The sequence below is a fragment of the Pantherophis guttatus genome, chromosome 6 (genome assembly GCF_059756535.1).
Source record: "Pantherophis guttatus breed Tessera chromosome 6, ASM5975653v1, whole genome shotgun sequence".
Classification (NCBI taxonomy): Eukaryota; Metazoa; Chordata; class Lepidosauria; order Squamata; family Colubridae; genus Pantherophis; species Pantherophis guttatus.
This window is the reverse complement of record NC_142068.1, coordinates 7,276,770-7,347,358: the sequence shown is the minus strand read 5'-3', so window position 1 is coordinate 7,347,358 and position 70,589 is coordinate 7,276,770. Positions and strand designations below refer to the sequence as shown.

General features: G+C 45.3%; 3 protein-coding genes across 8 annotated transcripts in view; 1 reads left to right on the top strand and 2 right to left on the bottom strand.

The window, feature by feature from the left end:
* Positions 1-6,816, top strand: part of LOC117679770 (uncharacterized) — a 20,882-nt gene extending 14,066 nt beyond the window's left edge. For all 5 annotated transcript variants that reach the window (XM_087872436.1, XM_060682881.2, XM_087872435.1 and 2 more), the window contains exon 3: positions 4,265-6,816. In XM_087872436.1, coding sequence (XP_087728562.1) covers positions 4,281-5,396 — 1,116 coding nt within the window. In that variant the 5' untranslated portion in view covers positions 4,265-4,280 and the 3' untranslated portion in view covers positions 5,397-6,816. The remainder of the gene's footprint in view (positions 1-4,264) is intronic.
* A 1,808-nt stretch (positions 6,817-8,624) lies between these two features.
* Positions 8,625-19,406, bottom strand: LOC117679782 (PHD finger protein 13-like). Of its 2 annotated transcripts, XM_060682883.2 has the most exons (6): positions 18,919-19,406; positions 18,742-18,785; positions 13,332-13,424; positions 12,475-13,000; positions 11,393-11,437; positions 8,625-10,315 (listed from the first exon to the last, which is right to left on the bottom strand). In XM_060682883.2, exons 1-6 carry the CDS (start codon positions 18,941-18,943, stop codon positions 10,089-10,091), a joined length of 960 nt encoding a protein of 319 aa, XP_060538866.2. In that variant the 5' UTR covers positions 18,944-19,406; the 3' UTR covers positions 8,625-10,088. The 2 variants fall into 2 exon arrangements, with proteins under 2 accessions (XP_060538866.2, XP_087728557.1); XM_087872431.1 differs by lacking the exons at positions 18,742-18,785; positions 18,919-19,406 and adding an exon at positions 13,926-14,183.
* An 11,702-nt stretch (positions 19,407-31,108) lies between these two features.
* ABCF3 (ATP binding cassette subfamily F member 3) lies at positions 31,109-69,305 on the bottom strand. Its single transcript, XM_034441981.2, has 21 exons — positions 68,430-69,305; positions 64,484-64,631; positions 63,118-63,197; positions 62,312-62,364; positions 60,504-60,601; positions 59,074-59,196; positions 55,491-55,757; positions 54,654-54,734; positions 52,601-52,660; positions 52,238-52,294; positions 50,545-50,567; positions 48,153-48,208; positions 47,813-48,013; positions 46,055-46,131; positions 44,134-44,178; positions 41,843-41,975; positions 39,944-40,032; positions 37,297-37,388; positions 35,151-35,283; positions 34,031-34,118; positions 31,109-32,342 (listed from the first exon to the last, which is right to left on the bottom strand). The coding sequence occupies exons 1-21, from the start codon at positions 68,770-68,772 to the stop codon at positions 32,184-32,186; spliced, it is 2,406 nt and encodes an 801-aa protein (XP_034297872.2). The 5' UTR covers positions 68,773-69,305; the 3' UTR covers positions 31,109-32,183.
* Between the last annotated feature and the right edge of the window lie 1,284 nt (positions 69,306-70,589).

Below are 70,589 nucleotides of genomic sequence, written 5' to 3'. Positions count from 1 at the left end.
ACCTGTTTTGATGAGATCTACAACGCAGAGTTCCCTGCAGGCTCTTAGAAAAACTGCTTTGTTCCCATTATCTGGAGTTAATCCTCAGCCCCTTTGGGATTTTAAACCCCAAGAGAGTAAAAAGAATGAGGCCAAAAAGGTTTTGTTAAGGCAGTTCTCCTCAAACCAGTATTTTCAAGGCAGATTGGGAGCCTTTGCTACAGAACCAGTGTGATTACAACAACCTTGTCGGCGAAGGCAAATAGGAGCTCAAAGGTACTTTTTCAACTGGACTTTTCTGAAGTTATTCTCCTTGAAAACGTTTCACTTCTCATCCAGGAAGCTTCTTTGGTTCTGATTGAATGGCGGGGGATGGAAGGATTCAAATCATTTGCGGTCATCCGGCCCTTAGGACTCTGAAGGGGAGCAGTAATCCAGCTATTCAGAGAATCAAAAGCCGGTTATAAAGCAGGCAATACCCTCTGGAAGCAGGCTAGAGATATACAACGTTCAGGAAAGTGTTCGTTTTTGTGAACATAGCCCATTCTTTTATTTGCAGTCAGGTAGAATTGGTGTGTGTGTGTGTCGCAGATTGTTGAAGGTTCCACTGCTTTCAGAGGAAAATGACTCTTTGTGCATGCACAGGAGGGGTGTGTCCACCTCTTTCCAATTTGCTTACATGTGCGATGTATGCAATCTCATTTACAATGCTGTAGGCTTGCCCTGAAGCCGGTTGAAAAAGGCTTCTAGAGTGGTTTAAATAAGCCTTCAATTATTGAGAGTGTATGCACCAAGACAAATTCCTTGTGTGTCCAATCACACTTGGCCAATAAAAGGAAGGAAGAAACACCTACTATTGAAGAATGGACATTAAAAGTAGCTAATTTGGCGGAGATGGCTAAAATCTCTGCATATTTGAAGGACCATTTGAATGAAAGATATGTACTGGAATGGAGAAGATGGATTGACTATATACAAAACAAATATGGGACTAAAAAGTTGCATATAGCTTATGAATGAAATATTTAGATGATTTTTCTTTTTACTTTGATATTTTAGTACCTATGGGGGAGTTAAAGAGTAAGGGGAAGTTAAGAGTTTATAGTTAGTTTGTTTATGTTAGATTATGTTTGTTAAATGCAATACCCTGTATTTTGCTCTGGGAAGTCCGGTGGGGGGGGGAGGGAAGGGGGGGAATTTGTTTGTAAAACATTTTAAAACTTCAATAAAAAAAAATTCTATTCTATTCGTCTTACTTGCAGACTTATAAAAGACACAAATCAAAAATAAAGGAAAGAGGGAGGGGAGAAAAAGCAAATTTAGGCACCGATTTTTATAGTTAAGTTGCAGCTGGTGTTAGATTGGCTAAAATGGATTCAGTCATTGGAGAGAAGTAGTATGGGTAGTCCTTGGGTTACAACTACAGTTGAGCCCAGACTTTTATGTTGCTAAGTGAAACATTTGTTAAGTGAGTTTTGCTTCCGTTTTACAACTTTTCTAGCCACCGTGGTTCAGTGAATCGTTGCTGTTGAAGAAGCTTCTTGAATGAGAGAAGCGAAAGGCCTTCAAAGGAGAAAAAAAACAGAAAGTCCAGTGGCCTCTTGAAAAAGCTCCTTTGGGTCAAGGGAAGTACAGTAAAGCAAAGCCAGATTGAATTCTTTATTCTTTATTGGCCGAGTGTGATTGGACACGCAAGGAATTTGTCTTTGGTGCATATGCTCTCAGTGTACATAAGGAGAATAAAATACATTCATCAAGAATAAAAAGATGCAACACTTAGTGATAGTCAAGGTTACTAATAAGCCAGTGATGGCTAACCTTTTTGCTGTCACATGCCAAAAGCGTGGGGATCGTGGGGGGGTTGCACGTGTGCGTGCCCACACCTGTAATTCAGTGCGCCCCGCTCTTCATGCATGCATGCGTGACCCCCCCGCGTTCCCCCCACTTTTGGCACGTGATGGCACAGTGGGCCCATTTTTTGCCTCCCCAGGCTCCAGAGGCTTTCTTGGAGCCTGGGGAGGGCAAAAACAGCCTTCCCCACCCAGAGGCCCTCCGGAGGCCAGAAACGGCCCATTTCCTGACTTCCAGTGGGCCCGTAAGGCCCAAAAATCAGCTGGCTGGTGCGCGCATGCACACTGGAGCTGAGCTAGGACAACGCTCACGTGCCCACAGATATGGCTCCACGTGCCACCTGTGACACGCGTGCCATAGGTTTGCCATCACGGTAATAAGCTATCAAATCGTACTAGGAAACAAAAACAATATAAATTGAAAGATAGAAGCAACATGGTTATAGTAATAAGTAATAAGATCTGAAGTTTGGGGTGTCAAATTCCCAAGTGTAATTCCCCCCTCCCCTTTTCAAGAGAATCTTACCCCTCCCTGCCCCCCCCCCCTTGGTTCACGTTTGTCGAATCACGGTCAAACCAGATGTTTTTGGAATGATCGTCCTTGGTACGCAGCTGCATTCTCTCATAGCTGGCTGTCCTTGAAGTTTCGTCTCTGGCAGGCATGGTGAACAGCGAAGTTTCCTTCCCCCTCCCAATCAGTTTTCCTCCTCTCCCTCCCCCCCCCCCCAAGCAAAGGAAAGAGTGTGTGTGAGGGGGAAGTTCTGACATTCCACCTCTTGTGCAGGTAGTCCTCAACTTACGACCAAAATGGAGCCCGTTTTCTGTTGAGAAGTGAGACATTTGTTACGTGAATTCTGCCCCATTTTACGACCTTCCTTGCCTCAGTTGTTTAAGTGAATCCCTGAAGGTCATAAGTGGGTAACCCCGGGTGTTGTTAAGCGAATCTAGCTTCCCCATTGACTTTGCTTGTCAGGAGGGTCTCAAAGAGAGCAGTCACATGACCTCGGGACACAGCAACCGTCATAAGTATCATCTCAGTTGCCAGGCCTTTGAATTTTGATCCTGCGATCACGGGGGATGCTGGAAACGTAACTGAAAAATGCTCACGAGTCACTTTTTTCTTTTTTTCTTTTTTTTCTTAAAAAGTTTTATCAAAGATACAAACATTTTCTCCCCACACCCCTCCCCGGACTTCCCAGAGCAAATACCAGGGTATAGCATTTAACAATCATAAACTAAAATGTGCTAACATTTTATAGACTCCAAATTCTCCCTTGGTCCTTAACTCCACATAGTTCAAAAACAAACTATAGACATAAACTAAAAACGAAGTTGAATGTTTCATTCATAGGCTATTTGAAGCTTTTTAGTCTGATACTTGTTTTGAATATATTCAATCCATCTTTCTCCACTCCAGTATATATCTTTCATTTGAATGGTCTTTCAAATACGCTGAAATTTTTGCCATCTCTGCCAGGTTCACTACTTTTAATGTCCATTCCTCAATCGTAGGTAAATCTTCCTTCTTCCAGGACTGCGCCACCAAAAGTCTAGCTGCTGTTATTAAATTTAAAATCAGCTTAGTCTCTATAACCGTACAGTCTGTAACTATGCCCAACCAAAAAAAACCTGTGGGGTAAATTTTTATCTTTTTCTTTAAAATATTTTGAATAATCCACCATATTTTTATCCAAAAAGCCTTAATTTTTTTTACATGTTCACCATATATGATAATACGTAGCATCTTCACATTCACATCTCCAACACTTAGGTTGTAAACTTGAATACGAGGCACTTTTTTCAATGCTGTTGTAACATTGAACCAGGGGTGGGCTTCAAAAATTTTAGCAAGGAGTTCTCTGCCAGGTTGCTGGGTGGGCATTGCCATGGTGGGTGTGGCCTAGTTGGCCTCCTGCACTATGTGGGGGGAGTGTTTTTGGCATCCCTGGGCTCTGGAGGCTTTTTTTCAAGCCTCCGGGAGGGTGAAAATGGCCTCCCCAGGCTCCGGAGGCCCTCTTTCCAGCCTTCCCAAACTTCTGGTAGGCCCATTTTTCGCCCTCCCCGAGTCTCGCGCGCACTCTGCACTCACCTGCATCCAAAACGGGCCGCGTGGAAACTCCGGGGTGGGGCCAGCCCAGGAGTGGGATTTGGGGGTTCTCCAAACTGCACAGAGTCTTAGCTAGAGGTTTTCCCGAACCCCCAGCAGCCCACCCCTGTATTGAATGGTCATTAAGCAAACAGTTGTAAGTCAAGGACTTTCCATGATTATCTGTGGATGATTTTTTTTTGTCTTTTCAACCATTGATAAATAAAAGGCAGCAGATGCAAACAACTTGCAAAGCAGAAATATTAGAAAAACGATTTCCTAGCTGCCCCTCCATCTGACTTAACTCTTTTCTTCCTCCCTCCCTCTCCCTTCTTCTGATAATTTGCAGAACGAGAATTTGAAAAATGGGAAGACCCAGGAAAACCTCTGACTCTGCTGCATCTCCCCGCCCAGCTGCTACAGCCCCCAAGGCAGGTCCGGGAACTCCTCGATCCTCAGCCACCTCCAGGACCGTCCCTGCGACCGGTGCAAACCCAACGGCTACGGCTCCTAAGAGTGGGAGCGGCAGAGGATCAGCCCCAGAGAAGGCAGCCTATTCCACAAAGCCTAGGGGAGCAAGGGAGAGCGGCCAGCCCAGGTCTGCAACGGCTTCTGATGGCCAACGCGGAGGTCCAAGGAAGAGCGATGGGGGAGGAGCAGTCAAGAGCTCCACGGCGTCGGGTGGAGTAAAGCCTTCTGCTACTTCCGGTGCCGCGAGCAAAACCCAAGGCAGAGCGAGGGGCCTGCCTGCGCCCCTCTCCCCTGAAAAAGTGGCTGAGGTCGAGAGGGAAACCCGGGGTCAGTGGAGAAACCCCGAATGGCACAAGTGGCGCGAGAACCGCATCACGGCCTCCATCGCTCCCAAGATCTCCAACAGCAAGTTTGCAAACGGCCGGACGGCGGAAGTGCCTCAGTCGTACCTGAATGAAGTGGTGGGATCGAGATCGGGGGTACAGACCCCGGCTATGAATTGGGGAGTCCGCAATGAGAAGAAGGCAGTGCAAGCTTACGAAGCCCTCAAGTCCACGGCAAAGAAACCGGTGAAGGTGAAAGACTGCGGCATCTTTGTCGACAAAGACAAGCCCTGGCTGGCCGCCAGCCCCGATGGCATTGTCCAAGACGCCAATACCGGCAAGGATCTTCGTCTCTTGGAAGTGAAGTGCCCCTATAAACACAGAAACAAGACGGTGGACGAAGCTTGCCGAGACCAGACCTTCTGCCTGGAAAACGAGGGCAGTTCTTACTCGTTGAAGAAAACTCATCCCTATTATACCCAAGTTCAGTGTCAGATGAAAGCCTCCGGCCTGAAGAAAACTGATTTTGTCGTTCACACCAACAAACAAACCGCAATTGCCCCCGTGGATTTTGATCCGGTTTTCTGGAAGCAAACAGCCCCCAAGCTGGAGAAGTTCTACACGGATGCCGTGGTGCCTTACCTGGAGGAGAAGAGCTCTTCTGCTGTCTGGGCCAGCGAAGAGTGAAGCTGTGGGAAGTTTCTGATGTTTTCTTCTTCTTTTTTTTTTCTTTCTTTCTTCAGAAGATGCGCCTTCAACCTGTTTAACCCGTTCTCCTTTTATCCTTTCTTCTCCCAAGAGGACCAGAATCAGTTGCGGCTTTTTTGTGTCCGAAGGCAGCTTTGTAAATTCTGCAGAGTGGCCTAGAGCAGTGTTTCTCAACCTGGGTGGTTTTCAGAGGTGGACTTCCAACTCCCAGAATTCCCTAAGCGGCTAGAGAATTCTGGGAGTTGAAGTCTACACTATCTTAACTGGAGAAACATTGGCCCTAGAGCAGAGGTCTTAAAGCGGTCTTGGCCGCTTTTAAGACTTGTGGACTTCAACTCCCAGAATTCTCCAGCCAGTTAGGTTATGCTGGCTGGAGAATTCTGGGAATTGAAGTCCACAAGTATTAAAGCAGCCAAGTTTGAAGACCTCTGGCCTAGAGTATAGTCTGCCTCTCTCTCTCTCTCTCTGTGCCTTTCAGTTAGCATTTTAGAAAGCTGCATTCTTCCTGGGAACGTGCAAAGTGCCCTCAGCCTACTATAGAACAGACAAATGATATCTAGAGCGGCCCCAGTTTTTCTCCTGCATCACAAAACATCATTGGTTATTCTCTTTACCTGACCAGGCAGGTAAAGGTAGTTTAAAAAAAAAAAAAGACATTCTGGACTTAGCTGCTTTCAGATTTCTAGATTTCTATTTCCAGATATTTTCCACGGAGACGATCTCAGAAATGAAAATGGTTTTTGCTTGAGACGCAGTAACTTTACCAGAAACGCTAAAAGGACCTGGAAAACGGGATGCGCTTACAACGGAATACTTTCACGTTTCAATCCGCAGGCAGAGCTAAATTGTCCTCATCCAACCTGTTGTCAGTATTTCCTGGAACCTGCGTTATCCAAGAAATATCCAGTGTGATAATGAAGGCCACAAGTTGAATGCAAGAAAGTAACCCCGGTTCATTAAGGAGCTGCTAAGGTTTTGAACATGGATCCAAATAAATCAAACTCTTCCGTTTCCTGCATGCTCTCGGTTACGTATCCAGAATGATCTGTTACATCCAGTGGTAGAGAAAGTTAGATTTATCATTTAGGCAAGAGGATAGATAATGCTGACCCGGTCTTATTTCAGCACAGGTAGAAGTGCATCTTTGCTTAGGAAGTTTATATATATATATTAAAAAAAAAACTGTAATTAAAAAAGATACATTTTGAGGGAATTGCAACTTTTTGAAAAGTGTTTAAAAAATTATAATTAAAAATGTAATTTTTTGGGGGGGGGGGCGGATTGTAACTGACTTTTTTTGTAAAGAAATCTTGTGATATTTTTCTTTGAGACAACATTAACAATTACTTCTGTTTGCCCTCTGGGGCTTTTGTTACGAAAATAAAAATAATCTATGCTAGATGTTGTCCCGTTGGTCTTTTATAGCGCAACCAGAAACAGAATTTGAAAAAATAGGGTTCGTTACTATTTTTACTATCTATTATGGCTAACTGTATTCTAATTTCTTTTTGTCGAAGGCAGGGGTTGAGAGTTCGTTTTGTGCCTTTTCTGCTCTCGAGAGAGATTATGGGATGACTGGAAAATAAGCTTTTAAATGCAGGAAACCATATGGAAGAAAAAATCAAACAGTGGAGTTGCCATCTCTTCTTTTCAACCGTAAGGGTGAACTGTTGAGCCCGAGATTCCAAATCTATCTTTAAAAATTAACTATTAATGGGATTATGAATGTAAAGGAGTACACAAGCCAAGGATTGCAGTTTATCTAGAAAGGTCAGCTCTTTTAAGACAGGGGTCTCCAACCTTGGCGACTTTGAAGACTTGTGGACTTCAACTCCCAGAGTTCCTCAGCCAGCAAAGCTGGCTGAGGAACTCTAGGAGTTGAAGTCTACAAGTCTTCAAAGTCGCCAAGGTTGGAGACCCCTGCTTTAAGCGACTATTTTAGCATCTTAATTTCCAACTTTACTTTCAATTACACATGGGTGGGCTTCAAAAATTTCAGCAAGGGGTTCTTTCCCCAGTTGTTGGGTGGGTGTGGCCATGGTGGGTGTGGCCTAGTCAGTTTCCTACAGCCTGGGGGGAGGGGCATTTTTGCCCTCCCCAGGCTCTGGAGGCCCAAACTTCTGATAGGCCCATTTTTCATCCTCCCTGAGCCTCCGTGCACACCCTGCACTTACCTGCATCCAAAACGGGCTGTGTGGGGACTCCTGGGAGGGGCGGGATATGAGGGGCCAACCAGGAGTGGGATTTTTTTTGGGGGGGGGGGTTCTCCACACTGCACAGAATCTTAGCTTACCCCCAGCGGCCCACCCGATTACACGAGAGATAGACCTTATGACCATCGAGCCCAGCAGTTAACAATCCTGAAGGTTGCAAAGCATTGCTGCTCAAGTGACTGACCTGATTTTATGGACTTTTCCCTTGCAGCAGTCATTAAGCAAAGCCCATTGTTCACCGTAGGCCAGCTTTTCTTGGGAACCGGAAGTAAATGCTGGTTTTTCTGGCAAAAAAAAAAAAATTGTGCACGCATCTGGCCATGGGACAATGCTAATGCACACAAATGCAGGGCAGTTGCCCAGTGCCCGAAATGTGTTCATGTGACTGCATGGGGTGGGGATGGGGCATCAGAGCCAGGTCATAGTAGTTTTGGGGCAGGTGGCTATTGTAACTGAATGGTCGCTAATTGAACAGGCATAAATTGAGGACTACTTGTGGGGCAGCAAGCAAGAGGAAACAATTGTGAAACGAGTGGATTTAAACTAAACTAGGAGAGTGGCTCAGTGGCTAAGATGCTGAGCTTGTTGATCGAAAGGTCAGCATTTCGAATCCCTAGTGTCGTGTAATGGGGTGAGCTCCCGTGACTTGTCCCAGCTTCTGCCAACCTGGCAGTTCGAAAGCAGGTAAAAAATGCAAGTAGAAAAATAGGGACCACCTTTGGTGGGAAAGGAACAGGGTTCCGTGCGCCTTTGGCATTTAGTCAAGCCAGCCACATGACCACGGAGACGTCTTCGGACAGTGCTGGCTCTTTGGCTTTGAAACGGAGATGAGCACCACCCCCTAGAGTCAGGAACGACTAGCACATATGTACGAGGGGAACCTTTTACCTTTGGGAGAGTATTGGGCAAACTGAAAAATTAGGACAAGGGCCTTGTGCGCAAATGTGGCGATAAAAAAGCGGTTTGATCTGCATTGAAATGAAGCACGGAGAGCTGCTTTAAAAGTATTTTAATCTATACGTATCACTCAGTATATACCCAGTATACAGCATTGTTACTGTGCTACCTTACATTTTTATAGAGGCTAATTGTAAAAATGTAAACACTCAAGGGGAGCAGAGGTACTGATGGGATCATAAGTTAGGGCTGGATTTTTGCTTTTTTAAGCAGTGACCAGGTGTAGCCTGTTTCAAACCGGAAAAAAAAAACCCCAAATGAAAACAACTGCAATATTATTCCGTGTGCCATCAGGACAGAACTTTCAGCGTGGCTGAAGGATGAGATGAAAGAAAAAGGCACATGGGAGCAGGGGAAGAGTGGCAAATCATCTCCAAACAAGCAAAATTTGCTTGCTGGCGCAATTTCCCCAGGAACCACCAGTAGTTTGCATAGTACACAGATCTTCACTCTTTTTTTTCTTCTTTAAAGAAATCCCCAGATTGCTCTCCCAAGAGCAGCCTGGAGACAAGCAGGACCCAATCTGCTTCTGCCAGGTGCCTCACCATCCATCTACTTTGGAGGGGGGGAAGAGGTCTCCCCTCTTTAGCTCCTAAAAAGGTTCTACAGCTATTCGTGTTCTCAGTTCCCTCTCCTCCCCCCCCACCCCAAGTCCCACGTTCCCTTCAAATAAGACAGTAGTGCAACCGGAAGTCTAGGCTAGGCCAGTGAGTCGAGTAGATAGAGCTAAATATTTTCTAAGCCTCTGCATACCAAGTATGTACAGTTGGAGAATATTATCACCCCTTTCCTGATCCAACGGTGACTAGCCTGGCTTATATAGCATGGCGTCTCGCTCGAATGCTGAAAGGATGGGGAAGCTCCGAAGCGGGGTGCCAGTTGTCCTGGGGGCAGAGAATGGATCTCTCTAAATGGGCTGCAAAATAGCCCTCCCTCTATGTGTGTGTACAAGGGGGAAGGGGACTGGACCCCTTTGAAGTGTGCTTTTGGGAAAGAGGTCGAGGAGCTTCCCAACCCACCGTTCTAAGGGGCAAAGAACAAACCACAAAACGGGGCGCATGATCCGACACATTTAAAGTCCGAGCAGCTAGCGTACCACAGAAAAATCTTGCTTGGGCTCAACTCCCTTTAGGCTGCTGAGAAAAGGCACCTCTGCGCAAGGGCAGAGAGGCTACTGGCTGACTTAGTGCATTGCCTGCAGGTAAATTCCCATTCCCTCCCCAACAGTCTCTCATGTGTCTGCCAGGCATTTGTGCATTTGCTGCTCTAGCATAACCCTGAGATCTCAACAGCACCTCAAGTGTCTTCCTCTTCCCCAATTTTCAACATTTGGAATAAGACACGCGTGTCAAAAAGTCTTGGAAATTTCCAGGGCTGCCTCCGGTCTCTTCCCTAGGGCAGTTCCTGCATTTTGATTGTCTTGGCAGCAAAAATAATAATAATAATATCCAAGTGAAGCTTTGGAGGGAAGGGCGGCCCTTCCTCCATCTCCCGGCTATAGTCAGTCACAGAAGCGCTTGCGGGGGACGGTCCGGGCTCTGTTGGACCGGCGGATCTCTTGCTTGGCATCGCGGCAGCGTTGGCAGATGAAGACGTCGGGCACGTTGGACTTGCGGATCTTGGCGCAGGAGAGGTGTATCCAAGTCGTGCACTCATTGCATTCGATCATGGGTCGCCCGGCAAAGGGCTTTAAGCAGAAGCAAGTGATGAGGTCCCAAGCGTCGTCTTCTGTGTAAAAAGAGGAAAGAAGAGGATTTATGAATGGCACAATTGCTTGTTTTTCTCAGCTAGCCATACCCCAATCTAACACTGTGATTAATGAAGTGTTTTTTCTTAGACTGTTTAGAACAGCAGTCCTCAACCTTCTGGCTTTGCAGACCGAGTGGTGGGGGGAGGAGAGGGGATGGTTCCGCGTGAACAGCGGGCAATCCTGTGCACGCTCCATTGGTGCACGCTGCTCGTGCAAATGGAGCTTCACATGCACACATGCTACTTCCGCAGCTCGGTATTGGGCTGTAGCTTGGGGGGTTCGGGACCCCTGCCTTAGAGAAGGCTGTAAAATTAGCTGCTTTAACTTCCTTTCATTTTCAACCCGCTTCCTTCATGCAAAATGCTTTAAATGCAGTGCCTGTAGTGATTGAATAGAATTTAGAATAACTTTGTCACTTTAAACGTACACTAATTGGCATACATTCAAATGAAATTACGTCGCATACACCTCTCAATGGGTCACCACTTTCGTCGCATACACTACATGAGCATGAATAAATACCGTATTTTTCGGACTGAAGAGGTAAGCAAGAAAAAAAAAAACTTTTTGCCCTCCCCAGCCCCCAAGGAGCACTCTGCAGGCCTCCCAAACCCTCTGCGCGCCCTATTTTTGCAAAAACGGGATGCACGGGGCAGGGCTTCGGGAGGCCAAAAATGGCTGTATTCGGTGTATAAGACGCACCAACATTTTCACCCTCTTGGGGGGGGGGGAGTGCGTCTTATACTCCGAAAAGTACAGTAATACAAAAGTATGCATATACCCACATAAATGACAGGGACAAACAAAACAGCCTTAGTTCGGATGCATGCATGTAAATGAGCCTCTATGGCAGCATTTCTCAACCCTGGCAATTATAAAGACGTGTGTGCCTCAATTCCTAGAATTCCCCAGCAGCACAGCATTCTGGGAATTGAACCCCACAGGTCATAAAAATTGCCAGATTGAGAATTGTGGCTCTGTGGCTTATTAAAGAATCAAACTAAAATGCATTTGCTCCCCCTACTGGCAGCTGGCAATACTGCCCCTTAATTTACCATCTGTTTTGGTGTCTGAGGCTGCAGTAAACTCTTCAGGCAGATCTGCGAGAGGGGAGAGAGAGAAAAATATCAGGTAAAGAAGAGTGCCCACTTTATGCTGCTCATTGCCACAGTTTGCACAGCATCCTTCGACCTAAAAAGAGTAGGCCATGTAAAATTGATAAAGCAGCTACTAGGCCTTTAATTGGTTAAGGAGCCAACCATTCTAAATCAAACTTCTTGCAGCTTATTGGCTCCTGATGTTACACTGTAAAATGTTGCCTAATCTCTCCATGCACAAACTCCACTAACTTTGGGGAAAATAGCATCATTTGGCCCTCCTCAAAAGTAATAGGATCATCCCCAGGGAGGACACAAGCCAGGTCACTTCCACCAGTTCTCTAAGACAGTGATTCCCAACCCAGCAACTTTCGAATGGGTGGACGTCAACTCCCAGAATTCTCCAGCCATTTGCATACTATCATGCAAACGGGGCATCGCGAGTTCAGAGCAAACTCGAACCGTTGGAGGAGCTGCGAGTATCCAAAAGAAAATGAACATCTGGATGGGTTGCCTAGATCTATTTAAGGGTTGATCACAGCAGATCTACAGGAGGAGCTGATCCCTTTAAAGCAGGGCTCTCCAACCTTGGCAACTTTTAAGACTTGTGGACTTCCAGAATTCCTCCGCCAGCCATGCTGGTTGGGGAATTTTGGGAGTTGAAGTCCGTAAGTCTTAAAAACGGCTGGGGGAAAGTCTGCTTGATGCTGGCTGGGGAACTCTGGGAGTTGAAGTCCACGTCTCTAAAAGTTGCCGAGGTTGGAAAACACCGCTCTGTGTTAAAGGTTCGTGGGTTAGGTGGATCAAGATTAGCTGCCGTGTCTGGTTAAGGGGTGGGTTGGGTGTCAACCTTGTTGAATTTCTTCTAAAGACAGGGGTGTCAAACTTGCCTCGTCACAGCATTGTCATGTGACGTATTTTGACTTTTCCCTTCCCTTCGCTAAACCGAGCGTAGGCGTGACCAGCGCGTGACGCATCTGGACCACGGACCGCGAGTTTGACAACCCTTGTTCTAAGAGCACCAGTACTTGCAGACTTACTGCTAAGTTGAGGGGCGTCTTCTGCAGGTTTTTCTGTGCTTTGCTCCACCGTGTCCCAAGAGGCAGAGGCGTCTCTCTCCTCTTTGCATGTCCCTTGTTCCTCAGTCTTCTCTTCGGCGTAAAGTCCAGGGATAGAGTCTTTCTCTGTTTGCTCCAGCAGAGGTCTGGATGGGAGCTCTGGGAGACAGGATTCCAGCTCCTTCACTTCCGTGCAAGTCTCGGGCGTTCTCTGTGAATGGTCCATCAGGGGCATCAAGCCCTTGTCCGCCGCCTGGTTCATGTTGAGTTTTTTGGACGACGGCTTTCTCTTCTTGGTTTGCGGGTGCTGACCAGTGCAAAAGCTACCGGTTATGTTGGGGCAGGTCAGCAGCTCTCCTGCCCCCTTGTAGGCCATGTTCCTGCTCCCTCCGTCGTCTGAAAGCACTTGGGAGTCGCAGGACTGGGACGATCCCCAACTGTCGCTGTCTTGGGTGCTTCCGGTGCTGTTCTGGGGGCTCCTGTTGCCTCGGTATGTCCATGGCTCATTCTGGGGATGGAAAAAAAGAAGAAAAAGCTGTGTGATTTGCCTTATTGAAGATGGGAGAGAATGGGGATTCCTGTAGAACAGGGGTCTCCAACCTTGGCAACTTTAAGACTTGTGGACTTCAATTCCCAGAGTTCCTCAGCCAGCAAAGCAAAGCTGGCTGAGGAACTCTGAGAATTGAAGTCCACAAGTCTTAAAAGTTGCCAAGGTTGGAGACCCCTGCTGTAGAATAATATAGGGTCTCTCCCACATAGAGATACTGGTATTTCAGCACCCAGGCTAGGGAGGAAGGAAGGCAGAGAAAGGGCCAAGGGCTCGATTCCACATTTCTTACCTCTTTTGGGTAGGGAATGTAGCCTGCGTAGGCTAGCACAAAAGTGCAGAATTGATTGAAGTCTTCTACAGTTCTCTGTCTTTTCTGGGGTGGCTGCAAAGATACATGGGTTTACATGTCTGGATCTCAATATCCTCTTACAATAGTTTTAACTTCAAACCAAAACAATCAAGTAAACAGGACCCCAATCAGGAAACCGCTGAAGAGCCATCAGTAAACAGCCCAACCAAGAATCTCAAACACACACACACACACACACACACACACACACACACATACACACTCCACCTACACGGACAGGCAAGACAGCAGAATATAAACTTGACAGCAAACAGCACTCCTTACTAGCACTGATGATGATACCTGATTAGGGTAATAAAACGTCTGCAAGAACACAAGCAAGCTCAGAGAGCACCAAGGATCCCTCATTTCAACCCTGAGCTATAAATATTCTCCTTTATTGGATCCTTTTACAATGTTAACAAACTAGCTGAGCATAAATATGTCATGAAAACACAAGTTGATTGACAAAACTTAGGCTACCCTATTCAGTTCCATAGATCATTGCCCATCGTACCCATACCAAAAACCTACCATCGTGCCAATATATCCTTGGTCAGCACTGTGAGCAAAATACCCTTTAAGGAGGATTGCTTGCTATCTAAATGTAAGCACCTCTCTCACTCAGAAGCAGGCCATTGCATTGTCCTGCTCAATGTTTCTGACAATCAACACCAGGTCAGGAAAAAAAACGTGAATGCATCTCAAGCAGCAGCTAAGCTTGGTTTGTGTGGCGGATTCTGGTGTGGCACCAACACAAGAAGAGCTCCGATCTGGCCCAAAGGATGTGGGCTGGCCTTCTGGATCATCCAGTGGACATCTGAATGCTTTTAGAAAGCTCACCAGCTCCCTCCACTGTGGCTTCCCAGCTGCAAATATTTGAAGTCTTCAAATATTCTCTCTCTCTCTCTCTCTCTCTCTCTCTCTCTCTCTCTCTCTCTCTCTCTCTCTCCCTCTCCAATATTTAATTACACACCAGATGGAAAATGCTTCCTTCTCAGTCCTGAATCTCAGTCAATGACCTTGAGTTCCAACCATATGAACTCAATTTGCCCAATGGTTAACCTTTGTGTGATTTTATACACTTCCACACCTGTATCATGTCTTCCTTTATTATCTTTCACTCCAAGCTACAGTGCCCCAGAAAGCTGGCTGGGGAAATCTTGGGAGTTGGGAGTCCACCCATCTTTAGTTTGAAGTTGCCAAAGTTGAGAAACACTGGTCTAGTTTTACAAACAGGGAAAATCAGCTATTCTAAAGACCAAGTTAAGGGATGATGTGGGGGATAAAGCCACAAGGCATTTTTATAGCCAAAACATGCTTTCTGCCTCAATGAGTATTGTCACTTCCCTGAGGATCCCAGCTTCTGTTACGTAACACAAGGACGAAAATTTTGTTTTTTAACCGTTGGGACATTTAGCTTTCCCAAGATATTCTAAACAAGGGGAAAATAGAGAGGCCACCCAATATCTTATCACAACCGAAAGGACAGCTTGGCCCTGTGGTTTTTTCTCGTTTCCAAAACCAAAGAGAAAGGGAGTGAATTCCAGCAGTAAATCTCAGAGCCTGATCTCCAGGGAAAGGAACTCTCCTGCTATTTAGTGGGGAAGATGATAATAACAATGATAATGGTGTGGAAGTGTGGAGACATTTCCCTGCAGGCACCGCAGTCAAAGCAAACAAGTTGGTTTGCCTGCAGACAAAGGAAAGCTGGAGATCAGATTCCAGCCAAAACAAGGGAGATTGCTGAATTCTTAACATCCTACCTCCTCAATTTGAAGCATGCCACAACAATCTCTCTCTCTCTCTCTCTCTTTGGCAAAAGCCTGGGCTCAAATTGACCCAATATGTGATAGTGAGATGGGCTGGGTAGCCTATAAATTTAATAAATAATACTGATGAAATGCTCTGTCAAGCTGGCCCATGGCTCCAGCCCCCAAAGTTGAGAAGGAGGCAGGACAGGTACCCTCTAAAGTAAAGGGGGTCCTTCGTTCCTTGTCTCATGTCCTAAGGTAAAGGTTTCTCTGTCAGTCATGGTGGTCATTGCCCATGTTGTCCAAAGATATTTTCCGGGGTCATGTGGCCAGCATGGCTATGCACCAAAGGCACATTCTGTTATCTTTCCAGTAAAGTGGTTGGTAGGTACCTATCTATCTACTTGCATTTGCCTGCTTTCGAACTGATAGGTGGGCAGGGGCTGTATATATATCCCCTTTTTTGTGAGTTTGCCACAAAGAATAGGGGAATAACCTATTCTTCAAAGCAGCTGAAGCCAGGATAAGAAGCAATGGATGGAAACTAAGCAAGGAGAGAAGCAACCTCCTTGAGGAGAAATTGAGGAGAAATTTCCTGACAGTTAGAACAATTAACCAGTGGAACAACTTGCCTCCAGAAGCTGTGAATTCTCCAACATTGGAAGTTTTTAAGAAGAGATTGGACAACCATTTGTCTGAAATGTTATAGGGTTTCCTGCCTGAGCAGATGGTTGGACTAGAAGACCTCCAAGGTCCCTTCCAACTCTGTTATCCATACTAAGAAATGCTGTTCCTCACGGAGGTTTCTTCCATCTATTAAATTTCAATTTATGGGCCACCCATCTGGTTACCCAGAGTGCCTCCAGTTACATTTAGAGAAGAGAAAGTCGTCTGAATGGCTCCAAGGCCAGGAACGGGGGAATTCCCTAAAAAAAACCACTAGGCTTTCCTGCCAAATCTCAAAACAGGAAGGGGGGGGGCAGATATGAAAGGAGAAAAAGATCGTCACAACAAAACAGACACTGCCCCTAACTGCAACCCATCTTTTGAGGGATGGAGGGAAGGAGATAAAAGCCACAAGAAGGTGACCCTGAGACTAAAAAAGGGGCAGATCCACCAAGAGCTTTCCCTTCTTTTTTTGGGAATCTTGACGCTATAGGGCACTGCACACCAAAACAACAAGACACAAGTTTCCCCCCCAAAGCCATCACTCTTGCTTAACAACTAATTCTCACAACAGTCAAAATAATTTACTAAGGCTGTATTACTATTCTTCTTCTCTTCCTTCCTAGTATCTCTCTTCCCACTTACTACTCTGACCATGTTGCTTGTATCTTTCAATTATATTGTTTTTATTTGTTCCTAGTACAATTTGAGACCTTATTAGTAACCTTGACTATCACTAAGCATTGTATCTTTTTATTCTCCACGAATGTTATTTTATTCTCCTTATGCACACTGGAGCATATGCACCTAAGGCAAATTCCTTGTGTGTCCAATCCCACTTGGCCAATCAAGAATTTTCTATTTTATTCTATTATCCACACTAAGACCTGAGCAGAGGCAGGTTGGGGGTGGGTGGTGGTGGGGGAGGAAAACCTTATCCCATTCCCCCCTCAAAAAAAAGGGGGGGGGATTGGGAGGTTTTCCTTACACCCCGAAAAAAAAGAGGGTGGGGGGGAATCCTCTAAGCCAGGATCTTTCAATTTACATTGTTTTTACTTGTTTCCTAGTACGATTTGAGAGCTTATTAGTAAACTTGACTATCACTAAGCATTGTATCTTTTTATTCTCAAGGAATGTTATTTTATTCTCCTTATGCACACTGGAGAGCATATGCACCTAAGGCAAATTCCTTGTGTGTCCAATCCCACTTGGCCAATCAAGAATTTTCTATTTTATTCTATTATCCACACTAAGACCTGAGCAGAGGCAGGTTAGGGGGGGTGGGAAGAAAACCTTATCCCATTCCCCCCTCAAAAAAAAAAGAGGGGGGATTGGGAGGTTTTCCTTACACCCCGAAAAAAAAGAGGGTGGGGGGAATCCTCTAAGCCAGGATCTTTCAATTTACATTGTTTTTATTTGTTTCCTAGTACAGATTTTTTTTTTTAAATTTGATTTATATGCCGCCCTTCTCCGGAGACTCAGGGCGGCTTACAGTGCGTTAAGCAATAGCCTTCATCCTTTTGTATATTTTTATACAAAGTCAGCTTATTGCCCCCACAAACTGGGTCCTCAATTTACCTACCTTAGAAAGGATGGAAGGCTGAGTCAACCTTCAGCCTGGCGAGATTCGATCTTACTTTAATTGCAGATTTGAGAGCTTATTAGTAACCTTGACTATCACTAAGCGTTGTATCTTTTTATTCTTGATGAATGTATTTTATTCTCCTTATGAGAGCATATACACCAAAGACAAATTCCTTGTGTGTCCAATCCCACTTGGCCAATCAAGAATTTTCTATTTTATTCTATTATCCACACTAAGACCTGAGGAGAGGCAGGTGGGGGGGGTAAGGAAAACCTTGTTCCATTCCCCTCAAAAAAAAAAAAAAAAAAAAAAGGGGTGGGGGGAGAAATTGGGACAAGGTTTTCCTTACACCCCCCCCCCAAAAAAGAGGGAGGGGGGAATCCTCTAAGACAGTGTTTCTCAACCTCGGTAGCTTGAAGATGGGTGGACTTCAACTCCCAGAATCCCCCAGCCAGCGGAGCTGGCTGGGGGATTCTGGGAGTTGAAGTCCACCCATCTTCAAGCTACCGAGGTTGAGAAACACTGCTCTAAGGAGGAGGGCAAAAACCCCACCATCCCCCCCCAAAGGCCATCCAGTCGTGCCGCCTATAAAACACGAAGAAGCTGAGGAGCGCGTGGAGAGCCGGCGGCAAAAAAAACAAACCCTCGCCGTCCCGTTTACCGTCCCCTCCCCTCAAAAGAAAAAAAAACGGGCCAAAAGCGAACTTTCCCTCACACACCCACACCCAAAAAAAATCCCCTCAGGACGCCGGTCAGGCTCGAGCCAAGGACACCTCTGAGGGGCGTCCCCTCCCCTCACCCTCCCCACGCTCCCACCCGCTTAAGATGGCGCCGGGGAAGCCGCCGCCGCCACCGACACCGCCGTCCTGGCCAAAAAAAAAAAAAGAGCCGGGAGGTTTTAACTTCGCCGGCGGACACCCCCCGGGAGAAGAAGAAGAAGCCGTTCAGCCTCGTTCAGTTTCCCACATTAAAAAAAAAGAAGCTGCCGGGGTCGGGAAAACGCGGGACGGCCAATGCCAAAACTCCGAAGCCGGGGCGGAGCCGCCGTCGCGCCAAAGACACCCGGGAGCGCCGCCCCCGCCGGGAGAAAGCAGCCGCTCCGCCCGCCCCGCTCTCAAGGCAGCGGTTCTTTCCATGCCCCCCACCCCACCCCCCGGCCACGCACACCCACACGATTCGGAGAGCGGCCGGTTCGGGAAAGCGGGGCGCAAAGGGAACGGATGGATCCCCTCTTCTCTCTCTCTTTCTCGCCCGGTTTGTCTCCTCCGCCCGGCCGCTGCCTTTTTTTCCCCTCCCCTCCGTCCGTCGCCCGCCCTTCCCCTCCCGGCCGCGTTGGGGGACTCACCTCGTCGAAGGTGGGGAAGCCCGGACTGGGCACTGGGCTGGCACCTGAAAAGAGAAGGAGGAAGGAAGGAAGGGGAGGTTAGATCGGGCCGGGAAAGCAGCACCCCGGACACCCGGCGCTTTCTACCCGGCAGGCCGAGCGTGGCCCTCCGTCCCTGCCCTCGCCGCCCCTGCCCACCTGCGTCCTCCTCGGAGCTGTTCATCCCCGCCGCCACTCGGGCTCGGCTGCCCGTCTGGCTGCTGCTGCTCCTCCTCGTTCGGCCGCTGCTCCCGCAAAAGGCGGGCGGGGAAGGTGGGAGGAAGGAAGGAAGGATGGATCGGGGGGGGGGGATCGGCAGCGTCTTTCCTTCTTTCCTTTCCTCGCTTCTTCCTTTCTTTCCTTTCCTTCTCTCCTTCTTTCGTTTCCTTCTCCCGCGACGAAGGTTGGCGGGACCGGCCGCTCGCTTTCCCAGCCCCCTTCGCTTGTAACCGGCGCCGGCTGTTGAGCGCCAACTCCGCCCCTTTTCCTCCGCCCCCCTCCTTCCCCCCCACGGGAAGGCTCCGCCCAGCAAGGACTCTGGCGCGGGAGGCAGTACCACCTGGGGAGGAAGGGGAAGGGGCGGCGGAAGCCGGCGCGCGGGGGGAGCTGCGGCGGGGATCTCCTACCGCTTCCTCTTTCCCCCCCCCTCCGCCTTGGATTCGCCCACCAGCTAAAGTGCTGCTGGCGGGGTGGGGGGGTGTGTGTGGAAGGGGAGGGGGAGGTGGGGGGGGAGGGGGAGTTGGTTTGGCCGCCCTCCCCGCCGGGATATCGCGACCATCGGCAGGCGGGATGACGGTGCCGCTTTAGGAGGGGAAGGTGGGCGGCTTTGGGCCAGGATCTCCCGGCAAAGATCTTCCTTTGGTTTCCTCTCTTTCTTTCCAGCCTCTCTCGCTTCTTTCTTTTTCGGTTTTTCGCTCCTTTTTGCCTTTTCTGGTTTTGTTTCTTTCCTTTTTTCAGACCCTCCCTCTTTTTCTGTCTTTCTTGCTCCTTTTTTCTTTCCTTCATTCCCCCTCCTCAAGGTCTCTCTCGCTCTTTCTTTCCTTATTTCCTCCTTTCTTTTTCTTTCCTCTCTTCTTTCCTTCCCTCCCTCCCCTCTCCTTTCCCCTTCCTTCGTTCGTTTGTACCTTCCTTTCCTCCCTCTCCTCCTTCTTTCAGTGTCTCGCTCTTCCCTTCCTTCCTTCTTTTTCTTTCCTTTCCTCCCCCCTTCCCTCTCCTTTCCCCTTCCTTTCTTCGTTCGTTCGTTCCTCCCTGTACTCTCCTCCTCTCCTTCTTTCAGTCTCTCTCTCTCGCTCCTTCCTCCCTTCTTTTTCTTTCCTCCCTTCTTTCCTTCCCTCCCTCCCCTCTCCTTTCCCCTTCGTTCGTTCGTTCGTACCTTCCTTCCTTTCCTCCCTCTCCTCTCCTTCTTTCAGTGTCTCGCTCTTCCCTTCCTTCCTTCTTTTTCTTTCCTCCCCTCCCTCCCCTTCCTTTCCCTCTCCTTTCCCCTTCCTTTCTTAGTTCCTTCCTTCCTTTCTCCCTCTCCCCCTCTCCTTCTTTCAGTCTCTCTCGCTCCTTCCTTCCTCCCTCCTTTCTTTCCTTCCCTCCCCTCTCCTTTCCCCTTCCTTTCTTAGTTCCTTCCTTCCTTTTCTTTCCTCCTCCCTTCTTTCCTTCCTCCCCTCCCCTCTCCTTTCCCCTTCCTTTCTTCGTTTGTTCGTTCCTTCCATCCTTCCTTTCCTCCCTCTTCTCTTCTTTCCTCTCCTCCCCCTCTCCTTTCAGTCTCTCTCGCTCCTTCCTTCCTTCCTTCCTTCTTTTTCTTTCCTCCTCCCTTCTTTCTTCCCCTCCCTTTGGGATAGTCCAGCTGGGAAGCCAGAGGCTTGGGGTAATGGTGCTCCCCCCCTTTCCTTCGGTGGAGGGGGCCGAGGCTCATCTGAAACGGCTCGCCAAGCCTTCCCCCCCCCTCCCCCGCGTCATCCCTGGGGCCTTCCGCAGATGTTGTCCGACCGACTCCAGGGCGCATCCTTCCCAGCCTGAGCTGGCGAAGCGGTGAAGGAAGGGAAAGGGGAGCCAGAGCCATTGGCGGGGCTGCGGGGCACGGGAAGCCTGCCGGTTCTTGCTCCGTCCGGATGGCCCGTGTGGGGCGCGTGGGGGTCGGTCGGGGAAGGGAACTGCAGCCTCGGCTCACTTGCGCGTCTCCGTGCATTAAAAAAAGCCACTTGGTCACCTGCTTTGAAGGGGTTTTATGCGGCTCTTCCAATGCACCGGGACTTCTGGCCGGGTCAAAACGGAGGGAAGCAGCTGCTGCTTTGGTGGCCCTTCCAACTTTTTCTGCCTGGGATCTGACCGAGGGCCACGTGGGATGGATTGCTCCGGCTGTGGGTCTCAATGCTCAAGGGAAATGCAAAATTCTTCCCCCCCTCCCCCATTATTATATGTTATAATAATAATTTTAATTAGCAATTTTATGATGTTTGTGTATCTATATTTTTCTTGACTGTACATTGCCTTGAGTCCTATGGGAGAAAGGTGGTATACAAATAATATAATATAATATAATATAATTAATATAATATAATATAATATAATATAATATAATATAATATAATATAATATAATATAATATATAATATAATATAATATAATATAATATAATATAATATAATATAATATTATAATATAATATAATATAATATAATATAATATAATATAATATATAATATATAATACAATACAATACAGTATAACATTACATTACAATACTATACTATACTATAATATAATAATAATATAATATATATAATATAATATAATATAACATTACAATACAATACTATACTATACTATACTATAATATAATAATAATATAATATATATAATATAATATTATAATATAATATAATATATATAATATAATATAATATATAAATAAATAAATGTTTCAAGGATCTAAGAATAGAATAGAATAAAATAATAAAAGAGTTGGAAGGGACCTTGGAGGTCTTCTAGTCCAACCCCCTGTGCTTGAAAGAGCATTTTGCAAACAGGATCTTACCAACCGGGAGATTCTGGGGAGTCTCAAAAGAGAGGGAGAGAGACCATACTCCTGTGCCTGGGTGTGCAAATGGCATTCTGAGTGGAGCATCTGGACAGAGGTTGCCCTGCAGTATTGCGCTTTAGCCACTCTGCCCCCAGGGCACATTTCAGGCATTTAACAGGATAACAAGAGTTTGGAAGGGACCTTTGGGAAGTCCTCTAGTCCAGGGGTCTCCAACCTTGGCAGCTTTAAGACTTGCAGACTTCCAACTCTGAACTCTGGGAGTTGAAGTCCACAAGTCTTTTATTTATTTATTTATTTAAAAAGTTTTTTTATTTTATAAACAAACAAACAGTACATAATCAATCATTCAATATATCTTCTGAATACATCTTTTACGTCTTCTTTTTACTCCTCCAATATTTATCATATCTTAATATTATCATTCCTTTATTATGACATTTCCCCCACTTTTCTTACTTCTCTATTAATACATTTATCTATCTTTTAATTTTATTAAAAATTAGACAACAATTTTAGTCCGCAAGTCTTAAAAGTTGCCCAGGTTGGAGACCCCTGCTGTAGTCCGACCCCCTGCACAAACAGGAAACTACTAGACTACTAGAGGTATCAAACTCAAGGGCCCGGGGCTCGGATCTGGCCTGCGGGGTGCTTGGATCTGGCCCGCAGGGCCACCCTGGAAACAGCAAAGGACTGGCCTGCAATGCCTCTGCCAGCGAAAACAGAGCTTGGGAGGTCTGCATGCGGCCGTCACGAACTCCGTTTTCGCTGGCAGTGGGTTGCAGGAGGCCATTGCAGCTGAAAATGGGGCTCGAGAGCCCGTTTTTGCTGGCAGAGCGCTCAGGCCACCATAGGCACCCCTGACACGAGTGATGTTGAGTTGGCTACGTCTACCCTGGCCATGCCCCCCCTCAGCCCCCCCAGATCAAACACAACCCTGATGCGGCCCTCAATGAAATCGAGTTTGACACCCCTGCCCTATACCAGGGATCTGCAACAGGGGTGGGTTCTAAATTTGTTTACTACCGGTTCTGTGGGCGTGGCTTATTTTGTGGGTGTGGCTTGGAGGTCATGTGACTAGGTGGGCGTGGCTAGCTGGTCAGACCTTCATTTCTGGAAGGTCCTTGCACTTACCACCAGTCCTCGCACTTACGACCTGACTCATTTGTTTGCTTTTAACACTGATCAGCTGTAGGGCGGCCCTTTGAAGCCCCGCGGCAAGAGTTTAAACAATTTTTTTCCCTCTAGTCATCAGCTGGGACTCAGGAGGCAGCAATAGATTGGGGGCGGGACCAAATAAAAGGTAAGAATAACGTGGGGGGGTGGGAGGGCGGGGGGGGAACCGGTTCGGTGACGTCATATCGTCCCCACTACTGGCTCGGCCGAACCGGACCAAACCGGGAGGAACCCACCACTGGTCTGCAACCTTAAACACTCAAAGAGCCATTTGGACCTGTTTCCCACAGAAAAGAAAACACCGGGAGCCACAAAACCCTTCCCGTGCTTGACTATTTCTTGAGTAGTCACAAAACTAGCATATTTAGTTGAATTAAACGTTCTGTTTTCTTCTGAAATTTTCTTTTCTTGGATTTATCCATGGTTGGCCTACGGGGGTTGAAAAGCTCAATAAATCATGTGCCGGGGGTGGGGGTGGGGGTCGCACCTTGGCAGTTGTGATGCATATTTTGAATAACAGGGAGCAGGGGTGAAAGAGCCACATGCGGCTCCAGAGCCACAGGCTGCTGACCCCGCCCTATACCATGTCAGACAAATAGCTATCCAGAATGGTTATAGGCCAGGGTTATACCAAAATTTATGGTATAGATATACCATAGATGTACCAAAATGTAATTTTGCTGGAATAATAAATCTGAACTGTCCAGCTTCAGACTTAGGTAAGCAACCTTATAAATAAAACAGTATTTTGAAAAACATTTTATGTTTATGCCTGTTGGATAAGATTATAATCTGTTATAAGATTATAACATTTTATAATCTTAACTATAACATCTATCCCGTTGTGACTCTGTGGTGCCACATTATGGTGATTTTGTTATGGTTTTATTTAATTTAATATTTTATCTCATCTATTGTTCACCTAACTATATATATGCTATTTTTTAAAACCTGTATTTGTATATCAGTGATTGCATGACCTCTGTAGTTGCCCTATGCTAAATAAAATAAATGCAATCGCCTTGGGTTTGATACATTAATTAATTTCTCATTATAAAGTGTATTTAACCTCCATTACAAATTACTCAGGTTCTCGTCTCATTGTTTGCATAAAAAATGGACACATATTTGTTTTCCCCTCAAAACTTCCCTTGCCTTTTGTTATAAATGTCCTTTAAGCACTTATCCACGAATCCATTAAGCAGTCAAAGAATAAAACATCTTCGTTTTTTCCTTGTTCAAAGTTGGCCTATCCGGTAACCATTCAGTTTATTGTCACACAGACTTTACTTCCATAAATTACTACCAACCTTCAAATATGCAATGCAGATCATAATTCAAGTCTATTCACTTTTGCTAAAGCACCAAATTGTACAATAAACTTTCCTGCTTTATTTATTTATTTATTGGTTCAATTTATATGCTGCTCTTCTCCGGAGACTCACGACGGTTTACAATGCGTTAAGCAATAGCCTTCATACTTTTGTATATACCTGCTTAGTAGGGCTTTCGCCTCCCCCCAAGCAGTGTTCTTTTTTATACAAAGTCAGCTTATTGCCCCCACAATCCGGGTCCTCATTTTACCTACCTCGGAAGGATGGAAGGCTGAGTCAACCTTGAGCCTGGTGAGATTCGAACTTGCAGTAATTGCAGGCAGCTGGTGTTACTTAACAGCACTTTAATCTGCTGCGCCACCAAGGCTCTTGGTGGCTTTTGTAACATTTCCCAGTGATGTGCTGAAAAGCCAAACCATGGTTTTCACATCTATTCAGCATAGAGCTACACAAGAACAGAACAGAACAGAACAGAACAACAGAGTTGGAAGGGACTTTGGAGGTCTTCTAGTCCAACCCCCATTCCACTTTCCAAAATTTGTGTATGGTCATCTTGTACCTTTGTGATCAAACTTTTTCCAAATAGCATTCCCTGGCACGTTTAAAATAGTCCCTTTGCAGTTTATGATTCACTCTGATGACTTTTTTCCTTTGCATAAGATAACAATCGCAGCAAATATTTTGGCACAGAGGTAGTATTCACAGAGCAAAATATATAGATGTGGCACAGAACTCTAAATGCAAAATATGTGCAAAATACACATCTGTATTTTATCATTTCTTCAGCTACATTCCATCTCTGAAGCATGTTGCAACATGTAACGCGTTACTAATAATGGTATAATATGTTAACAACACTTAGGTCTGTCTTTTCATCCATTTTTTTCTTGAACCTTATTTATATCCTGCCTTTATTATTTCAAAAAGATAACTATTCTTTCCTCCTATTCTTCCCATAACAACAATCCTGCTGAGAGAGACTGGTCCAGTCATCCAGCTGGCTTTCATGGCCAAGGAAGGACTAGAACTCATAGTCTCCTGGTGATTGGCCCAAAGTCACCCAGCCATGTTAAAGTATATTATGAACTTTATATATGAAGGACTGGAAATTGTGGGGACTTGGAGGTACACTCCCAGGATTGATTAAACATTGTTAATATTTGGCGCTACTAATAATCCTACACATTTGGAATCTGGAAGTTATGGTGGTATAATGAGTAATTTTTAAAATTTTAAATAATAGCATTTAGCAGGGGAACAAATACATGGCGTAAAGAAATGTTAGCTGTGTTTAAACAAATTAATGGGAAAATGACAACGGATTATGAAAAAGAGAATAGCAGCAGAGGTGGGTTTCAGCAGGTTCTGACCAGTTCTGGAGAACCGGTAGCAGAAATTTTGAGTGGTTCAGAGAACCGGTAGTAAAAATTCTGACTGGCTCCGCCCCCATCTATTCTCTGCCTCCCAAGTCCCAGCTGATCGGGAGGAAATGGGGATTTTGCAGTAACCTTCCCCTGGAGTGGGGTGGGAATGGAGATTTTAGAGCGTCCTTCCCTTGCCATGCCCAAGCCATGCCCATCAAGCCATGCCACGCCCACCAAGCCACACCCACAGAACCGGTAGTAAAAAAATTTGAAACCCACCACTGAATAGCATCGTTGAAGTTGGAAGATTAGGACTATATATACTGATTTGTACTATTAGTGTTAATATTGTTTTTTTTTTTTAAAAAAAAGACTTGACCCAGTCAATGTACTGTGCACAAAATATGTATATGGAAAAAATAAAAAAACCTTGTTTTTTTAAAAAAAGTTACAACGGCACTGAAAAATGCGATTTACGACCGTTTTCCACAGTTACAACCTCCATAGCCTCCCCACAGTCAGGCGATCAAAATTCAGATGCTTGGCAAACTGGTTCATATTTACGACCGTCGCTATGTCCCAAAGTCACATGATTCCCCCCTTTTGCGACCCTTCTGACAAGGACAGTCAAAAACGGGGAAGCCGGATTCCACTTCACGACGTGGATTTACTAACTTTTATCAACTGCGGGGATTCACTTAACAACGGTGGCAGGAAAGGCCGTAAAATGGGGGTGCAAAACTGACTTCACCAATGTCTCGCTTAATGACAGAAATTTTGGGCTCCGCTGCGGTCGTACGTCGAGGATTACCTGCCTATGTCAACCTCACTAGTTAGAAACAGGCCAGGAAATCAACTCACCCCCCCCACCCCCCAAGAGGGCTGAAATTATTATTTTTTTATTGAGAATAGCTATAATTACAGAACCTTGAAAGTCTGCTTGGAAGGCCTCCTCCCTTCTTCTACTCTGGTGAGTTAGGGAGGTGTTTTGGGCTGCTTACAAAGGCTAGTTGTCCTTGGTGGATTTAAGATAAATTTCCTCCCTTGTTCCTTTGATAACGGTTTGCAAATCTCCTTCAAGGTCAACTTTTTTTTTACTCTAGTGTTGCATGCCTTTTACAGAGGTTTTAACAACAACGAGAAGTCGTGGTCCTTGGATGTGTTTTCATTAGTATTATGAGTAACGGTATTATTATATGTTTCCCAGGGTCCCCTATAGAATTGAGTAAACTTTTTTATTTTATTTTATTTTATTTTATTTTATTTTATTTTATTTTATTTTATTTTATTTTATTTTATTTTATTCAATTTGTATACCGCCCTTCTCCTAGTGGACTCAGGGTGGTGCACAGCCAGAACTAAAACACATACCAATACAAAATTTAAAATTTTTAAAAGAATTACATGACTTTGGCCCAGAATTTAAAACATTCAAACTAAAACCCATTGACAATTTAAAAAGCTAAAAAAAAAAGGGGGGGGTGTTTCATGCCAGCCCTGCTTGATGGAAAAGAAAAGTTTTTAGGGCACGGCGAAAGACCCGGAGATCCGATATCCTTCTTATCTCCGGGGGCAAATCATTCCAGAGGGCGGGAGCTGCCACAGAGAAGGCCCTCCCCCTGGGGGTCGCCAGCCGACATTGCCTGGCTGACGGCACCCTGAGGAGTCCCTCTCTGTGGGAGCGTACTGGTCGGTGGGAGGCTATCGGCGGTAGAAGGCGGTCCCGCAAATACCCAGGTCCCATGCCATGGAGCGCTTTAAAGATGGTGACCAACACCTTGAAGTGCACCCGGAAGATCACTGGAAGCCAATGCAGCTCACGCAGGAGAGGTGTTACATGGGAGCGCCCCGTCGCTCCCATAATCCCCCGCGCGGCCACATTCTGCACCAGTTGGAGCCTCTGGGTGCTCCTCAAGGGGAGCCCCATGTAGAGAGCATTTAATATATTTAATAAATATTCTAAATGGATGATTATCAGGCAGCCCTTCTCATTTACTCCTGGGTCTCCAAATAGCCTCTTTTTCTGTACTCTCCCCATCTTCATGACCCCCCCAAATTCTTCTCTTGAATTGCACTCATTCAGCAAGGAGGCATCATTTCCCCTCAAGCTTTTGTCTCAAGGATAACCTGCCACTTAGGGATCCCATCCCTTCATCCACGGATACCCATAATAAGCTAGACAAATAAAGAGGAAGACAATAAAAATGTCACGGGCATTCCTGAAACTGTTGTGGAAGCTTCTCACGACTGGCGCTCGACCTTTCTTGTATGGCTATAATTTATCGAAAATGAATAGGTGCAAGAGAAGAAGGGATGTTGCATTCGGGGGGGTGGTGGTGTTCAAAAATTTTAGCAAGGGGTTCTCTGCCTGGTTACTGGATGGGCGTGGCCTAGTCGGCCTCCTGCACCATGGCGGGGGGAGGGCATTTTTGCCCTCCCCGAGCTCCAGAGGCTTTCCTTGAGCCTCCGAGAGGGTGAAAACGGCCTCCCCAGGCTCCGGAGGCCCTCCGGAGGCCGGAAATGGGCTGTTTCTGGCTTTCCCGAACTTCCAGTAGGCCTGTTTTTCACCCTCTCCGAGTCTCCACACGCGCTCTGCACTTACCTGCATCCAAAATGGGCCACGTGGGGACTCCTGGGAAGGGTGGGGTGGAGTGGGTGGGTGGGGGCCATCCAGGAGTGGGATTTAGGGATTCTCCGACTGCACAGAATCTTAGCTAGAGGTTCTCCCGAACCCCCAGCAGCCCACCCCTGGTTGCATTGCATTTAAATAAATAAATAAATAAACGAATTTCCAAACTGCCGATCTTTAAGGAAATTTTCTCTTTATTCGAGCACAGCAATCTGATCCTGACTCTTTCGTGGTCAGTACTGACCTTTGCCCCCCAATCCCTCCCTTTCCGATCCCCAATTCTCTGCTTCTCATTGGCTATCTTCCAAGTCACTCTCCTGATTCCTTCTTCGTCAGATCACAGGAATGTCTCCCGCCTCCCCATCTCCGAGGAGACAGAATCTTCAAAGGGATTTAGCAGGCAAAAGTTCAGGCTTCTCCTCCCTTTATTATATGTCAGTGCTGGGACGCTGACAGAAACATATATAGAAAACCAGGAATCGAAGAATGGAAATCCTACTTGAGTAAAGAGTAAAGAAAGCAAATTATCATTGTGGGAATATTATAGGCCTCCTTTCTTCCCCAAGGTTGGCCACATGAAATATCCCTGATGTGGCCCTGATGACAAGTAAGACATTCATGGTCACGGATGCAAAAGGAGCTTGTTTTTATTTTTTGGGGTTTCCTTTGTTTATCAATGTTTTATCCAACATGTTTAACCAGATCAGTTCAAGACCGAGGTCAACGTAATTGTCTTGTCTGAAATGGCATAGGGTTTCCTGCCCGAGCAGGTGGGCTGGACTAGAAGACCTTCAAGGTCCCTTCCAACTGTTATTCAGATTAACAAGAGTTGGAAGGGGCCTTGCAGGTCATCTAGTCCAACCCCCTGCCAAAGCAGAAGACCCTAACATCTGCCTCTACCTAGGATCGAACTCACAACCTCCTGATTGTGAGGCAAGAGCTCCACCTCTGTTCTGTTCTGTTTAGTAAAGCATGAGGGTGAATTTTTGTGGGAGAAGCCGGATTATTGTGCATGTAGAAGATGGCTTACTTTGATAAACAAGCTCAGTATGTTGTGTGTAGACGTTCAAGCCAGTATTCAGACCCGTTTCTTGACATTGTTAATACTCTTTTAACGCCCAGCCTACACTCCATGAATATAGGGAGCCCTCGACTTACATCTGGTCACTTAACGACGGTTCAAAGTTACAACGGACCCAAAGAAAGTACTGATGACCTGGATTCAAAGTTCCAATGGCTGGACCCTTCCCTTAGTCATGTGACTGCATTCTGGGTGCTTGGTTGGTTGCCTTTTGCAGCATCTGTGGTCAGGTGACTGCAATTTGCGGGATTTTTTTTGCTGGAAAAACGGGATGGAGCCCATTAAACGGCTCGTGTGATCTGCTGTCACTGGGGTGGGGGGGTGATTTTGTTATATTGTGCTATATTATCTGATTCTTTTTGTTAGTTTTTATTGTTTTAAATGTGGTTTTATATTCTGTAAGCCGCTTTGAGTCGCCACGGGAGAATTGGCGGCAATATAAATTCAATGAATAAATCAAAATAAAACACTAATGGCGGACAATGGGTTCATTTAACACCGGTGGATTTGTTTAATGACCATGGTGCTCTATGCCGCAAAAAAGTCCAAAAAACATGACCCACTTAACGACCGGCATGACTTACAACCATAATTCTGGGCTCAATTAGAGACCTAAATTGAGGACTATCTGTATTCTATGGACTGCAGTATTCTTCAACTTTCAGGACTCTTTCCAAGAAGTTTAGCAAACACCCATCAGATACGTTCCAGCATACAAACGCCCTTCGTGACTTGGTGTACAGGTAGCCCTCGACTTACAAACAGTTCATTTAGTGACCGTTCGAAATTACAACAGCTCTGCAGTGACTTATGACCATTTTTCACATTTACGGCCATTGCAGCATCCTCATGGTTGCGTGAACAAAATCCAGACACTTGGCAACTCATAGATATGGCGTGATCCCTTTTTATGACCTCCTGGCAAGCAAAGTCAATGGGGAAGCCAGATTCACTTCCCCTCTTTGGCAAGAAAGGGCATAAAATGGATAAAAAGCTCACTCGTTAACTGTCTCGCTTAGCAACAGAAAGGTTGGGCTCAATTGTGGTTGATAAGTCGAGGACAACTGTTGTGGCCTGCCAGTGGCCAGCGGAGCTGGTGGCAGACTCAAGACAGTGAGGAGATTGGGGAGGAACATGGGCCAGTCCTGGAGTCTGGGGAAGACTCTGACAAGTGCTCTGCATCAGAGGCAGAGATGGGGCCAGGGCCGTCTGACAGTTATCAGCTGCCTTCGGAGTCAGATATCAGTGGGGCAGAAGAATAGCTGGAGCCTGTTCCTAGTGTGTGCATGCACAGAGCTGCCAAGAGAAGGGAACAGCTAAGGAACAAGGGCCGACTCAGGAGTAAAGCCACAGATGGACGGTGAATGGCCCCTCCCATAGGGATTAAAGAGGAGCGAAAGGGGAGGGGAGTTTGCAGGAGACAATTAGTTCGCTTAATTGGTTCGTGACTCTCAGAGACTTCTTGCCAAGTTTTGAAGATATCGGCTTGGCAGCCCTCCAAGCCAGATAAGGTCTGTGGCTGTAAATTCTCCCTTGAAAGACTTTGCTGGATGTGAATGAGAGGAATTCACAGTAACTTAATAAAAAGGGTTTTTTTTGTTGGGACAAGGAATCTGCTTCATGCTCTTCGGTCAGAACAACTACTTGTATACAATCAACTCTGGTGGACACTGGCCCCCCCACCCCCCAGTGTAAAAATTACCTGTGCTGTTTAAAAAAAAAAAAATGAAACCCAAGACCAGAGAGATCCATTTTATTTACACGGCAATCTCAGTGCTGATGAACAGGGGATTGAAAGTGTAACGTTGCAATGTGAAACCACTTAATTTTATTATCGAGACATGGTGCGTTAGCTGGGACACATCTTAACCCTACATGGAGTTGAGACCTTTGAGAGACTCGGGAGACCAATTTTTAGATATAAGGCCCCCCTCCCCCCAAATAAAACCCAGAACAGCCAAGGCCACCACCTTCTGGAAGAAGAGGAAAAGCTGCTGCGTTACCCTGCATACAGTAGTGTCACTTTTTGTTATTGTGTTGTGTCTCCCTCGTGATACGATCACATCTGAGAATGGAAACGAAGACGGGCTCCTATCCCCATACAAAAAGCATCACCATCTGACGGGGGAGAGGGAAAAGGGGAGGAAATTTAAGGCTACGCCATGAAAAAAAAAAACAGAAGCCATTTCAAGGGAACTTGGCTTGCTTGCTCGAGTGGTGCTTGGAGTGGTGCTGCAACTCTTCCCAAAGGTGGTGGGTGGTGGGTGGGGGGGTGGGGGAGGGAGAGAAGGCAAGAAACGATCCAGTTTCCAAAGGACGGTTTGCAGCTCCAGCCCAATTCCTGGGAGAAGCTACTCAACGTGCAACATTTAGCAGCATCTGACACCCCCCCCCCCGAAAGCCTTCTTTACATTCCTCGGCGGTGGGTTCAGTTCTACCGACAGGCAGGGGGAGAAGAGACAGGACAGCTCGGAGCAGCGATGTCTCTTCCCCATCCCAACTCCTTCCACTACATCAGCCCTGGGCGCCCCCTTCTCCTCTACCTCTCCCTTCAGCTGTCCTTCCATCCCCGCCCAGCAGAGACTTGGCACAGATCCAGCAGCGGAGTTGGCAACTTGGGTTACTTTCGTCCACTTCTCTTTCCCGGCGGATGCTGGTTTCCCGGGGGAAGGAGGGGGTCAGCTTGGCGGTTGGCACAGCCGACGTTCGCCCAACGGCAGTGGAATCCCCCGGCGACTCCATGGGGCAAGCGGGAGGGCTGCTGCAGGGCGTGTTCCGCTCCCCATCAGCTCACGCACACAGTCTGGCGGTTTTATAGGAAACCTTCTTTCCGGAACTGCTCTTGCAAGGTGTCTCTGTACTCGTCGAAGCCGCCCTCGATACGCTGAACGGTGCCGTTGCCACACACCCACAGCTCTTTGCACACCAGCCGGATGAACCGTTCGTCGTGCGAAACTAGGATCAAGCCACCCTAGAACAAAAAGGGAGGGAGGCTCACATCACAAGAGCCTTGGTGGCGCAGCAGACTAAAGCACTGTTAAGTAACACCAGCTGCCTGCAATTACTGCAAGTTCGAATCTCACCAGGCTCAAGGTTGACTCAGCCTTCCATCCTTTTGAGGTAGGTAAAATGAGGACTCGGATTGTGGGGGCAATAAGCTTTGTATAAAAAAGAACACCGCTTGGGGGGGCCCGAAAGCCCTACTAAGCAGATATATACAAAACTATGAAGGTTATTGCTTAACGCATTGTAAGCCGCCCTGAGTCTCCGGAGAAGGACGGCACATAAATCGAACAAACAAACAAACAAACAAACTGGGCAGAGCATATGCCGCAAGGTCAGCTGTTCCCTCACTACAACTTCCTTGCTGTATGGTTTTTAATACGATGAAAAGCCCTTGGTGCTCCCTGAGCTTGGTTGATTTCTTGCAGAGGTTTTGATCCCTGTCCACGTAACACTGATGATGTGATCTAGTCTGGGTAATGAAATGTCTGCAAGAAAACAGCCAAGCTCAGAGAGCACTTCGTTTCAACCTTGAGCTACAAATATTCTCCTCTAGCAATAGTCATTGCCCCCCACGGAGAGGGTTCGCAACTTAGGCGTCCTCTTGGACTCACGGCTGTCTTTAGAAGAACACTTGACGGCTGTGGCCGGGAGGTCTTTTTATCAGGTTCGCCTGATTCGCCAGTTGCGTCCCTTTCTGGATCGGGACTCGTTAAAAACGGTTACTCATGCCCTCGTCACTTCACGCCTGGACTACTGTAATGCTCTCTACATGGGGCTCCCCTTGAAGAGCACCCGGAGGCTCCAGCTGGTCCAGAATGCGGCCGCGCGGGTAGTTATGGGAGCAGCATGGCGCTCCCATGTGGCTCCCCTCCTGCGCGAGCTCCCTGTGGTCTTCCGGGTGCGCTTCAAGGTCTTAGTTACCACCTTTAGAGCGCTCCATGGCTTAGGACCGGGGTACTTACGAGACCACCTTCTGCCACCAATAGCCTCTCACCGCCCAGTACGCTCCCATAGACAGGGGCTTCTCAGGGTGCCGTCAGCCAAACAATGTCGACTGGCGGCCCCCAGGGGGAGAGCCTTCTCTGTGAGGGCACCCACCATCTGGAACGAGCTCCCCCCAGAGATACAGAAGATTCCGGATCTGCACACTTTCCGCCGTGCCCTCAAAACATTCCTGTTTCAGCAGGCCGGCCTGGCCTAACTTTCCCTTTATATTGCTTTTTGATTTTATTTTAAACTAGGATGTCTTGAATTATCTAGGACCAGAATGTTTAGTATATTTTAATTGGTTTTTTATTATTAACGTTTGTATTACATGTATTTTTATTGTTCGCTGTTCACCGCCCTGAGTCCCTTAGGAATAGGGCGGTATATAAATTTGATAAATAAATAAAAATAAATAAATAAATAGCAATAGCCCTTAAGATTATATACCGCTTCATAGTGCTATACAGCATTATGGTTTACAGAGGAAGGTTACTGCAAAATACCCATTTCCTCCCGATCAGCTGGGACTTGGGAGGCAGAGAATAGATGGGGGCGGGGCCAGCCAGAATTTTTAACTACCGGTTCTCCGAACTACTCAAAATTTCTGCTACCAGTTCTCCAGAACTGGTCAGAACCTGCTGAAACCCACCTCTGCTGCAGACTTACCCGGAATTTGTTGAGTGCTTTTGCTAGAGCTTCTATGGTTTCCATGTCCAGGTGGTTTGTTGGTTCATCCAGTATATAGAAGTTGGGGCTACAAGGGGGGAAAAAAATGCAATTATAGTACAGGCAATTCTTGATTTTACAACTTTGAGGCTGGAATTATCACCATAATTCCATGATGGTGGTCATTAAGTGGGTCATCACAGGACCATGCCTGATTTTACTACCTTTTTTTGAGGCGCTTGTTAAGGGACTGTGACGGTCGTAAAGCAAACGCAGCTGTCACCAAGCAAAGCCATTGTCTACAATGGGTGGGTTTGTTTGTTTGTTTTTTGCTGGAAAATGGAAATAAATGCCGGCTTCCGGCAAAAAAAAAAAAGTCATAACTTGTGCTCGTGTGACTATGGGATGCTGCAAATGGCCATAAATGTGGGCTAGTTGATAAGTGCCAAAAATATGATCTTGTTCCCTCTCCATGTTAAGGACACCCTCTCTGCCAGTGGTGAAATATAAAATTTGTTACTACTGGTTCTGTGGGTGTGGCTTGGTGGTGGGGGTAATATGACTGAGTGGGCGTGGCCAACTTTTTTTTTTTAAAAAACTTTTAAACCCATTTTTTCTGCAACGTCTTCAGCTGAAGAGGTTGTAAAAAAAGCTTTTAAAAGCCTCTGACGATCAAGCAACTCAGCTGGGATCGTCAGAGGCTTTTAAAAGCATTTTTTTCTACAACCTCTTCGGCTGAAGAGGTTGTAGAAAATCCCAGCTGAGCCGCGTGATCATCAGTTTTTTTTTTTTTTACTTTTAAAAGCATTTTTTTTGGCCGAAGAGGTTGTAGAAAAAATGCTATTTAAAAAAAAAGGCTCTGATGATTGCGCGGCTCAGCTGGGCATGGGGGGAGGGGAGGGGAGGGGAGGGGAGGGATTTTTGCTACCGGTTCTCCGAACCATCTGCCACCATTGCTACTGGATTGGGCGATCCGGTCCAAACCGGGAGCATTTCACTCCTGCTCTCTACCCACTATTTAAATAATGCAAAAAAACCCCCAAACAAACAAACAAGCAAACAAACAGCCCCCCCAACAACAACAGAAAACAAATCAACAATAACAACCCAGCAGGATTACCAAGGCATGGTCATCTGGGCAAAAGCCACTCTGCTCTTTTGGCCCCCAGATAGGCTGGCAACAGGGCGGACGGCCAATTCTCCGGAGACTCCGTAGCATCCCAGCTGATGACGGTACTCCTCCTCCGATTTCCCTAAATCACGTGGAGCAGAAAGAAGAGGTGTGAAACCCATGCCTAAAACGTTATAAGCAGTAGTGGTTTCAATTTCGTTTGCTACCGGTTTGCTCGTGGGCGCGCATGTGCAGAGACGTCCGGGCAGGTGGGCGGAGCTTCCTGCCATTGCCGCTACCGATTCGCCCGATCTGGGGCAAACCGGTAGCAACTTTTATAAGAGCCGAGGTGGCGCAGTGGTTAGAGTGCAGTAGTGCAGCTACTTCAGCTGACTGCTAATTTAGCAGATCAGCGGATCAAATCTCAGCGGCTCAAGGTTGACTCAGCTTTCCATCCTTCCGAGGTGGGTAAAATGAGGACCCAGATTGTTGGGGGCAATATGCTATTTAGTATACTATCTTTGGTGTAAGACGCTCAGAGTCCTCGGGGAGAGGGTGGCATAGAAATATGAATAATAAAATAAAATAAACTCACCACTGGTTATAAGGCAAGATAGCTAAACCAAAATCTCGTTATCCCAATGGCCAGGTGTGACTGGGAAGCCAGGCTGAGGGATGCTACAAGCCATGGTGATAAGGGCTTATGGGGGTTAAACATTGCAATTTGGAACATTCATTTGTGACTGGATTCACACTGCATCTTAAGAGGCGACTGTTTTAAACATGCTTGTTGAGGCAGAACAGTCTAACATTAAATCACACCTCCCACGGTTTATCAACCATGGAGCCCTTGGTGTCTCTGCGAGGTTGGTTGTTTGCTTGCCGATGTTTCATTACCTGACTAGATAACATCGTCAACGCTGGTCATTATGGGGTTTGCTCCCTGTTTATAGACAGTAGCTTGCCTTCCCCGTGTTGGTAGGGTATGGTTTTCTCCTTGGTAGTGCCTAGTTTAGGCTATTGTTTTCTGCTTGGTTGTTTGTCTGGGGTTAATCCCTGCTTATCTGGGTGTTCAGCCCTGAGAACTACGGATATTCTCCTTCATTGGTTTACAAATGCCAATGGGCAAATTTATTCACAGTGGTATGAATTCGGCCACAGTGGCTGATAGACCATGGTTTGTGGCTTATTCAAGGAGATGCAAAAAATGGGACTAGGGGCCTATAAAGCCCGCCAGCATACTTTCTCTGCCTCTCAGATTCAATGAGAATAGATGAGCCAAAAGCAGAATTATACCGCCCTAACCCAGTGGTGAAATCTAGAATTTGTTACTACCGGTTCTGTGGGCGTGGCTTGGTGGTGGTGGGGTAACGTGACTGGGTGGGCGTGGCCAATTTTTTTTTTTTTACTTTTAAAATCATTTTTTCTACCTCTTCGGTGAAAAGGTTGTAAAAAATGCTTTCAAAAGGCTCTGACGATCCCAGCTGAATTGCCTGATCGTTAGAGACATTTAAAAGAAGAAAAAAGGTTTTTTTCTTTTAAAAGCCTTTGATGATCCCAGCTGAGCCACGCGATCATCAGAGGCTTTTTTTTTACTTTTAAAAGCATTTTTTTCGGCTGAAGAGGTTGTAGAAAAAATGCTTTTAAAAGTAAAAAAAAGACTCTGATGATTGTGCGGCTCAGCTGGGCATGGGGCAGGGATTTTTGCTACCAGTTCTCCGAACCACCCGCCTCCATCGCTACCGGATCGGGCGATCTGGTCCGAACTGGGAACATTTCACCCCTGCCCTAATCCCCTCCCCCCACCTATGTTAAGAGATGGGAAGAGGGAAAATGAGTGTTTTAAGACCAATGCCATAACATCGATGCCTTTTGGACTATGGGTTTGACAAAAGCCAGCGTGGCCCACTGATCAATAAAAATTGCTGCTGGCTTAACATGTTCCAGGAACCCTTGCCAATTAACTCAGGATAAAAAGCCACGTTTTAGAATGAGGTTGTAACTCAAGTCACTGTCTTTAATCTTCAGTGTTCAGTAAACCCAGCAGGGCAGGGAAAAGTGCGCTTAAAAGTATTTCTGATGGTTAAGCATGTAGGCCATGAAATTGCAGGAACTGAAATCTAACAAATTGTGAGAGGGCATTTTGGCAACTTACCTGGAAACTTTTTTGCTAATAGTTCTGTAGCACTAATATCCAAATCCAATTGATCCACATGATGTTGGCTGAAATAGCCGATTTTAAGATTTCTGCCCGGCAGGAAAAAAAAAAAAACATTGTTAAAACTAGAGTTTAAAATGGCCTATTATTGAAAACATTAGCCAAAGGAATAACTTTGATTTTTTTTCGAGATAAAAAGTGTTCCCTTGCCTGACAAGGAGAGAATAAGAGGGATAAATTGAATTTGGCTTCTGTGGCTTAAGGAGACGTATTTCTTACTGCGGTTCTATCACAGCTGTGGAAAATTTCAGGATCCATTCCAAAAAGGGATTCTCATGCACAGGTTGTGCTGACATAATATCTAATCTATAACTCTTCAAAGAATCCACATTTTTTTCCCTCAGGATCACTCAACAGCAGCAAAGGGCTGCGTCTTTTTCAAGGTCAGCTTGGTTTCCCTCAACTTGGAGGGATAGAGATATGGGAGGGGAATAGGAGGAGACAAGGCTGGCACTGTTCAGGGCCTGGTATTCTGCAGCCCTTAAAGCAGGGTTTCTCAATCTTAAAATGGACGGACTTCAACTCCCAGAATTCTCCAGCCAGCTATGCTGACTGGGCAATTCTGGGAGTTGAAGCCCACCTAATTTAAAGTTGCCATGGTTGAGAAACACCGTCTTCGAGTGATACAGGAAAGTAGGGCAGAGATAGGAAGCAACAGCAATGTTGCATCTCCCAGCTAACATTAGGAAGCTAAGAGTAGCAATCTTCCCCTAATGAAGGAAGGAAGGAGGAGCAGGGGAAAAAAAGTAGCTTCATTCAGCTTTTGAGCTAATAGGCCTTGGCCTGAGCTAGGATGGTGCTTCGAAGTGGAGCTTAGGATGCACACAATGTGGCCTTTAGCCTGTGAATTCAAAACCGCTGTTCTAGTCCAATGTGCTGAGATTTTACCCAAAGTTTCCCATCTTTACAGAAAGATTAAAAGATTATCTCCAAAGTAGACAGAAAGCAACGTAATATTCTATTCTATTCTATTCTATTCTATTCTATTCTATTCTATTCTATTCTATTCTGTTCTATCTATTCTATGTTATATCTAGATTCTATCATATCTCAAGATCTAAAATGGACACCTAAAACATCAAAAACGTCATCAAAAAAGCACAACAAAGAATGTTCTTTCTGCACCAACTCAGAAAACTCAAACTGTCCAAGGAGCTGCTGATCTAGTTCTATAGAGGAATAATTGAATCCGTCATCTGTACCTCTATAACTGTCTGGTTTGGTTCTGCAACCCAACAAGACAGAGAGAGACTTCAGAGGATAATTAGAACTGCAGAAAAAACAATGGCTACCAACCTGCCTTCCATTGAGGACCTGTATACTGCATGAGTCAAAAAGAGGGCTGTGAAAATATTTACAGACCCCTCACATCCTGGACATAAACTGTTTCAACTTCTACCCTCAAAACGACGCTATAGAGCCCTGCACACCAGAACAACTAGACACAAGGACAGTTTTTCTCCGAATGCCATCACTCTGCTAACCAAATAATTCCCTCAACACTGACAAACTATTCACTAAGGCTGCATTACTATTAATCTTCTCATCGTTCCTATCACCCATCTCTTCCCACTTATGACTGTATGACTGTAACCTTGTTGCTGTATTCTTATGATTTATATTGATTGTTTCCATTGCTTATTTGTACCCTATGACTATCATTAAGTGATGTTACCTTATGATTCTTGACGAATGTATCTTTTCTTTTTAAGAAAAGACCCTGTTGTTCCACCAGGCCGGGCTATCAACATAATAATTTTAAATTGGGTGTTTTAAATTTCTGGGGTTTTAAATTGAGCCGAATTATTTAATAATTTTAATAATTTTAATTGATGTTTGTCTTGTGCTTTTAATAGGCTTACCGCCCTGAGTCCTTCGGGAGAAGGGCAGTATAGAAATAAAATTATTATTATTATTATTATTATTATTATTATTATTATTATTATTATTATTATTATTATTATTTACAATGAGAGCGTATGCACTAAAGACAAATTCCTTGTGTGGCCAATCACACTTGGCCAATAAAGAATTCTATTCTATTTTATTTATTTTATTTTATTGAATTTCTATACCGCCCTTCTCCCGAAGGACTCAGGGCGGTGTACAGCCAACTTTTACAATATAAAAGTTAAAAACAATTTAAAATTATTAAATAGTTTGGCCAATAATCTAAAATAAAATAACCCATTAAAATAATATTTTAGGCCTGCTTGATGGAATAATAATGTTTTAAGGGCGCGGCGAAAGGTACTAAGGTCAGGAATCCGACAAATCTCCGGGGGCAGCTCGTTCCAGAGGGCAGATGCCCCCACAGAGAAGGCTCTTCCCCTGGGGGTCGCCAGTCGACACTTATCTAACCGATGGCACCCTGAGGAGACCCTCTCTGTGGGAGCGTGCTGGTCGATGGGAGGCTATCGGAGGCAGAAGGCGGTCTCGTAAATTCAATTCAATTCAATTCAATTCAAAAGCACATGTGGCTCAGGAATCCGGGATGCTATGAATTACTTAGCAACAAGTCAGCAATTTTCTACGAGTGTCTTCTCATTCTACCCTATCTCTGTAACGGTGGTTTGAAATCTACCTGTGAGCGTGTCTAATCCCTCGCACCGGTGCCAGGTCTCCCATCAGGATCTTCAACATGGTAGATTTGCCAGCTCCGTTCTCTCCAACCTAGAAGTAAACGATATAGAAATTACAGAAACATCTTGCCAAGTTCTATGTTAGGATTCCAGAACTCAAGAGAAACGGGAGTAAACTTACTCTGATGCATGCATATTTATTTATAGCCCTTTTAATCTGCTTTTTAATTGAAGAAAAGTAGCTGATTGACAAGCAATGGAAGAAAAGGATGGGAAGGGATGGAGGAAGCCGTAATAAATTCGAGGACTAATCCCTAACATTTAAGAATCTGTTGTGGCCGAATGAAATGGTGATAAAACACTGCCATCTATTGATGCTATACAGCCTGATACTTTCCCTTTTTTTTTGCTTTTTGGTCCTCAAAGCAAATCTTTAGGTACAGCAGAATGCCAGAAAAGGTGCACATAGGTGGAAGTAAAGTTAAATGTACTCGCCAGTTAAAGAAACTAGGAGAAGTTATTTAAATTATTTTAAATTTATTTCTGCTGAGCAAAGCAGCAGCAATAGTAATAGCACTGAAGACTTATATACCGCTTTACAGCCCTAAGCGGTTTACAGAGTCAGCATATTGCCCCCAACAATATTTAAATTTAAGTTATTTAATTGGGTTTTGATAGGGGTTTTAAATAACGATTTTAGCTGGGTGTTTTAAATTTGGCCAGTGATTGAATTATTTTAATAAGTTTTTAAATTTTTGTCTTGTATACTGTTTTTACCATGGCTGTTCACGGCCCTGAGTCCTTCGGGAGAAGGGCGGTATATAAATATAATAAAGGAAAGTAAAGTAAAGGAAAGGAAAGGAAAGTAAGCAGAACTGCCAAGCGTTAAACCATTATATGTCATTGGCTGAGATGGGCGGTCATAGAAATCAATCAATCAAGGCAACAAATGTGACATGCAGCTTTATGAAAATTATGGACACCAATCTGTCACACACATCAGCCAAATTCTTGGGATATTTATTGGTCGCAAAATTGTTTTGCATAAAACTTCCTTTTAAAAATGCTTGTAAAAGGTTCTGACGATCCCAGCTGAGATGCCTGATCGTCAGAGGCTTTTTTTCTTTTAAAAACATTTTTTCTACAACCTCCTCAGCCAAAGAGGTTGTAGAAAAAATGCTTTTAAAAGTAAAAAAAAAAAAAAAGCTTCTGATGATCGCGTGGCCCAGCTGGGCATTGGGGGGGGGGGCAGGGATTTTTTGCTACCGGTTCTCCAAACCACCCGCTGTCAACGCTACCGGATCGGGCGATCCGGTCCGAACCGAGAGCATATTGTATGCACCCAGGCCAGAAATATTTCTGCTGAGCAAAGCAGCAGCAATAGTAATAGCACTTAAGACTTATATACCACTTTACAGCCCTCTCTAAGCGGTTTACAGAGTCAGCATATTGCCCCCAACAATCTGGGTCCTTATTTTACTGACCTTGGAAGAATGGAAGGCTGAGTCAACCTTGACCTGGTCAGGATCGAACTCCTGGTGTATGGGCAGAGTCAGCCTGAAATGCTGCATTTTAACCACTGTGCAACCACAGCTCCTAGCTCTTATTAGGCCCTTCTGTTAAAAACACTTGTACCCTGTTTCCCTCAAAATAAGACATCCCCTGATAATAAGCCCAATCGGGCTTTTGAGCGCATGGCAATAAGGCCAAACGCTTATTTCAGGTTTCAAAAAAATATAAGACAAGGTCTTATTTTCGGGGAAACACGGTAGTATTTCTTTTTTCTTGGTCTATCCACTGCTACAGTTGCTGAGCTATTGGATTTTTTGTTTCTTTGTTTGTGGTAGGGAATGCTTTATCGCTTCCACATAATTAACCTTTTGCCAAATATTTCATCTTACCACACAGATGCGAGAGTCCAGGTCAGCAGAGACAGAGAGGGAGCAGAAGATGTAGTTATTGGGCTCGTAGTAAAAATCCACTTCATCGAGTTGTAAGATGGGAGGAGAAAACTTCTCAAAGCCATCTGGGAACCTAAAGGGGGGAAGGGAAGGAAAAAAAAGTCCAGGGGAATGAGCAAAAATGGACGTGGCCAAAAGGTCCCTCGTTGCTTCTATTAGATCAGGAGAATCAGCTTGGCATTAATTTGCCTTATGAAGAACATATTATGGTAGGAATACATAGCAGTTACATTTTACAAAATGTCGTTTTTAATGGAATAATAAGGATGCATGGCAGGCATCATTTAGAGCAGGGGTGTCAAACTCAAGGCCCGTGGAGCCAGACCATGGGGTGCTTAGATCTGACCCGCGGGGCTGCCCTGGAAACAGCAAAGGACCGGCCCGTGGTGCCTCTGCCAGTGAAAACGGAGCTCGGGGGGGGGGGGCTGCACACGTGGCCTCAAGAGGGACGGCGAGGTTCCTCTGGAGGATAAGGCGCTCTCCATGGTCTTGCCTTCCTCTGCTGGTGACAATGGATTCCGCCCAGCCCAGCCCCGCCCAGGCCACCACAGGTGCCCCCGACATGGGTGATGTCAAGCTGGCCATGCCCACCCAGGCCACGCCCACTTGGCCCTCTGAGGTCCAACACAACCCTGATGTGGCCCTCAATGAAATCAAGTTTGCCACCCTTGATTTAGAGGTATGGAACCGGGTATGTGTGTCGCGCACGCATGCCCACACTCATAATTCTATGCGCCCTGCACCTGCGACCACCCCCCCCCGTTCCTGGCACGCGATGGCATGGTAGGCCTGTTTTTCTTTCTCCCCAGCCTCCAAAGCCTTTCTAGGAATCTGGGGAGGGTGAAAATGGCCTTCTCCACCCCCCCGGAGGCCAGAAACAGCCCGTTTGCCAACTTCCGGAAGATGGCAAATGGGCCGTTTCCGGCCTCCGGGGGCCTGGGGAAGGCCGTTTTCACCCTCCCCAGACTCCTAGAAAGGCTTTGGCGGCTGGGGAGAGAAAAACGGGCCTTCCCCACTATCCCCTGAGGTCCTCCAGACGCAGGAAACAGCCTGTTTCCCTACTTCTGGTGGGTCCAAAAGGCCTGAAAATCAGTTGGCCAGCATGAGCATGTGCGCCAGAGCTAAGCTCGCATGCCCACCGATATGGCTACATGTGCCACCTGTGGCACGCGTGCCATAGGTTCGCCATCACAGGTCTAGGATGCATATTACTGCGGTTTTTGTTGTAGCTACACAGTCCTGCAACCAGACAATGCCTAGATAGGGGGGACTTGTCTGGAAAAACAGGAATTGCTGCCTGAAGAAAAGCTAGGGTAATGACTTATCAAATAATGAATTAACTTGAGTCAAGTAATATAGAATAGAATAACAGAGTTGGAAGGGACTTTGGAGATCTTCTAGTCCAACCCCCTGCCCAGGCAGGAAACCCTACATCACTTCAGACAAATGGTTATCCAACATCTTCTTAAAAACTTCCAGTGTTGGAGCATTCACAACTTCTGCAGGCAAGTTGTTCCACTGATGAATTGTTCTAACTGTCAGGAAATTTCTCCTTAGTTCTAAATTGCTTCTCTCCTTGATTAGTTTTCACCCATTGCTTCTTGTTCTACCCTCAGGTGCTTTGGAGAATAGCTTGACTCCCTCTTCTTTGTGGCAACCCCTGAGATATTGGAAGACTGCTATCATGTCTCCCCTGCTCCTTCTTTTCATTAAACTAGACATACCCAGTTCCTGCAACCTTTCTTCATATGTTTTAGCCTCCAGTCCCCTAATCATCTTTGTTGCTCTTCTCTGCACTCTTTCTAGTGTCTCCATGTCTTTTTTACATCGTAGTGAACAAAACCTTTCCTTACAAAATCCACAGAGGACTGGCCAACCTTATCATTTCTGTCTTGCCAATTAGGTGCCCGAGGCTGGGTGATTTGCCTAAGGCAGTGTTTCTCAACCTCCGTCATTTTAAGAGGCATGGACTTCAACTCCCAGAATTCCCCAGCCAAATGGCGATCATGTGACTGCAAGATGCAGCAATAGCCAGAAATTTCAGGACCGGTTGGTTATAAGTATCACTCATTCGGCACTGTTGCAACCATCGCTGAATGAGTATTGGCTAAGTGAGGACTATCTGTACCGAGTCTGAGAAGGCAGACAGGTGAGTAAGAAGACGTCTGCTCTTCTTTTCCTATGATGGACTAGAAAATTGGGCTTTCTTGTGCCTGTCAAGGTTCACTTACTTCATTATCACCTCAGATTCTTTGTCCACTGGCTTCAGTTTTGGCCTGAGAAAAAGAAACACACCATAAGTCTTGTTGCAGTAAATTCAAATTCAAATCTTTATTGTCAGTGCACAACATATGTACAATGAGATTGGTTGAACTCCATCAGTGCACCCCCCCCCCAACATAATACAACTCACAATGAAGACAGAAAATCCCTAAGTCAATAAATCATATTAATCTAGTAAGAGATAGGTATCAAATATCCAATCACTAAGCAGACACTTGGAAGCAGATAAATTCTCAGGACTGAGCACTGAAGAACTACTATAACTAGATTCACTAGATCTTGGTTTTCTTTAAAAAGAGAGCTTATTTCCCTTTCCAAGTTATTTTTTCCCTCTAATTCTGTCTCATAAGTGTAAAAGATTTCAAAGACAGAAAAAAAAAAGAGTTCACCAATTTCCCTTGGTTCATTATGAAAATCACTTAACACTATATCATCTGAATTATTCTTTATTTCATCTTTTATGGCAATTAAAAAAAAAAAAAGAAAAAAAAATTCAACCCCCCTACCAGTGGGGACAAGAGGAGAGAGAAAGATAAATTATTGGGCTAAAATAGCCAATTAGCTATTTCTGGTTTTTTGAATCAGCAAAAAAAAACTTTTTTTTATTTTTTGCATACTTTGACAGTGGCCGGTGGAACTTAAAATCAGGATCTCCTCAAGCTGAAGAAAGCAGCCCATGCTTTCCTATTTCTACCAACATCCTGTTAGTATATGTTAGTTACAGTAAGGTTTAAAGCGGGAGTCTTCAAACTTGGCAACTTTAAAGATTTGTGGACTTCAAGTCCCAGAATTCCCCAGCTGACACGAAGCAGAATCACCCAGCAACTTTAAAGACTTGTGGACTTCAACTCCCAGAATTCCCCAACCCTGCATGACTGGCTGAGGAATTCTGGGCGTCGAAGTCCACAAGTCTTACCAAGTTGCCAAGTTTGGAGAGCGCCCTGCTTTAAAGAGATAGTAAGCCTTTGCATTAATACTGTTGATAATGTTTACTGCTCTAATGATAATGCAAGTGATTGAGAGATAACTGGGGGCTGAAGAGTGTCAAGGAGCAATCTTTTCCTAACCAAGGAATACTGCACATCCAAATAATGAGAATTAGTGCAAAATATTGCTTTAGTTTATACATTTTGAGACTCATGCTGTATGCCGGGAGCAGGCCGTGTGCCGCCATTTAAGAAATTGTGCTAAATCAGCTCCTCAGTCTGTAGATCCTGCAATGATCAACCCTTAAATTGACCTAGGTCCGTGATGGCGAACCTATGGCACGCATGCCACAGGTGGCACACGGAGCCATATCAGTAGGCACGCGAGCATTGCCCTAGCTCAGCTGCAGCGCACATGCGCGCGCTGGCCAACAGATTTTCGGGCCTTCTGGGCCTACCGGAAGTTGGCAAACGGGCTGTTTCTGGCCTCCAGGGGGGTGGGGAAGGCCATTTTCGTCCTCCCCAGGCTCCTAGAAAGCCTCTGGAGCCTGGGGAGGGTGAAAAAATGGGCCTACCAGGCCCACCTTGCCATCACGTGCCAAAAGCAGGGGGAGCACGATTGGGAGGGGGTTGTCTGCGTGTGCATGCGTGGGGTGGGGCACATTGAATTGTGGGTGTGGGCACGCACGCACGTGACCCCCTCGCACTCCCCCCCCACTTTTGGCACGCAACAGCAAAAAGGTTAGCCACCACTGAGCTAGGCCAGGGGTGGGCAACTGTGGCCCTTTTACAACCTGTGGACTTCAACTCCCAGAATTCCTGAGATAGCCAAGCTGTTTCAGGAATTCTGGGAGTTGAAGTCCACAGGTTGTAAAAGGGCCACAGTTGCCCACCCCTGGCCTAGGCAATCCACCCAGATGTTCGTTTTCTTTGGGATACTCACAGCTTCTCCAAGAGTTTCAGTTTGCTCTGAACTTGCGACGCCCTGTTTGCATTGTAGCGGAATCGATCGATAAAGACCTGCGGGAGAAAAGCAGAGATGATTCCTGTATCCAGAAGGACGCACCAGCTGCTGCAGGGACAACGGTCTGGCAAATGAAGTTTGAGTCCATGATCCAAACCAGTTTATTTATGTGAGTTGGGCCACAGAGGTTTGGAACAGAAGGGATTCTGCCCCTCTCCGATAGCCAACCAAAGCATTAGGACCGTGATGGCGAACCTTTTCGGCACAGTGACCAAACTGGAATGCATGTGCGCGCGCTGGAAACCCAAAAACCAGCTGGGCGGTGCGCATGCGTGGGACCGGACAGTTGGTCTTTGGGTTTCTGGCACACGCATGACTTTGTATGCACCGGAGCACCGGAAACCCAAAGATCAGCTGTGCATGTCTGTTTTTGGGGTGTTTTTGGCCGTTTTTCAGGCCATTTTTCGGGCCAAAAACGGCCTGAAAATGGCCCAGAAAAACGGTGTTTTTTGGGGGCATTTTTGAGGCTGTTTTCAGGCAGTTTTCTGTCGCTCACACGCCTGCGAAGACCAGCTGGCGATGGCGTGCGTGCCCACAGAGAGGGCTTTGCATGCCATCTCTGGCATACGTGCCATAGGTTCACCATCAAGGCATTAGGATGATATGCAATGGAGGATGAAGAAGGTATACTCTGTGTGCATGCGGGTATAATATTCAAAAACATTGTTTAGAATGTTCTTATCACTGGGTGCACAAAAAATTCTAAGCTTTTGGTCTGTTCTAATGAAGGCATAGCAGTAAAGCTGAAACAGAATGGAAAAAAGTTACAGAAGCCGCCATCTTCTGGAGACTTAACTGGTGATGAGAGAGCCAGTTTGATCTGATGGTTAAGGCACCAGGCTAGAAAGCAAGAGACCGTGAGTTCAAGTCTCGCCTTAGCCATGAAAGCCAGATGAGTGACTTTGGAGCAGTCTCTCTCTCTCTCATCGTTGTGGGGAAAATAGGAAGGTTTGTTGGCTATGTTTGCCACCTAGAATTATTTGTAAAAATGATGAAAGCGGGATACAAAGGAATAAAGTTTCAATGTTTGTAAGCTGCCCAGAGTAGTCTCTGGACAAGGTGGAGGCACATAAATTTAATTAATTAATTAAGATGGCTCTTGTGGTTACGTAGACTACACAGAGGGAAGCATTTGAGAAGTGGCAGTCCTTCTTTTGTGTGGTGCCCAGGATAAAAAGCCTTATTTTAAGGATCTGCTCTTTGCTTACCATATATCACATATCATAGGTACAGGTAAATGTTCCCTTCACACATATGTGCTAATCGTTCCCGACTCTAGGGGGCGGTGCTCATCTCTGTTTCAAAGCCGAAGAGCCAGCACTGTCCGAAGACGTCTCTGTGGTCATGTGGCCAGCATGACTCAATGCCAAAAGCGCACAGAACGCTGTTACCTTCCCACCAAAGGTGGTCCCTATTTTTTCAACTTGCATTTTTTACGTGCTTTCGAACTGCTAGGTTGGCAGAAGCTGGGACAAGTCACGGGAGCTCACCCCGTTATGCGGCACTAGGGATTCGAACTGCTGACCTTTCGACCGACAAGCTCAGCTTGTCTTAGTCACTGAGCCACCGCGTCCCTCTCTCATGTACAATATATCACATCATATATATTCAATCGTATTTTATATGGCACTGTCGGATCAGCGTCAGCTGCATCGCTAACCGCTCCGGCTCTCTGACCTGGATATGCTCCCGGTATTGCTGCTGCGCCTCGTATTCACGCTGCTGGTTTTTGAGCCGTTCCTCTTTGATCTTGACAAAGTTCTCGAAGTCCCCACGGTAGCTATCAAGCCGCTGGGAGTGCAGGTGGATGACATCGGTGGCCACGGCGTTTAAGAAGTTCCGATCGTGAGACACCACAAGGATGGTGGACTGCCAAGTCTAGAAGGGCCCAAAACGGAAAAAAAAAAAGGGGGGGGGCAAGATTAAGGTCTCAGCCAGATCTGAAGGTCCCAAGCTCCTTAAACTAAACCTTGCCCTCCCCCTCAACTGCGGATGGTTTTCCAAATTTTAGACAGACCTGCAAATAGTTTTCCAGCCAGATGATCGCCTTCACGTCCAGCATGTTGGTTGGCTCTGGAAGTGAATTGAAAGAAGGCTGTTTACACAAAGCCCCTTTGGACAAAATTCTCAGGGAAAGACATATACCGTATTTTTCGGAGTATAAGACGCACCTTTCTCCCCCCCCAAAAGAGGGTGAAAATCTGGGTGCATCTTATACTCCGAATGTAGCCCCGCCCAGCTTCTCAAACGGAGGTTTCAGAGGCTGAAAAAAGCATCAGAAATGAAGCTTCAGAAAAGAAGCTCCCAAACAGAGCTTCAGAGGCTTTTTTTCTGAAGCTCTGTTTTGGAGGCTTTCAGAGGCAGGGGGAAAAAAAAAAAGCAAGGCACAGAGCTCACAACTAAGGAACTTGTTGCTAAAATTCACCTCTGGGAACAGCTGATTGGGGGTATTCCGGGACAGTGATCCACCTGACAATCAGCTTTTTTCTTATTTTCCTCCCCAAAAATTAAGGTGCGTCTTATACTCCAAAAAATACGGTAGGTAGTCCTCAATTTATGACCATAATTGAGCCCAAAATTTTGATTGCTAAGCAAGACCGTTGCTAAGTGAGTTTTGCCCCATTTTACAACCTTTGCTTGCTAAGTTGTTAAGTGACGCACTGCGGTTGTTAAGTTAGTATCACGATTGCTAAGTGAATCTGGCTTCCCCACTGATTTTCCTTGTCAGAAGCTTGCAAAAGGGGATCATGTGACCCTGGGACACTGCAACTGTCATAAATATGAGTCAGCGCCAAGTGTCTGAATCTTGGTCATGTGACCATGGGGAGGCAGAATGGTTGTAAGTATGAAAAATGGCCATAGGTCACTTTTTCAATGCCGCTATAACTTCAAACGGTCATTAAATGAATGGTAAGTGTTGTTGATGCAATGGTCACATTTGGAATTAAACAGTTCGAAAGAACAATGCCTCCACAGTTCTAATACACCCAGAACATGATTAAAACCAAACGAAGAAAATGAGTTAATTTAAGACAGAGATGGCCAGCTCCTTTGTAACATTTGCAAAATGGCTGAAGGAGCGGGGAGAGCCAACATGTTTTGGTGGACATTGATAAGGTTTTACTTGATGAAACGGGTGCCTAAAATCTTGCAAAGGCTTAGGAATCCGTTTTCCCTTCTTCAACCTTTCTTTCAAATTAAGCTGATTTTGGGGTGGTGGGTTAATTTATTAAATGGGTGCCTTAGCAAGGCTTCAATGAAAAGAAGGACATGATAGCAGTATTCCAGTTTTTGATGGGCCAGAAAGAGGAGAAGGTAAACTTATTTTCCAATGCACTGGAAGGCAAGACAAGAAACAATGGATGGAAACTAATCAAGGAGAGAAGCAACCTGGAATTAAGGAGAAACTTCCTAACAGTGAGGACAATTAATCAGTGGAATAGCTTGCCTTCAGAAATTGTAGATGCTTCATCACTGGAGGTTTTAAAGAAAAGAAAGGACAGCCACCTGTCTGAAATGGTATAGGGTCTCCTGGTTGAGCAGGGGGTTGGACTAGAAGACCTCCAAGGTCCCTTCCAGCTCTATTCTGGAATAAGAGCTGGAAGGGCCTTCTATTCTATTCTCTATTCTGATTAATCAATTAAATCTTCAAAGTTACCCCTTACAATAGAGGCTTTAAATTTTTGGCCAACTTGTGATAGAGATGCCATCTATCTCTGACAACTCCCAACTGCAAGAAAATTGGCCACAAATTCAGATATTCATACAACTGCCAGGAATGGCTGTAGCAATGGTTTCCAATCTAGAGAGCTTCCAAATATTGGAAGTGCGTGGACTTCCAACATGGGGAAACACTGGGTCAGAGCAATTGGGAAATCAGCAGTCCACCAGGGGATGGAAAAAAAGTCTACAGCAGTATTCCCTAGAGAATTTTTTTGAGGTCGGTTTGCACCACCCCATCTAGGGATGGGCTGCTGGGGGTTCTTAGGGTTTCGAGAGAACCTCTAGCTAAGATTCTGTGTAGTTCAGAGAACCCGCAAATCCCACTCCTCCAACCCCGCCCCTCCCAAGAGTCTCCACATGGCCCGTTTTGGATGCAGGTAAGTGCAGGGCACACATGGAGACTCAGGGAGGGCAAAAAACGGGACTACTGGAAGTTCGGGAAGGGACTCTCCGGAGCCTGGGGAGGCCGTTTTCGCCCTCCCGGAGGCTCGAGAAAAGCCTCTGGAGGCTGGGGAGGGCAAAAATGCGCCCCCCCCCCCGCTGTGGTGCAGGAGGCTGACTAGGCCATGCCCACCATGGCCACGCTCACCCAGCAACCGGGCAGCGAATCCCTTGCTAAACGTTTTAAAGCCCATCCCTGAGCCCACCCCTTCCCTTCTGTCTGTGTAGGTCCAGAAAAGACTTACCATCAAGCAGAAGGAGGTCAGGCCTGGGAAAATTAAAATCAACAGAAGAGGAAAGGGAGACAGAAGTATTATTAGTGCAGCAATCATCAATTCTACCTTGGCATTGCTTTGATAGCAGATTTCTCACAAAGCTTTCTATGAAACAACTACGCCCTTTTAATATTTTCATCATCACTGGAAAGCCAATCGTAACTAATCTTTTTAAGTCCAGTTATTTTTGATGGGGAAATTCTTAAAAGTTGCTGAAACCGGCCATTTTTATACAAGTCTGCACTTTTATACCATTGTGCCAGACTTGGCAAAAGGTTTCGCTGTTCTACCCCGTTTCCCCTAAAATAAGCCCTCCCCTGAAAATAAGCCCTCCCCGAAAATATTTAAATGCATGCGCAGCTGGTCCTTGCCATTTCCTCGTTTCCTCCACGCGCCCCAAAATAATAAGACCTCCCTGAAAATAAGGCCAAGCGCTTATTTCGGGGTTCAAAAAAAAATATAAGTCAGGGTCTTATTTTTGGGGAAACACGGTAATATTTCATTATTAAATTTATACAATGTCGATCAATCTGATGATCAAGTGACTTAGCCCCAAATTCTATAAAATTTGAAGGAAAAAAAAAAAAAGGACCCTGCCCAATTTTTAAATTGAGAAAATTCATTACACAGGCATTTTAAAAAGACGAATGTCTCATTCAATGAAAACGGGGTGATTTGGAAAGGTAAGGAAAGAAAGAAAGAAAGGGACATTAGATTAGTTTCATGCTGATGGACTAGACTGAAGATTTTCTCACTGCCATGGAAGGCCTTTAAAAAAAAAAAAAACTTTCCAATTTTGCAGCAGAACCGGTGCTGTGATTTAAATGTCTATGGAAATTCTCAGTCATCCAGTTATCTGAGAAGCTTCCTGGATGAGAAGCAAAATGTCTTCAATGAAATGGAGACTCCTCTGTTTCATTGAAAAAAGCATCTCCATGATTTAAGCATTCTTTTTCTTTTTGTCCTTTAAATTCTTGGAAAACTTAACTGTTAAGTATCCCCAAATATGTATGTTATCTTTTGTGCATAAAACACATACAGGTTAGTCCTCCCCTTAGGACCGTTCGTTTAGTGACCGTTCGAAGTTAACAATGGAAAGAAGTGAGATATGAACCGTTTTTCACATTCAATACCTTTGTGGTATCCCCACAATCCCGCGATCAAAATTCAGCCACTTGGCCAACTGGCAATGTATTTAAAACTTTGCAACTTTCAACGGTCACTAAACGAATGGTTGGAAGGCAAGGATTACCTGTAGCCCAAACACCTGTAATCTCATCTCCCCCTCCACCCCCCCACCGCCCAATGCAGTCAGGCATCCTTCCTCAACACAGCCAATCAGGATTAAGACTCTAAGTCTTAATTTTCACACCCACCATTGTTACTATCAACCCATTTTCTGGGACAAGGATTTTGAGTAGAACGGAGATCCTTGAAGAGCAGCGATGGTATTCAGCCGGTTCTATCCGGTTCGGGCAAACTGGTAGTGGCGGCTGTGGGAGGCTCCGCCCACCCGCCTGGATGTCATCACGTCCCGTTTTTGACGTTCTACGCATGCGCGAAAGGCCCTGTGCATGCGTGGAGGTGTGGAGGGCGCGCATGTGCTCACATTTGTGAACTAGTAGCGAAGGTTAAGTGAATACCACCCCTGTTGAAGACTCACCGGGCAAAAAGGGCACGAGCCAAAGCCAGCCTCATTCTCCAACCTCCGGAAAACTCTCTGAAGGAAAACGAATAAAAGTAGAGAGAGATCAGTTTCCCTGGGCCAGCCGGACCCCAGTTTGCCTGTAGATACGGAAGGTCGCCTTACATTTTTCAAGGGTTGGTGTCAGAGATGGCCAAGTTCACTTCCCCCTCTATCACAATTGTAATGTGAAGGGACAGCTACCAAGCTTCCTATCTCTGGAAGCGCCCCTCTGTCCCAGCACCTAGCAGTAGGCAAGATCAAAAAGAAAAAAAAAATCTAGGATCCCATCGTTCAAATCACAGAAGGGAACAATTCAGTCTTGGCTAAAAGCCCACTTACTTGGTTGTCTGTTGCTGCATCTTTGCGCTGAAACCCAACCCGGCCAGGATAACAGACGCTCTAGAAAAGGATAGGAAAGGAAAGGTCATTTCTAGATTGCAAAAACTGGACTAGGAGCTGACTCTGGATGGGTTTAAAAAAAAAAAAAATTCCGAAAGGAAAGGCAGCGATATCTGAACTTGGAATAAGAATCGATTGGAAATAGGAGTATTTAGCTAAGGGCACTAAGCCACAAAGGGCAGCAAGTGGTCATGATGCTGGGTTTATCAGCTGGAAAGCTGGCAGTCCAGGTTCGAGACCCGAGCGCCATGGGACTGGGTGAGCTCCCATCCTCGCTCCAGCTCCTGCCGATCTAGCAGTTCAAAAGCATGCAAATGCGAGTAGTTAAATAGGTACCACTTCGGTGAGAAAGTGTAACAGTGCTCTGCAACATCGTATTGGCCACATGACCGCGGAAACGCCTTCGGACAGCGCTGGCTCAATGGCCTTGAAACGGAGATGAGCACCACCCTGTATAGTCGGTGATGACTAGCAGAGTAAAATCTGCAGGGACTTTACCTTTTTTTTTTAATGCTTCCTTCATCAAAGCACTTAAAATAACTGGAAAATCTATCAAACTGCAGGAAGAGCAGCTCAACATGATACCTCAAAGCTCTAATATGACTGTATGACCGTAACCTTGTTGCTGGTATCCTTAAGATTTATATTGATTGTTTCCCTATGACTATCATTAAGTGTTGTACCTTATGATTCTTGACACAAGTATCTTTTCTTTTATGTACACCAAGAGCGTATGCACCAAGACAAATTCCTTGTGTGTCCAATCATACTTGGCCAATAACGAATTCTATTCTATTCTATTCTATTCTATTCTATTCTATTCTATTCTATTCTATTCTATTCTATTCTATTCTATTCTATTCTATTCGTGGACAGCCTTGTTGCTCCTCGCTAAAGCCTTCTGCTCCTGGGGTTTCCATCGATGGAAAAGCTAAAGGAAACTAATGGGTTTGTATGTTCTTTAAATCAGATTTCAGGAAGATCTAAAGTCTCTTCTTTCGATTTAAGATGAAAACAGTTAATCCTCGATTTACAACTTTTTGTTTAGTGACCCTTTGGAGTTACAATGGCACTGCAATAAGTGATTTATGACCCATTTTCCCTTAATGACCACTACAGCATTGCCATGTCACGTGATCAAAATTCAGGTGCTCGGCAACTGACAGGTATTTATGATGCTTGAACTGTTCTGAGGTCATGTGATCAACATTTGTTACCTCCCCAGCTGGCATCTGACAAACAAAATCAATTGGGGGGGAGGGGAGGATAAAGGGAAGCAAATTCACTTAACAACTGCAATATTCACTTAGCAATGGCAGTGATTTGTTTGCGCCAAAAAAGGTCATAAAATGGGGTGCAACTCACTTCACAACTGTCCCGCTTAGCAACAGAAATTTTGGGCTCAACAAGTGGTTGTAAGTCAAGGATTACCTGTACTCTCTCCTTTGGAGAACTGGAGAAGCAGCCAATTTCTATTTGGAATTTAGGAAATTTCTGAGTTCTTGGTGGAAATTTATTACTCTGGGCTGATGGAGAAATTGCCTTTTCCCATCCACGTTACCCGTGTTTCCCCGAAAATAAGACCGTCTTATATTTTTTTGAACCCCGAAATAAGTGCTTGGCCTTATTTTCGGGGAGGTCTTATTATTTTGGGGCGTGTGGAGCAAGATGGGGCTCCTCTTGCCGTCTTACCTGATTTCCAGCTCTGTCTCTCTAACCCTAACCAGAGGAAATGGGCAGGGACTGGCTGCCCATGCAGTTAAATATTTTCAGGGAGGGCTTATTTTTTTTAGGGGGGGGGGGCTTATTTTAGCGCATGCGCTCAAAAGCCCGATTGGTCTTATTATCCGGGGAGGTCTTATTTTCGGGGAAACACTGTATCTCCACAGACTCGTATGCATCAGGATTTCCTATTTTAGACCTCAGAACTCACCGACTACCAAGCATATAAATTCAGAGCTGATTCTGCTTCTTACAGAGACTTTCAACTTACCTTGCTGGGGCCTTGTCTGCCTCAATCTCTTCTAGACCGGCGTAGATTTCGGACAGTCGAGCACCTTCGGTGCCTACTCCCCTGAAGAAAAAAAAAAAAACGACAGAAAAGCAGCATGGTGGTTTGTAGATGGCCAAATTAGCTCTGTTCTGCACCTGAATTAGATTGTGTTCCTTGGGAACAAGGTTACCTTCCAGAATTAATAGCAATAGCACTCTTAAGACTTATATACCGCTTTACAGTGCTTTACAGGCCTCTCTAAACAGTTTTAGACTCAGCCAGGGGTGGGCTGCTGGGAGTTTGCAGGGGTTCGGGAGAACCTCTAGCTAAGATTCTGTGCAGTTTGGAGAACCCCCAAATCCCACTCCTGGCTGGCCCCGCCCACCCCACCCCACCCCTCCCAGGAGTCCCCACGCGGCCTGTTTTGGATGCAGGGCGGAGGCTGGGGAGGGCAAAAAAAAATGGGCCTACCAGAAGTTCGGGAAAACCCTCCAGAGGGCCTCCGGAGCCTGGGGAGGGCAAAAACGACATCCCCCCACCATGGTGCAGGAGGCTAATTAGGCCACGCCCACCATGGCCACACCCATCCAGCAACCGTACAAAGAACCCCTTGCTAAAATTTTTGAAGCCCACCCCTGGAATCAGCGTATTTGCCCACAACAATCTGGGTCCTCATTTTACCGACCTCAGAAGGATGGAAGGCTGAGTCAACCTTGCGCCATTCAGAATCAAACTTCTGGCAGTGAGCAGTGAGTTAGCCTGCAATACTGCACTCTAACCACTGCTCCACCACGGGCTCCTGAATTATTAGACAGTGTTCCTTGGGAACAAGATTACCTTCCGGAGTTAACCCGGGCAGTCAGCTCCTTTTCCTCCTTGAGCAACCCCTCACGAACCGTGTCACATTCCAGCACACTCTGCAGGGCTGGCGTCTCGTCCCCGGCCACTTCTTGCTCCACGTGAAGGATGCTGATGTGCGAAGGGATGCGCAGGTTACGGCTGGCGATCATCTTCAACAACGTGGTCTTGCCCAACCCGTTCCGACCTACCAAGCCGTATCGCCGGCCGTAAGCCAGGTTCAGGTCTGCTCCTGTGAGGAGGACCCTGAAAAGAAGAGAATAAAGGACAACTGTCTCCTGTGGTTTTATAAAATGAGGGCACGTTTTTGAGAGAGGGGTTTAGAAACCTCGTTTGTGCCAGGTGAGGTGACAACTGCACTGTACCTGATGGGCAGAGGTGCAATTGCAGGAACGTCATTGTCAGACTGCGGTGCTATCTCAAAATTAAATGAATTTCCAAACTGCCAATCTTTAAGGAAATCTTTCTTTAATTGAGCTCAGCCACCGGATCATGACTCCGCACGGACAAGACTGACCTTTTGCCTCCCAATCCCTCCCTTTCCGATCCCCAAATCTCTGCTTCTCATTGGCTGTCTTCCAAGTCATTCTTCAGACTTCTTTTCCCCGTCATTTCCCAGGAATGTGCCCCCTCCCTTCATTTCCACGACAACCGGGCTTCAAAGGGATTTAGCAGGCAAAAGTTTCAGAGCTTATCTCTTGCTCTCCTCTGCTCTCTCTATGACAGCGTTAAAACGCTGACAGTCTACCCTGTTTCCCCCAAAATAAGACATCCCCTGATAATAAGCCCAATCAGGCTTTTGAGCGCATGGCAATAAGGCCAAGCGCTTATTTCAGGGTTCAAAATAAATAAATAAATAAATAAAATAAGATAGGGGTCTTATTTTGGGGGAAACACGGTAGAAAGTCACCTTATGTCAGCCCTTCCAGGTAAACCAGATAAGAAAGTAGATGAATAGAAACTAGAAGGAATAGATCAGACACCTAGCCCTTGCTTATCAATGGAGACCGAGTGGAGCAAGTGGCCAGTTTTAAGTTTCTGGGTATTATCATAAAAGAGGACCTGACCTCACATTGCAGCACTGGTCAAAAGGGCCCAGCAGAGATTCTACTACTTGAGACTTCTCAGGAAAAAAACAACTGAATGAAAAACTGCTGGTGACCTTCTACCGCTGCACCATAGAGAGTATTTTAACTTACTGCACCTGTGTATGGTTTGCCAATTGCACAGTGGCAGATAGGACAGCGCTCCAAAGGGTCAATGTCATTGCCCAGAGGATCATTGGTTGCCTGCTCCCCTCTTTGGAAGAAAGTTAAGAAAGTTCAAAACATTCTTAAAGATCCATCTCATCCTGGGCACCCCTTTTTTTTTTGAACTATTACCATCTGGCAGACGGTACAGGACAATAAAGACAAGGACAAATAGGCTGAAAACAGCTTCTATCCCAGGGCAGTAACTGTATTGAATTCTACTGTAGAGTGCAAGGGTCTGCAACCTTAAGCACTCGAAGAGCCATTTGGACCCGTTTCCCACAGAAAAGAAAACACCGGGAGCCACAAAACCCTTCCCGTGCCTGACTATTTCTTGAGCGGCCACAAAACTGATGTCAGCATTCTGATGCTGCCATAAAAAGACAAGGCTTGACTTTTCACCTACTTATTTTCTCTGTAGATAATATCCCCTAGGAGATGGGATGGGAGGGGGGAACATTCCTGTGGGGTGAGGTCAGAAGCTGGGGAAACTGACTTGGAAGATGGCCAATGAGAAGATGAGAATTGGGGAACGGAAAGGGAAGGGTTTGGGGGTCAGAGGGTTAGTATCGGCTACGAAGAAGTCGGGGCCAGATCTGTCGTACTCAATAAATGGAATATTTCAGCAAAGATTAATTGTTTGGGAGTGCAATTTATTTGAGATGACATCGAAACCTGACAACTAGCATATGTAGTTGAATTAAACATTCTGTTTTCTTCTGAAACTTTTCTTTTCTTGGATTTATCCATGGTTGGCCTACCGGGGGGTTGAAAAGCTCAATAAATTGTGTGCCAGCGGGTGTCGCACACTGGCAGTTGAGAGGCATATTCTGGGTGACAGGGAGCTGCAGCAGAGGGATGAAAGAGCCACATGCGGCTCCAGAGCCGCAGGTTGCTGACCCCTGGTATAGTGCAATATTAATGCAATATCGGGTTTTCAATTTCAATTATATAGAATGTGAAGGATGTGTGTTTGTGTTTTTATTTTTATAGTTACAATGTACACTGAAGATGGCATTTAATTTAGTTGTACGAGGTGCAATGACAATAAATTAATGAGCCAATTGTACTTTATTGTTGGGCAACATTAAAAGAATCTCGCAAGTATCCCTGCTACAGGTAGTCCTTGGCTTAGGTTCACAATTGAGCTCAACATTTTCTGTTGCTAAGCGGGGCAGTTGTTCAGTGAGATTTGCCCCGTTTTATGACATCTCTTACCACAGCTGTTCAGTGAATCCCTGCAGTCGTTAAATTAGCAACACGGTTGTTAAATGAATCTGGCCTTCCCACACTGACATGGCTTTTCAAAAGGTAGCCAAAGGAGAGTTCATGACTCCGGAACACTGCCACCGTCATAAATATGAGCGCCTGCATTTTGATTACGTGACCACGGGGATGCTGCAATGGCCGTTAAGTGTGAAAAACGGTCATAAAACACTTTGTTCAGTGCCGTTGTAACTTCGGTCACCAAATGAACTTTAAGTCGAGGACTACATGTATTTTTAACCACCTGATCCATTAATGGGGGATCCTTCCTAAATTTCAATCTCTGACCAGGAAGCCACTGGCAGCTACTGCCTTTCTTGTTAATTCATTTCCTAGGCAGCATCTCTTCCCCTCAACCCCCAAGGTCATCTACACATTCTGTTACATCCCAACATGTAAACGCGCATCATAATTTTAAATAAATAAGTATTTTTTTTGGAAGTCCAGCTTTAATGCTATTCTATGCTCAGCTCCTTCATCAGAAAAACTAACATCTTTCCTCTGCAACAGGGTGGATAAAAATCAATGATTTTTAAAAAAAAATTAAAAAAAAAACAGATTTTTTTGATTTAAATCGGATTTTTTTTTATTTAAACCGGATTTTTTTGATTTTTATCAAATTTATTTTAATAAAATGCTTTGGGAGTAAAAAACTATCTAAAGATAGTTTTCTATTTAAGATACATTAATAATTTAATTTAATCAGTATGAAATGGACCTTAGTTATGTAGCATGAGGCTGTATATTCTGCAATATTGGGACTGTTGGTGAGTCAACAGTGGGTCAGAGGAGGAGCCGCTGCCAGAAAAGAGATGTCAGCTGCTCTTTAAAAATTATGATTTAAATCGAGTTGATTTAAATCAAGCCTTTTTACTAGTGATTTAAATCATGATTTAAATCAAATCCACCCTGCTCTGCAATGAAGCTTGGGCTGGATACCACGCTAGGCGTAACCGCGAGTTAGCTTACAGCGCTATGCCAAAGGTGTCTAAATGGCCAAATCAAAGATGCTGCAAAGATGGGTGACCCTTAATGTGGAGACTCACCGCTCGCCGAAGGACACGTCGAAGTTTTCGATGCGTACGTCATAGGACTTGTTCTTGCCTGACATTTCGAGACGGTTCTCTTTCTTACTGGCTGCTTGGCTGGCAGATGCTTCTTCAAGAACCCTGCCATCCAGAACAAGATCACAAACAACCATTAGGACCAGGGAGAGTACATGTTCTTTTCCTTTTGTTGGAAGGGTCAGTTTCCCACATGCAACAATGCAGTTCTCTCCCCTTCTGTTTAACGTGTGCATGAAATCCCTGGCTGAGGTCATCTCTTGGCTTGCAGTCAGATATGAGTATACTAGGTAAAGGTAAAGGTTTCCCTTCTTCTGTTGAGTCCAACTCTGGGGGAGGGTGGCGGGTGGCAGTGCTCATCTCCATTTCTTATCCAATGGAGCCAGTGTTGTCCGAAGACAATTCCGTGGTCATGTGGCCAGCATGACTATACACCGAGGCACATGGAATGCTGTTATCTTTCTATCAAAGTGGTACCTATTTATCTACTTGCATTTGCACGCTTTTGAACTGCTAGGTGAGCAGGAGCTGAGGCAAGGAACGGGAGCTCACCCCGTTATACGGCGCTTGGGTCTCGAACCTGGGGTGCCAGCTTTCTAGCTGACAAGCTCAATGTCTTTAGCAGCTGAGCCATTATGCCCCCATCATTGGTATGCTGACGATACCTGATTATACACCTTGACCCTCAATCACTCAAGGGATATCATCATCATCATCATCATCTTATTCCAGTATCTGAAAGCTATGACAGCTGAACCCTGAAGACCAGTGGTGGGATTAATTTTTTTTTTACTACCAGTTCTGTGGGTGTGGCTTGGTGGGTGTGACAGGGGAAGGATACTGTAAAATCTCCATTCCTTCCCCACTCCAGGGGAAGGTTACTGCAAAATCCCCATTTCCTCCCGATCAACTGGGACTCGGGAGGCAGAGAATAGATGGGGGGGGAGGGGGGGAGCAGGCAGAAGTGGTATTTATCGGTTCTCTGAACTACTCAAAATTTCCGCTACCGGTTCTCCAGAACTGGTCAGAACCTGCTGAAACACATCTCTGCTGCCCTCTGGAACAATGTCCCCACCCAGAGATTCATATGGTTTATGGTCTGACGAAATCCAGGAATTCTTTCAAAATCTGGCTATTATCCCAGGGCTTTGAATTTAGCTGGAATCCAAAGTCCTGTTCAATTATATTTGGATGGAAAATGGTAGCTAAACGAGGAGAGGGTCTACTTCTATTCAACCCCATTCTATTCTCCTTTATGTCAGACACACCCTGATCTCTTCTACTTCCTTTCCCATAAGCAGTGGAAAGACTGATGCATTAAGAAATTGACTCTGGTAAAATTAGCCCTTGGCAAGACCCTCCCACTGTTGAGAAGCAGGTGCCCCACTCCAAGACCATCACCCTTCACTCACAACGGGCTCCCAGATTTGACGGAATCTCGCTCCTGCTTCTTGCATTGCTTTGCTTTAAGGCGGGCCTCGGCTTTCTCCAGCTTTCTGGCATTCACAATCTGCAACGCAAGAGATGGACAGCAAAGAATGATCAGAGAGAGCCACCAGTAGCCAGAGAGAAGATGTGAGAGGAAATTAAAAGAAGAGGATAAGGACCTATGGGTAATCCTTGATCCAAAGGTGCTTTTTCAAGACTTTCTGGTTTTTCTTTGAAGACATTTCTCTTCTCATCCAAGAAGTTTCTTTTCTAAGCAGGGGGTTGGACTAGAAGACCTCCAAGGTACCTTCCAACTCTGTAATTCTGTTCTCATTCTCATTCTCTATTCTATTCTATTCTATTCATCCTATCCTATCCTATCCTATCCTATCCTATCCTATCCTATCCTATCCTATCCTATCCTATCCTATCCTATCCTATCCTAATTGTCTTCAGATCTGTCCTTTTGGGACAACCACGACCTGGATGACTGAGAATCTCCATAGACATTTGGGTAATCCTTGACTTAACAACCTTTCATTTAGGGATTGTTCAAAGTTACAACAGCACTGAAAAAACCTGACATATGACCATTTTTCACACTTACAACCGTTGTAGCATCCCCTGTGGTCACACGATCGAACTTCAGAAGTTTGGCAACTAGCTCATGTTTATGACGGTTGCATTGTCCCAGGGTCATGCGATCACCTTTTGCGACCCTGTGACAAGCAAAGTCAGTGGGGACGCCCGATTCACTTAACAACCGTGTTACTAACTTCACAACTGCAGTGATTGACTCAGTGACTGTGGCCAGAGAGGTCGTAAAAATGGGCAAAACCCCCCTCACTTAGCAACAGAAATTTTGGGTTCAATTGTGTAAGTCGAGGACTACCGGCATTTGCTACCAACCTGCCTTCCATGGAGGACCTGTATCCTGCACGACTCACGAAGACAGCTGTGAAAATATTTACAGACCCCTCACATCCTGGACATAAATTGTTTCAATTCCTACCTTCAAAATGACGCCAAATAGCACTGCACACCAGAACAACTAGACACAAGAACAGTTTTTCCCCGAACACCATCACTCTGCTAAAGAAATAATTCCCTCAACACTGTCAAACTATTTACTAAGTCTGCACTACTATTAATCTTCTCATCATTCCCACCACCCATCTCCTCCCACTTATGACTAACTTATTGCTGCATCCTTACGATTTATATTGTTTCCTAGTATGATTCGATTGCTTATTTGTTCCCTATGACTATCATTAAGTGTTGTATCTTATGATTCTTGATGAACGTATCTTTTCTTTTATGTACACTGAGAGCCTATGCACCAAGACAAATTCCTTGTGTGTCCAGTCACACTTGGCCAATAAAAAATTCTATTCTATTCTATTCTATTCTATTCTATTCTATTCTATTCTATTCTATTCTATTCTATTCGGTCTGGTCTTATTATAAGGAGTTTGATTTGGGGTTTTTTTTTAAGCCTCCGTCTGTATTGTGATTAAGGATGTCCACATAACTAAAGTCTGTATCCGTGGAAAAAAGGGCCAGGGAACAACAGCAAAATAAGCTGTTTACTGGAGCTCTGAAGCAAATATTAGGAGAGGGTGGATCACCAGATGGTTTTGGACAACAGATCCTAACATCCCATAGTAGAAGCCAACATTAGTTGGTAGAACTAAGAGGTGCTCCAAAATGTGAGTGATCCAGCTTTGAAATCTACACAGACTCAATTGTTAGGGATCAATAGTAACAAAAATTGCCATCATGATAGCCTTACCGAAGTCTGATCTCTCTTCAACAGCAGTCCTGGCAACAAGTCCAAGTTAGAATCTGCAACCAACAACAAAACAATAAATAAAAATAAATCTTACTTCAAGAATCCCAGCATGAATTGAAATTCTTTTCCTCACTTATTCTATAAGGAAGTGCATATGCCAGTATTTCTCAACCTTGACCGCTTGAAGACAGTCTGGACTTCAACTCCCAGAATTCCTCACCCAGCCCCTTCTGGGAGTTGAAGTCCAGATGCCTTCAAGCGGGAAACACTGGCATGTCCCACATTAACTTTCTGGTGCATTTATCACACCAGATGTTTAACAGGTCCTCCAACTCTGTCTAACCTCGATGTTTCTAATTTCGGTGTGCTGGAACATGGCAGCACATCAAGGATGTGGGTGCGTTTGTGTGAGTGCGTTAAATACTAACGGGTCAAAAATTTCCCTGCTTCTCCCACCATTTATAATTCTTATTGTTTCTAGAACTTGCTCTTCATAAAAGCAGTTCTAAAATCAAGTCTGGTCACACACACGACTCAACTTACAATCAAAATTCCAGGCTTAACTATGATCGTAACTCAAGGACTACCTGTATATATCCCCCCCCCCCGATTTATTTGGTAGTCTTGAAAAACTTGGGTTGTTTTCTGAAAGCACTTTTTAAAAAATTCTTTTGAAAGCCTACAATCCCAAGAGAAGGAAACCACGTGCCTCTTGATGATGTCCGGTTGATAGAGGTATAGAAAAGATTAGAATCTACACAGTTCTTACATTCCGAGTAAACGCAAGAGACCGCTGCACTACTCACCGTAATTGTCAGTGATCTTAGAAAGCTGAATTGGGGCATCCAGGAGAACCTGCCGGCTGCTCGGAGAGTTTTCGTTCTCCCTGTCCAGAAACAAGAGCTGTTACTTAACAAAACTCAACAGATTGCTCCCACCGTGTCCTCATCCCATCATTGTAAACCTTTCTCACATTGGGGGATGCTTATGTAGTCAGCGCCATAATAGGTATTCTGGCTTCCCTGATGCTTAATTAAAATAAGCCTGGTAGTGCAGTGATTAAAGTGCAGTATTGCAGGCAAACTCTGCCCTCAGCCTGGAGTCTGATCCCCTGATGGGGCTCAAGGTTGACTCTGCCTTCCATCCTTTTTGAGGTTGATAAAATGAAAACCCAGATTGTTGGGTGCAATATGCAAAGGATGCTTACATTGTAACCCACCCAGAGTGTGTTGTAAAGTGTTGGGGGGGGGGGGGAGACACACGACCAATAAGCCTAAATATTACAGGTAGTCCTCAATTTAGGACCACAATTGAGCCCAAAATTTATGTTGCTAAGTGAGAAATTTGTTAAGTACCATATTTTTGGACTATAAGACGCACCTAGATTTACAGGAGGAAAACAAGAAAATAAATAGTTTTTGGCCTCTGCGCATCGCGTTTTCGTCCTCCCCAGGCCCCCGAAGCACTCTGCAGTGCTCCTCATGTCCTGTTTTTGCCAAAAACGGGCCCATTTTTGGCCTGCAGAGTGATTCTGGGGGCCGGGGAGGGTAAAAATGTGACGCGTGGAGGTTTCGGGAGCCCCAAAACAGTCCCGTATTCGGTCTATAAGAGGCACCAAAATTTTCACCCACTTTTAGGGGAGGAAAGTGCGTCTTATATTCCGAAAAATACGGTAAATTTTGCCCCATTTTAAGACTTTTCTTGCCACGTTTCTTAAGTGAATCATTGCAGTTCTTGAATTAGTAATACGGCTGTTAAGTGAATCTGGCTTCTCCATTGACTTTGCTTGCCTGAAGATAGCAAAAAGAGATCACATGACCCTGGGACACTGCAACCGTCATAAATGTGAGTCAGTTGTCAAGCATCCAAACGTAAATCATGTGACCATGAGGATGCTGCAATGGTCATAAGTGTGAAAAATGGTCCATAAGTCACATTTTTTCAGTGCCGTTATAACTTTGAACGGTCCCTAAATGAACAGTTGTAAGTTGAGGACTACCTGTATTGTTATAATATATAAAGGTTGCTTGCGTTCTCAAGTTCTACCCAAAGGGTCTTGGTGGATTCTGGACCTCTAGTTTCGGCTTCATGTATTATTAAATCATCATCACAAGTGAAGAAAGCACATCTGTTTGGTTTCTCATGACCCCATTTTAATCAGAGGCAACTTACAGATGAAGGGTGTTGAACATACGCTGGCAGATGGCACGGATGTCCACGTCATCTTTGGAGTCTCGGGATACGTCTTGCAAGAGCTCGCCGACGGCTTCAAATAGATCGTCCACCGTCTCAAAATCTGAGCTGCCACTGTGCAGGACCCCTGCCAAAGAAATCAATTGTTAATGCAAGGCTGAGACCCCCACAGGCATTCCAGCAGGAGGAATTCTGGGAGTTGAAGTCCAGGCTTCTTAAAGTTGCCAAGGTTGCTGTTTTAGAGGCTTAGCTAGCAAGATAGTCGGAAGAGGGAAATAGCATTAACAATAGCATTTAAGACTTATATACCGCTTCACAGTGCTTTTACAGCCCTCTCTAAGCGGTTTACAGAGTCAGCATGTTGCCCCCAACAATCTGGGTCCTCATTTTACCCACCTCGGAAGGATGGAAGGCTGAGTCAACCTTGAGCCTGGTGGGATTTGAACTGCTGAACTGCAGGCAGCCGGCAGGCAGCAAAAGTAGCCTGTACTTCTGCACTCTAACCACTGTGCCACCACGGCTCTTGAGATGAGAAAGAATCTCATTTTGGCTTCCCCATTGACTTTGCATGTCAGAAGGCCGCAAAAGGGGATCATGAGACACTGCAACAGTCATAAATACGAGTCAGTCATCTGAATTTTGATCACGTGACCACGGGAGAATGCTGCAATGGTCATTAAGTGTGAGAAAAGGGTCCTAAGTCACTTTCTCCAGCCCCATTTGGAACTTCAAACAGTCACTAATCAAACTGTTTGAAGTCAAAAACTACCTGCAGGCAGATTTGAACTATAATACTGATTCTAAAATATAAATTGCTACGGTTATTTAATCCAGAATTAAACAAGTCTGGTTATGCATAATCTCTTGCTTCTGCCACAGTTTAGCCATGTGTGATGTCTTCTACTGAAATACAAAATGGCGCATCTTTCAGCTTACTGAAAGGAGTCACACCAGACTTTGGCTTACCCTACAATAGCTTGAAATGAATCAAAATTAAACTTGGGAAGGGAAGCAAGAAGAAAAGGGAAAATGTTTTCTCTTTGCTAAATGCCAGGCCTGGAAGAGCAGAACCAAAGAAAAGAGCAATATCTCAGGTTTTTAGTACACTGAATTCAACTGAACAGTAATTCTAATTGAAATAATGTAGACTCGCTTCAGCGTAAATACCTAATGAATTATGGCGAAAATGAAATATGAAATCTGCCAAATACTTAGCTGAGATCATCAGCTGAAAACATAGATGCAGCAAGAACATGGGAACAATGCCATTTAAAAACACATATATACTCTTTTTATAGCATTTCTTCCTTTATAACACATGAGCTTTTTATGTTGGTGCTCAAATTTTTCTTACAGAGGTCACAGGCTAAAAATACATGAGAACATCTACTCTGGAATAAGATATTGGATTTGCTTTATGAGCACCCAGCTAATATCTGCTTACATTTATCCAGTGCTTTTGAGTATATAAATCATTTCGCATTTATGACCTATAGCGTGATATGGCACTATTATCTCCATATTTCAGAGGGCTGGAGAGCAGTTGCAAAGAGTTGTGAGACCTGATGGCAAAGGAAAAGTTGGCAATAAACTTAACTCTTTCCATAAGATGTCTTTTGCTCCCTAACCCACACTTCCAACAATTACACGAATCTATTTTAAACCAATTTCCAATCAAGATATTTGAAATGGTGGATGGCAGAAATTGTTCAATACACTCGTTCAAAGGAAGGCAGCCTCTAATCTGAACTAGATCTTCCACTTTTGAACAGAATTTCCCAAACGTGGGACCTTTTGGACAGGGCTAGGAGGGAAACTGAGAAAGGTTAAGATACAGATGTTGTGGGATGAGCAAACTGCAGACATTAGGATCTGTCTAACTAACAACTGATCTGGATGGGACACAAGCAGGAAAATGACAGCTACAGCCTAGGCAGGAAATTAAAAAAAAAAAATATCAAAACAAGACAAAATCAAACCATTTCTATATTGCTGGTAAGAAAACTTCATAGCGACATCCATGAACTCATTTTGAGTCAAGCTCCTGTATAAAACAAACCCGATCTTACCTTTCTCCTGGACACAGCTATGTATTTTCTTTAAGTAAATGTAAAATTTACTTAATTTGTAAATTTAATAGTAGTCTGCACTACTATTAATCTTCTCATCATTCCTATCACCCATCTCCTTCCACTAATGACTGTATGACTGTAACTTTGTTGCTTGTATCCTTACAATTCATATTGACTGTTTCCTAGTATGATTTGATTGCTTATTTGACTATCATTAAGTGTTGTACCTTATGATTCTTGATGAACATATCTTTTCTTTTATGTACACTGAGAGCGTATGCACCAAGACAAATTCCGTGTGTGTCCAATCACACTTGGCCAATAAAATTCTATTTAAAAAAATGGTTTGATATTGGCTTCTTCTCGGGGGTCCAATTAAAACTCGGACCACACGTTTTCTGAATAGTTTTTATCCCAGAGCTATAATTGCACTCAACAATGAACTAAAGGGCCACCATCAGTGAGCTGTTGGACAGTATTATTTGGTCTGTTGTGTGGATGTTTGGGTGGTTTGGGGGTGGGGAATTGGGGTGGGTGGGAATGTGTTTGGGGATTGTTATGTGTGTTGGGCCTGGTCTTTGGGTGTTAAGTGAATTTCGTTGTATGAGTATACTGTGTATACACGTACAATGACAATAAAGTTTTTTTTTATTTGATTTTATATGCCGCCCTTCTCCGGAGACTCAGGGCGGCTTACAGTGCGTTAAGCAATAGCCTTCATACTTTTGTATATTTTATACAAAGTCAGCTTATTGCCCCCACAATCTGGGTCCTCATTTCACCTACCTTAGAAAGGATGGAAGGCTGAGTCAACCTTGAGCCTTGGCGGGATTCGATCTTACTTTAATTGCAGACAGCTGGTGTTAAATTACAGTGCTTCTGTCTGTTGAGCTAAACCAGGCTCAAACCAAGTTTGATACCAAGTTATTATTATTATTATCAAACCAAGTTATTATTATTATTGTCCTGGATGAAGGGGTTGAATTCACTCCAAATTCCAGAACTGTTTTTATTAAACTAGAGAATGTCGCTCTATATCACTGTTTCTTAAAGTTGGCAAGGATAAGAAGGCTTCAACTCCCAGAATTATCCAGCATGACTGGCTGGGGAAATTCTGGGAGTTGAAGTCCACATATATCTTAGAGTTGTTAAGGCTGAGAAATACTGCTTTATAACCTGGAAAGCCAAAGAAGGAAGTTTTAGGCCCTGAGATCCAACCCTTTCCCCCTCCAGCCCTGAATTTCACCTAATAGCCCTAAAGGTGGGAAAACGTCCCAGGAATGGGAATTTCTGAAGAGTCTTTGAATGGGAGACCACTAAGAGATCTCAGGAATGGATGGAGGCAGGAAGTTGCTAGCAGTTGAACTCAATGAGGTGGTGCTTTTAACCAGGATTAGAGCTTGGAGAGAAAAAAAAGCTTTTTCGTCTCTTTGCCCGATTTAGGGCTTCCAAACCAGCCTTTTTATACCTACTGGGAAGCGCAAACTTTCATTGATCAGGGCAGCAAGCCTCACCTGGCAAAAGGCGCCCCCCCTTTTTTTCTAGACATGGACTAGTCCAGGGACGCGCTGACCACAAGGGCAACGCTTCTAAGGGGACGTACCAATGCATTAGAGGGGGGGGGGAAGAGATCCAGAAATCTCGTGATCCTCCGAGTCCACCGTGCGATGCTCGAGCGGACCCTCCTTCCCCCGCCACGAGATCCTTTCAGCTTCCCTCAGGAGGCTTCACCGCCCTCGTTAGCTTCCTCCGACCCTTTCCAGAAGCCGGGACAAGCCACCCTGGGGACGGGAAGCCGAGGCCCAGGCCGACCCCCAGGAAGCCTAATCCTTCGCCGCCTCAGCTTCACTCACCGGTCACGTATTCGAACATCTCTCCGTCGAGCTCCGGGAACTCCCTCCGCAAAATCTCCGCGCAGGAGGCCGCCATGGCAGCCCGGCCGCTGGGCCTTCCTCCCTCAGCCGACTGCAGCGTTGGCCGCCGCGGTGGTTCTTGGGAAACATAGTCCTCCGCTGGAGCCGTAACAGGCCTGCCGCAGAGGCTTCTGGGAAACCGAGGCCGTTTGAAGCTGTGGCGGAAGGAGGCCCTGTTTGCTAGGTTTTTTTTTTTTTTTTTTTTTTGAGAGAGAGAGTTCAGAGCAAAAATGGCATCAACGTTAATAAAGCAAACAAGGCCTCTGTGTGGGTCTCTTCTCATACCAGAGCTGGTTGATATCCATAAGCCAAATAAGCTCAAATGTTGGTGTAGCGCGCAGGGGTCTGCAACCTTAAACACTCAAAAGAGCCATTTGGACCCGTTTACCACAGAAAAGAAAACACCGGGAGCCACAAAACCTGGGTGGGCGTGGCCAACTCACTTCCACCAGTCACATGATCCCCTAGCCAGCCTACCCAGCCAGTCATTAGGGCATAGAACCAGTTGTTAAAAACACTACAAAACCCTTTTGACATCTCTCCTTCCCTCCCACCTCTCTCCCTTCCTCCCCTCTCTGTATCTCTCTATGTCTCTCTCTCCCCCTCTCTCTGCCTCTCTCCTCCCGTCTCTCTGTATCTCTGTCTCTCTCTCCCCCCCTCTCTCTATCTCTCTATGTCTCTCTCTCTCTCTCCCCCTCTCTGTATCTCTCTATGTCTCTCTCTCTCCCCCTCTCTCTGTATCTCTATGTCTCTCTCCCCCTCTCTCTGTATCTCTCTATGTCTCTTTCTCTCCCACTCTCTCTGTATCTCTCTCTCTCTCCCCCTCTCTGTATCTCTCTATGTCTCTCTCTCTCCCCCCCTCTCTGTATCTCTCTATGTCTCTCTCTCTCCCACTCTCTCTGTATCTCTCTATGTCTCTCTCTCTCCCCCTCTCTCTGTATCTCTCTGTCTCTGCTCCAGCCACTTCTCCATCACCCACCGTCACTCTTTCCTTCTCAGGCTAGTTGAGGAGTGATTGGGAGGGGAGGGCGAGGGACGGGGCTAGCCAGTGGTGGGATCACCCGACAGGAAGCAACAGGAGACGGCCCAAAGAGCCGCATGTGGCTCTGGAGCCGCAGGTTGCTGATACCTGGTGTAGCGCTTGGTTAAGGAGACCATTAGGCCAACCTGGGCTATTGGCTAAACTGGGAAATTCACCTGGAAGAAAACGATGGGTAACCTTTTGGCAAGAAGAATGAAAAAAGCATCAGGAATGGAGTGCTGTTCAATTGACAAGCCTTGCATAGCCAATAATAATATCAGTTAATTGCAAAAGGCAGCTTTGATCCAAACAGCTTAAATCCTGCCATGATACTTCTAATACAGGGGTGTCCAAACTTGGCCCCTTGAAGAGTGGTGTGTCAAGTTTTGAGGTCGTCTCAAATAAATTGCATTTCAAACAAAGTCTTTGAAAGAAAACTCCTATTTATTAAGCACGACATTCTGGACCCGACTCCATCGAAGCCAACACTGACTTCCAGACCCAAAACCCTCCCTTTCCGTTCCCCACTCCCCTGCACTCATTGGCCATCTTCCAAGTCATTCTACCCCATCTACTGCTCCAACTCAAAGGAATTTTCCCCCTCCCATCCCATCTCGTAGGGGATATTATCTCCAGAGAAAATAAGTAGGTGAAAAGTCAAACGTCCCTTTCCAGATTCCTCTGCTTCTCCTCCTTATGTCAGCAGTAGAGTAAATGCAGCTTGAAGTGCTGACATGGTGGACTTCAACTCCCAGAATTCCCCAGCCACCATGTGCTACAAATATGAGCAAGTTGCTGGCTGGGGAATTCTGGGAGTTGAAGTCCATCACTCTTCAAGGGTCAAGTTTGAACACCATAAATACCATAATACCATAAAACAGTGTTTCTCAACCTTAGCTGGCTGGGGAATTCTGGGAGTCAAAGTCCTCATTTATTTATATTTATTTATTTATTTATTTATTTCGTCAAGCATGTATTAGATAACAGACATAAGTAGAAACATGATTATGAATATACGAAACGGATACAAATAAAAGGGAATAGTAGGACAGGGACAATTGGCACACTGGTGCGCTTAT

Coding starts and splice junctions, on each gene's coding strand:
- ABCF3 (XM_034441981.2), bottom strand. CDS start 68,772: ATGAGAAGAGACCCACACAGAGGCCTTGTTTGCTTTATTAACGTTGAT. Junction 62,365..63,117: donor TAAGATCACTGACAATTACG/GTGAGTAGTGCA, acceptor TGTTGGTTGCAG/ATTCTAACTTGGACTTGTTG. Junction 34,119..35,150: donor GCCCAGATGACCATGCCTTG/GTAATCCTGCTG, acceptor CCCCCCTTGTAG/CCCCAACTTCTATATACTGG.
- LOC117679782 (XM_060682883.2), bottom strand. CDS start 18,943: ATGAACAGCTCCGAGGAGGACGCAG. Junction 18,786..18,918: donor CAGCTCCGAGGAGGACGCAG/GTGGGCAGGGGC, acceptor TTCTCTTTTCAG/GTGCCAGCCCAGTGCCCAGT. Junction 13,425..18,741: donor GCTTCCCCACCTTCGACGAG/GTGAGTCCCCCA, acceptor GTATCTTTGCAG/CCACCCCAGAAAAGACAGAG.